At 43.7% G+C, this 72089-nt stretch overlaps 1 long non-coding RNA gene across 1 annotated transcript; it reads right to left on the minus strand.

Moving 5' to 3' along the window:
- Positions 1–33075: 33075 nt before the first annotated feature.
- On the minus strand, positions 33076–36603 carry LOC138498567 (uncharacterized). Its single transcript, XR_011278752.1, has 3 exons — positions 36522–36603; positions 36320–36416; positions 33076–35775 (listed from the first exon to the last, which is right to left on the minus strand). It is a non-coding gene; the product is annotated as an uncharacterized lncRNA (long non-coding RNA).
- Between the last annotated feature and the right edge of the window lie 35486 nt (positions 36604–72089).

The following is a 72089-nucleotide window of genomic DNA, read 5'->3' on the forward strand; positions in this document are numbered from 1 at the left end:
TTCTTTGCTGTCCTCTTGCACTGTGTGATTATTATTCTGATCACACAGAATCAAACATGATAATCACCAATATTGCCCTGAGAAACTTAAAAATATTCACCATTCATTGTGGAACCCATGAGAAGATTGATGCAAACCAGCTCTCATCTGCAATATCTACTGTTTCATCTTCAATCTTGATGTGCAAATTCGTTAGCATCGCTATGGCCTCTGTCAAGGTTGCATTCTCGTCATAAGAAGGTATGAATGTGCAACATGACTCTCTGATTTTGGCACAAACACCTCCATCTAAAGCTGTAATCATGTCCAGGACATATCTGTTCTGAAGAGTCATCAGTCTTATGGCTCTCAGTTCTTCCTTGATCGCTTTGAATCCCTTTATGGTACTGTTGATCGTCTGCGGAAGTTCCCATCTGGTAATCTGTAACCATTTGGCATTTGCCATCATCTGGATTCCTGGCATGAAGATTGTTGGGAATACTGCCGAAGTCTGACTGAACCCTTGTGTTCATACAGAATAGCATCAAAAGCTTCTATGGATTCAGCTGAAAAGCAGTTTTCCCTCTTTGTTCGATTGAGAAATTCAATTCCTCATGTGAGTATCTGCTTTTGAGAAATCCCCAATGTTCAGGTCACTATTTGGATTCAGTAATGCTGGAACATGGACAATCACTTTAGAACACAGCCCTCCCCAGTCCTTGGGTAACTTCATATATGCTCTGGATCTACAGGCCCAGTAGTGGTCCATTATCACTTCTGTTCCATCCTCCATTCCTGATACATCAAAGATTTGACAACACTGCTGGTTCACTAAAACATTTCTTGTGCCATTGTTCCTAAAGTATAGCTCTGCGCTAGCCAGAGGCACTATCTGCAACTGACCTCCTTTGTCATCAACCAATGTCAGCAGCTTTGCAATCTTCGCCAAAGATGTTTGCAACCCTTTTTCATATTATTTATAACTGATTCATAATATCCTGTTAGTGCCACCGCTCTGCACACAATCAGGCCTTCCTCCCAACCGTCTGGAGAGAGTACTGTTCCCTTAATTTGCAGCTGGCCTCTCTCCTTGCATCTTTGTATTTCTTCATAATTCTTTCATTGACTATTGAGCTTTTTGTTCACTTCCCATCGGATTCCTGCTCCATTCATTCAAGGCTATTCGTATCTTATTACATGAGCTCTGGTGTGTTGTCTCTCTCTTGTCTTTAAATCTTGCACATAATCATCTTCTTTTGGAGCTGTCTTCTCATTCACCCATAGCAAGGATGCTGTTCGACCATGGAACTGACCTCTTGTATGGCAGAGGGCAAGGTGTGTCAGGCAATGAGCTTTCTGTACAGCTAATTCTATAGCTATGAATATCTTAGAATCTCCCATGGCGTAAGGTATGAGAGCACAAACATAGCAAATTTCCTTAAAGGTCCTCTCTCCCAGCTTTTCATGTGCTGATACCACATGTTATTACCCAAGTGCGCTGTGCTTTCTAGATAGTTGTTTAATTCATAATCGTCTTCCCTTGTGCTTCTCTTATGTCTACCTCTTGCAAAGAGAGCTTGTGCATAATGCTCATGAAGTATATAAAAAATGGACCTCCCTACAGGGGCAATCATAGGAACACTTGTCATAGAAATGGGTGACCTCAGACGCATCGCTGGTGTGGGGACAATCACAAACGGTCTTGAACTTTCAGTAATACAAAAATCTTTAAGAGTCACTGGAGTGGGAAGAATCACAGTGACCTCTATTTTGCCGGGATCAATGAAATAAACAGTATGGATTAACAGAATTAGGAAACCAATAATAAATGTTGAGCATGCATACATTATGCACCAATACATTAGTCCCCACCATTTGTGATTCGCCACACGTCGTTGAGTTTGCTCACTTCCAAAGCTGTATCATTCTCGACAGCCCTCATTGTGCCTGTATGCTACTTTAAGGAAGGAAACAACATTTTTAATCAGGCAACTTTGTTAAATGATCGGGTAACTGTAGGATCTGTTCAACAATCATGACAAGCATCCTCTTGAGTGCAGGGTCATTTTTAGGATCCTGTAGAAACACGCGTATATTAGTGCTATGTCCAACAAGAGCAGGATAAACTTGTAGTATGTAAACAAAAACAGCGGGAAGCAGCCTATGGGCATCAGCATCTGACAGTACCATATGAATTAAGCAAAAAGAAACTCAAAAAAGATAGCAGGTGCCCCTCTCTAGAAAGAACATGGCATGATAACCTGTTCTGTGGTTTTTTTTCCCACTTTGAGAGTCCGCAGCCATCGCTTTTAGTAAGGAATGAATCTGGAAACTGCTCACGTTTCCAGTCATCAAACTCAAACTCCAGATTTGGCACATTTAGAACATCATCACTTTCTAAAGTCCAATTCAAAGATGTGTGTGACTCAAGAACTTGATTAGCACCATTGCTAAACTATTTATTAAGAGTGTCCAGGGTGAGCCACAGTTCAAATGCACACTTGCATTTATTTTAATCAGCAACTTTGGCGTCCTTTTTTCCTCATCATCGATCGAGTATGCACATGCTGAACTTCTTGTCTTGCTTGTGAATCAATGGTTGGGGGTGCGTTGGTCTCACCAGCATAAGTCTTTATGTCGCTTAGGCACATCTTTCGTGAATTTTTACTGCTGAGGGGGTAATGTTATCAATAACGTAGGGACCACATAACGGGGCATGTGCCACTTCCTTGTGTAGTTATGCACTAGTACTGAATCTCCAACAAATGATTTAGGTACAGGAAGTGGTTCTTGAAGTCTGGTTGCTGAATGGTCTTCATCTTTGTCCTGACACCGACACCCCTTGTGCTAGGGTTGATCTGAAATGACAGAGATGCCAATGGTCCTACATGTTAAATAAGCATGTAACTCATTTCCTAACATTTCTGCAGTGTTCTGGGTGTCACTTCTGCTCCTCGATGGAGAAGATAAAGGCATTTTCATTCACCTCTCTGTTACTAATTCGTGGGGTGTGAGGTGGTGGTCCCACCAAAGCTGGCTCCTTAATGCATATAATGCAAGAGGCAGGCAGTACAGCCATCCCTTCTTCAGTGTCAGTTTCAATTTTGCAATTTTTTCTTTAAGGAGACCGTCAAGTCTCTCACATATGCCATTTGCTTGCGGGTGATAAGCAGAAGAAAACTTGTGTTTTATACTAAGCAACAGATTAATTTGTTCAAATAATTCTTTAACAAAATGGGGCCCATTGTTGAATCTCAGCACCTCACATACTCCCAATTTGGGAAACAATTCTCTGACTAAAAACGTCACTGCACGAGTGGCATCTGCGTGTGCGCCTGGACCTGATTTGATACACCTGGAAAAGGGACACACCACCACTATCATATAACTGTATCCACTACATACTTGCAGCATATTACCATAATCGATATGTAAATGCTGAAAAGGACCATTCGGTCGAGGAATCACTCCCCTGATCATTCACAGTGTATGCCCAGCGGTAAACTTCTGAAATATGATGCAATTTACTACATAAATAGCAACGTGTTCTAACAGGTTTGGTATGAACCAGCCCTCCACAATAGCTGCTGCAAGGCTTTCTCGAGTTACATGCGCGGGGTAGTGCAGCTGTTCAAGTAATACCCTTAACAAGGCTACAGGCATCGCCAGCTTTCCAGGGCTTTGATGTTGCCATAATGCATCGGAGGGGGATAAAGAACAGCCCCTTTGTTTCCACAATTCCTGCTCTTCTTGTTGTGCACTGCCTTGAACTTCCATCAACTGTGTCCTTGATAAATGATTAAACCCTTCATTTACTGTCATGATCGTGACTACTTTTTCCTTCACATCTGGAGTATCAAAACTCGAAATATCTGGTGAATATGCAACCCTTTTGGCCTCTTCGTCTGCGGCTTCGTTACCATGAGAGATAAAGTCAGTTTGCTTAGTATGTGCTGTGCAGTTAACTATTGCAATGGCTCCTGGGAGTTGTAGTGCTTTAATGTAGCCCCTCCTTTTCAAACATGCTAATCCTGCGTGTATGGTTGAGATCACAAAGGTGGAGTCACTGTACACCATTACTTCCTGTCCTGCATGGTTCTTGAGCATGACAATACGCACAACCAAATCTGCTGCTTAGGCTGAAAAGTGAGATGTAGTCTTGCACTTGCTACCACTTCAAATTCACCATTGACTATGTGTCTTACCACAGCTGAACTGGAATGCCTTTCCCCACTAGTTTGATACATTTTCGAAGACCCATCAATGAAAAGAATCTCCCCACCTGCTAACACATTTTCCTTTACACGCAACATGCGTCGTAGAACTCCTCATAGTTAGAGCAATCATGCACATGCTCACCCTCTGCCACAGGCTCAGCTAGAAACATGGCAGGGTTCACTATTTTACACCTAACTATTTTGTTTACTGGATTCGATATAACTACCTCATATGCATGAGCTCTCTCAGATGTCAATGTACCCGTAGGTTTTTCAAAAATGGCAAACAAAGCATGTTCAACAAACAATGTCATAGAACACCCCATCACAATACTAGTAGACTTCTCTATTGCGAACGCGGCTGCTGCCAGTGATTGTTTGCAAGGAAAGTGCCCTCTCATAACTGGATCTAAATTCCCACTGTTATACACCAGGGGTTTGTACCCCAATGTAGTCCTCTGTGTAAGCACTGCTGTCATGACTGTCCCATTCGTATGTGACACCAAAGAGAATTCCTCATCATAGTTTGGAATTCCTAAAACTGGAGCTGTACAAACTGCTTTTTTCAGTTCCTCAAAGCCTTTCTCCATTTCCTCAGTCCATTCTATTTTGTCCTTGTTCACTTGTGCTTTCTTGAGAGCCTACAAAAGGGGTATTGTATATGAACTATAATCAAGCACCCACGCTCTAGCATAGTTGCATAATCCCAAAAGCTGTTGCATTTGCTTTATCGTGTGCGGTTTTACTGTTTTCATGATCATCTCAGCTCTTTCAGGTGTGACCCTTTTTCCTTCATGTGAGATCAACTGACCTATATACAACACTTCTTCTTGACAATATTGCAGCTTCTCTTTGTCTACCTTATATCCTTTGTCTGCCAGGATACTGATTAACTGAATCAAGTCTTGTCTGCACTCATCTTCTGTTGTGCTACAAACAAAAATCTACATACTGCAGCACAACACTTTTCAAATAAATATTGCTTAAGTCCATCTGAAGAAATCTATAAAAGATCGATGGAGACTCTTGATACTCTTGGGGCAACAAGTGCTTTTCAGTTTAGTCTGGTGAAACTTAAAAGACGTGAGATCGTGAGATCTCAGAAGTCCTTATGCAACGGGATTGAGAAAAACACATTTCTTAAGTCAATCACTGTGAAATATCATGTTTCTGCTGGGATACTACACAATATCATTGCCAGATTCGGAACTAAAGGAAACTCTGCCTCCACAATCTGGTTAATCGGTCTCATGTCTTATATGAATTTCCACGACCTGCCCTTTGATTTTTTTCACAGGGTACACCTCAGTTTTACATGGTGATTCTGATGTCACTAAAATACCTTGTTTCATCAGGGCTGATATAGTCTTAAAATACACTCATCTGCCTCTCAAGACATTGGGTACTGTGCCTCATTACGACCCTGGCAGGAGCCGTGCCGGTAAAAACGGCACGGCTGCCGCTGGAGTTTTTATTTTTTCCGGCGCCTGGCGATGGGGAATTACTGGGGCATTACAGCCCTAGTTGTCCCGGTAATTCCCCAAAGCCAGGCACCGGAAAAAATGGCTCCCCATTCCCATTCGAGTCCCATAGAACTCAATGGGAATGGGGAGGATAGAAGCACCGGCATCGGCTTCCGTAAAAGTCTGCGAGCGGGTGTCGTTCCGCCCGCCAGGTCAGACCTGGTGGGAGGGACGGCACCCACCCGCAGGACTCAGAGTGTGGTGGTCCGGTAACAACGGTGCCGGTAGCTTACCGGCACATTGTTACCAGACTGGCATACTCATAATGAGGCCCACTGTCTTGCTTGAGGTAAAATTGCTCCTGGCTTCGACTTAATTTTAACCTCCCCTATCCCCTTCAATAGGCCTACATCATAGGGGCCTGTAGTCCATAAAGAGTTTTGTACTTTTTCCAAATCTTCATTAAAGAAAACTGGGCTCTGTCGTACTATCACGATTCGCTGTGGGATCACCCTTTTTTCTATTCTGAGCCAATATGTAGTACTCATCTTGAACATCACTTCATCATCTAATGGATCATCTCTGAACATATCTTCGTCTGTAACGTCAGTCAATCTATACCCTTCCCCAATGGCAATCACTGTTCTCCATGGCCTGCCCTCGTCATCTGTTCCTTCGAGCATGGCCATTTCCCCTCGTACTATGGCTGCATTGAACTCTAGGGGAATAATCTGTCCCCCCTCTTCGTCCATAGGTATCTGCAGTCTGAACAAAAACTCATCAGGTATTCGCATAGTTTTTCCCACTAAACCGGGTAGCCATATCAACAAAATGCTCACCCCATAAAGAAAGACTTCTGGCTCTAATGGCTTTCCTTGCAGAGACATTTGCCCTGTAAACGCCAATATAAACTCTCCCACCTTCATATAATGTACCCCTGCAGTAGAACACACTATACCTTCATCAGTGAAAGAAATGGTCATATTTAATTTCGTCATTAAATCTCTTCTTAGAATGTTGACTGGTGTCTGCCGTGAATACAAAAATGGAACAGACATGTCACACTCTCCTATGGAAACTGGTAATTCATCAGTAAAAGGAACTCGACTTTAGCTCCAGAGAATCCTTGCGCATTCATGGCATTTCCCGACATTAGAGATACTTGCCATCTTGTATACATGAAAGAGTAGCCCCAGTGTCTACTAAAAAAGAAAAAGATTTGCCTCCTATCGTCATATCAACTCTTGGTTCCTCTTGAGGGTTTGGTGTCACAGATAGTACTGAACACATCAAGTCGACCTGTGAGCTGTCCTATTGTGGATACCTTCTTATCCCCGTACCGCTAAAATGACTTCCACCTACCACAGTAACACCCCCACTAGGTGTCAGTAGCTGTTCCATGTTTACATTCTGCTGTATTTGCATGGGTGTGTGCAGTGACTGCCCCTGTGGCGGATTCAATGGTGCTTGCTGTGGCTGCAATTTCTGTTGCATCTGCAGTGCTTGCGCCAGATAAATTATTTGATTCTGGGCGAACTCATCCATAACTTGTGAGCTATATGCTGGAGGATAAGCTGTCCCCCTCTTGAGAATTGCCCATTCTGTACATACCCTTGGTTTCCACATTTTCGCTGAATATGCCCTGTCATTCCACATGTCCAACATACAGGAGGGAATTTCTGATTTGTCCTCCTTGCATATTTTGATTATCATTCTGCATATTCTGAATCCCACCTTGGTTATTCTGAAAACAACCCCTTCCTCTATAGCCCATTCATCTGCCTCGTGGGATAAACCCATACCCTCCTTGATCCATTTGGTGTTGATTATTTGCCTGCGATGTACCCATTGCTTGCTGCGTTCCCAATCCTTCTCTGCTTGTCAGCACCGCTTCTTCTATGGCATACTTTGACAACTTTTTCTGGACTAACTTGGCTTCCTCAAGTTTTCTAGCAGGTTCCTTCCTCTTATTTTTCTCTTGAAACAATCAACAGTGATGCACTATAGTCCACTGTATCTCTGCCCATGGCTTCACGTCCAATCCCACTAATTCTTTGAGCTGTCTCTGAACTTGTTCCGGCAATCCCTGGTATAGAATGTAGTAAAATACTGCCACTGATTTCCCCAATGCTCCCTCGTTTCAAGAGTCCACCGTTCCTGAATACTTTGGATGTAAACAATCGGATCTTCATCATCTTTCATCTTACATGCCATAATTGGACCCATATCTGACGTGTCAGGATACTGTACCCTGAGCGCACTCCAGAAATCTGCTCTACAATTATTAAAGGGTGCTCCGTTGTACGCTGTGTTCTGTGCCATGACTCTTGAGTATCCTGTTCCTGTCCAAATGTCATCAGCCCTTTCCCCAAGAATAGCTGCTAGGAGACCCTTAATGTCCCCTATTGCTAACGTATTTCCCCCTGTCATTTTCTCTAATCCATTTTCCTGCACCCGCCATTAAACTGGGAAGTTTACATATTAAATTGTCCTTATCCATTTGTGGCCATGGAATATACTGTGGTCTGGCCCCTTCTTTCTACAATAAAGGGAACTGCTTAAACCCAAATCCACAGTCGGCTCCCATTGTCTGCCTATCCATAATGGGGACAATGGTTCTTGATTTCCTTCTTCCTGGCAATAACCTCAGCCTGTTGATATATGGCCAATACCCCCGCTTCTCGCTATGCGATCATCCTTTAGGTCGCTCTGGATATGCTATATGATTTGGCGTCCTATCCTTAGGCTGCTCTAGATCTGACCATCTTACTTCTTTGTCTGTCTGCAGACATCCCTCTGGACTGCATGCACCTCCTCCCTCTTCCCCACAGAAGGTTTCCCTCTCTTCATCTGACATACAACTAGTATGGCTCTCTTCTCTCTCACCCTAGCTAAAGTCAACCTCTCCAAGGACAAGGTTCTATGCTCAAGATTAAACAGGTCTCTTTCCTTGCTTCATGATTGGAGGACCAGGGATTGTTCTCCTTTCCCTCAGCTTCCCGATTTGCTTCTTTCCCTTGAATCTTGATAGGCCTTATCGATCCTCTCCCTGATGCTTCCTATGTCGAAATTCTCCTCTAGTGTTACCCTAAATGGCCCTGATGTTGCTCCCTGTGACGGGAGGAGCTCCTCTATATTGCCCCATGATATAACTGGACTTGGTTCCATTAACTCATTTTCAATGCAATCAATATCGCATTCCCTTTGTCTCTGTTTTCGCTCAGTTTCTTTGTCTAATTCTCTTCACTTTTTCACTTCCCATCTAACTCTTTCCTCTTCCCTTCTTTTTTCTTCCATTCTTTCAATTGCCCTATGTTCCTCTTCTTCCCTTCATCTTTGTATCCTCCTATCCCTTAATTTCTGTGCTTCCTCTTCTCCTCTCTTCTTTTCTTGCCTATCTTGTTGTCCAAGTGCTCTGCCTGTTGTTATATTTCCTTTGCTCCTCTGCCCTTTCTTCCTTCTTTTGCTGTTCTTTCTGATACATGTGTTCTCGTCTCTGCCTGCTCTTTCTTGTATGTTCATCCTCTTTCAATCGCTTTTCTTGTTCCTTGTCTTTTCTATCCTGATCGTCTTGATCTTCCCATTGCCTAGCTTCCTTGATACTTTTCCCATCAAGTTTGAGCAATATCTGCCCTCCCATCCATTCGTTCTGTACGAATGGATGGGAGCTTTATCTTTTTCTCCTTTCCATCTTTTAATCTCTCGTTCTATCTCTGTTGATATATTTGGTCGTTTAATTTTCTCTTCTCTGTTTTGTACGACCTTAAAGGTCTCTTCTCTCTTCCTAGTCTCCTCTGGACTATCATCACTGCCATAAGCAGGCGGTTTTGTATCGGATTAGTATGCCCCATTGCTGCTTTCAATTCCTTAAATGGATACACTCCTTCGCTTTCCGTACTAATACCTTTTATTTCAGGTGAGGCAAGGGGAGCAGAAAGCTGAACACCTTCCTCCTTACCCTGATTAAGCATCCAATCCTCAAGTGGCGGATCCTCTCTCTCTTCCTGATACATCTTCCAGATCTATAAAATAGATAGCCTTTCCTCCAATTTCTTCCCTGTGTACGCAGCGTGCATGTATGTGGTCATGTGTTGCAATACAACTTTTGACAGCGATCCCCCTTGTGGCATTGGTATGAACATTTTGTCTGCTGTACCTTTTACCCATCCAGCACTATACAGTTTGAGCTTAGGTGCATGTTTTGTCAGTGTCTTGCACAGGTGCATCAGTGGAGTAATATCTCCCATTGTGACGAGTCTCAATTGAATGTCAATACTTACCAGTGTTTACACAAATACGTTTCAGAAAAACAACAAATATGGGTGAGCTCCAACCTACGCTGCCCAAAGCCTCTATTTCTCAATTATCTCCATCTATCTTTCCGGTCGGTGCCGACAATGACTTTATAGTAGACTGTAACTTTGTATCTCTTCTTTAATCCCAGAGTTTATTCTCGTCGCTTTTTGACACCTTTTTTCATTTAAAAAATACACAGACAGACAGGTCGACTTTTCATATCTAGACCATGGTACTCCGTTTCTCCTAGACCCTAATAAACTTCGATTGGGGTTTTTGTCATTCCCTATTATGCAATTGTTTATGTGCCATCTATCTAACCCCTTGGGATTTTGAAATGACTCCTTCTAGACCTGCCTTGAGGTAGGAAACTGGGCTTTTTGCTAAATGCTCCTCATTTTCTCTGTAACGCTCCTTGTTAATTTATACAACCCCCATTACTTTTCCACTTTATCACAGTCCCACTGTAGATGGGTCTTTAGAACCATCTTATCTCTGCTACCACGTGAACCTGTAGGCCCTTTAAGTGAGGTCATGATTTCTTAGATGGATGGGGATCCAGAATTTACTGACACCAATAATAAGACTGACTCAGGAAGTTGGCAAAAACACATCTGTTTTAATTGCAATTGTCTAAAACAGGGAGTACAGTGGACATCATCGGAACGTCGCAGAAGCAATCTAAATGTTTCACAACAAAAAACACATAATTATAACAAAAATTCATCATCAATGACATCATACTTCGTGGCTAAATAAGAAAACCTACTCAGAGTTATGGTAGGCTTAAGGGGAATATCTAGGTATACTTTCTATGGGGATAGGATTATGATTGGATCCCTGACATCAGGTGGATAATTTATACCCACCCCTAGCACAGGTCATCTTCGCCATCATAGAATACACAAGGTTTCATTGGCTTTCAATCTATCGGGCTCTTTGCTACGTGGCCCTTTACAATTGGTTGGCACGCTTGTAACCTTCTGGAATATTACACTTGCTAGCAGCACACAAGCTGGTACCCCAGGTGCTTGTGGGTCGACTTGACCATGCCTTCCAACCTAATTAGCCCATCATCCATCATCACTTCTGCTGTCTGCCATTCGAATTGTCTTTGAACTTGGCTTTGCAAGTTTCCCTGTGCCTGAGAATAAAAGGGAGTGTGAGCACAGCTTTATCTCCAGTCTCGATGTGGTTTGCCCAAAGTCTATTTTCATCTGGACAATATGACAAGAGACCATGTTTGAGCTCCTTTCTTTGTATTTAATACTATTAAATGAATAAGACTTGGCACCCATTGGCCTTTTCCATTGCACCTCAAACAAAAGGTTGCCTCGCTTCTCACGTTCATTGTATCTTCTCGAATAGATAACCAGTTTCTTGGCTGCCCTTGACACTGGGCCAGACAAGCCTTCTCGAATCTTCCTTCATCGTCAGCTGTTTTCTTCTAGTGTGCCCCACTTTCAGCCCTCTCGCTCATGTGGTCCTAGTTTGCTTAAATACAATGTGGAACACCCAGATTCTATACAAACATATATATATTGGCGGCAATGCCAGCAGTCTATTCACTACATATAGCCAGCCTTACGATTACTTATTCTACTTGCGTTACAGCATCTGTACAGTAATAAATCAATTTGCATTTTCTCCAGTACTTTTTTCATGTGCAATCTTCAATCCCACACATGATATGTCCCTCGACTCTTCACTTTGTCATCAGAATCTATAAGGGCTATATACTTTCTTCTTTGGCATCTCTTCTTGTTGTGTCATCTCTGCTTCATGTGACGTCACCAGTCTCTTGTCTTTGTCACTTCACACTTCTTCAAGAACCTCTTTTAAGAGGCTGTCATTTCTCCGCGGGTACGTTACGTAGGGCTTCCTTGATGGATAGGGTAGGTTCTACAGTCTATCCCTATCTCTAGGACATGTGCCTGTGATGCAAGATCCTCTCACTTTCCTCCTCACTGAATCAATGCTCACTCATCCCGGGGGGCCTCTCTCTTGGTCTCTGCTCAGACCCTTGGGCTATTTGATGGCTGACCTCTTCTCCAATCTGCCATGAGCTCATATAATTCTCCCACTTCTCCCCAACAATGGCAGGACTTGCACTGTCTGAGTCTCATCATGGTGCTGTCTGTATGTCTCCAGGAATCTACTCTTTGTTTACTTGCCTTGGTTCCAACTTAGTATCCCCTTCATTAGGCAAAACCTTTCCTTCTCCCCAGCTCTTCACCTCCTCTGACGTCTTCTCTACTCTACCTTCTTCCTTGTTATACCCTCCTCAATCCCCTTCTTTACTCTCCCATCTTCCTTGATGTTCTCCCTATTCAATCTGTTATACCCCCTTCCTCCTTGATATTAACATCCTGCAACAATTTATTTACTCTCCCCTTCTTTGATGTTGCCCTCCTACAGCTTGTGCTGCGCTCTCGCTTCTGCCTTGATATTCTTGTCACCCAAACTATTCCCCACTCTCCCTTTTTCCTCGAAGTTTTCTTCCTCTAACCTCTTCTTTAGTCTCAGCTGGTCCAATGCCACCTGCTCCTTCCAACCCCTCTACACGTGCCCATCCTTCAATGCCCCCAGCCATCTCTGCACCTTGACCTCCTCCTTCACCTCCAGCTCCTGCAGCATCTGCACCTGCCTAGAGTTCTCTCAGCACTGACACCTCTCCAAGCCTTGCGACTCCACTACTCCGAATACCCACACTCTCTTTCCTGCTCTGCCCATGCTTTCATCGAGACTTATTTGCTCATGTCTAAGGCTTCTGTCTTAGTCTTGGACTTGTGATTGCCAATCATTGCTATTTGTGGATTGGATGCACATTGGGTATTTAACTGCGCTTCAAAGGGTTCCTGCTGTGTGGTACACTTTGTGGACAGAGCCTTTAAAAGGGTGGTCCCTTATCTCAGATCTCTCTGCCACAAGCATGCGCCATGCAGTACACACATGGATTTTGCAGCGATGAAGTGGCAGAGTCAGCAAGTCGTGCTCATGGGCTAAGGTACCCGCCAAAAGGAATTTCTCAGAAGCCCTAGAGGTACTTAAGTTGGTTCCTGTTCATTCATATGATGCATAGCCAATTCCTATGGATCAGTAGTGACACGAGCTGCAGTGGGTGCCTCTCCTACTTCTACTGAACTGTAAAAAGGGATAGGAGGAAGAGTAGGGACAATTTGACAGCCCCCTGCCACAGGTTCCAAGTGTTGTGGGGTGGGTCCAGGGACCATCCCCATACCATGCCCATACCACACATCTCATAGCAAGTGGGGGACCAGCTCTTTAAGTCACCCCTACACGCTACTGTATGGCCTAGCAGGGGTCAGGAGGTTGCCCTTCCCATGTTTTCAGAGTTTACTGATTATATATCAGAGGTCAGCGGCCATTTTTTAGATAAGTCTATGGCTCTGAAAATATATCTACAACACACTGAGGAGTTTCATCAAGTGGATTGTCTTGTTATCTTTGTTTCCATAAAGGGGAGGTTTGAAACTAGAATCTTTGATGAGTTAAGAGTGCCGTTTCTAGGGCACGCTTGACTTCTGGTACTCCTCTACTTCTCCAAATTCAAGACAGATTTACTCTGAACACTTCCTTCTACGACATGCTAAGCTTCTAGCTGGCTCCCACTGAGCTCTGTTGGTTTCCACTGTAACATCCTTCCTGCTCTTCTTGCAAACTGCTAGGTCTAGGCCATGCCAACTGTAATGCGTGTTCACCTATACTCCTTGTCTGTATACTCTTTGCCTTATGTAACCACTGTATGTAACTTGTACAACTGCACCCGGATACCTTTGGGTTTGGAGCGCCATACAAATAAAACAAACAAACAAACTCTAGGGGTCTCAGTCTCCTGGGCAGAATGCAAAGGGCCAACCCTTCAAGATATGTCTAATGTCACAATATGGGCTAGTCACTAAAAGTTCATTCAACACTATCAACTGAGGGGTCAGTGGCCATTGATTTTGGTTCAGCTATTTTGTCTACTGTAACCCATTTATTTAATTTTGATAACACATCAACATGGTGCGCAGTAACCTTGGTGTCGCGGGATACTGCTTTGCAGATCCTCATGTAAGTGAGAACCGTGATGAGAAAGAGAAATGGGAGGTATTGCAACAATATGTGCCAGTAATCCTTATTATTCCAAGTCTAGCTCTTCCCTGCCATAGCTCTAGCTTCCCTCCCTACCCGTCTCATATGTGTCTTTTACTTGCTATTATATTGGCAAATGGGATGGAGACAAGTTATAGTTATTAGGCATTGGGCATGGCCAGAGGAAGGTAACAGGCACAGAAGACGACCGATGACATCATTTTACACGTTATTCTAGTGGTTTGGAAAAGGAATTAAGTAAAGTCAGTCTCAGGGTGCTTTGGCAACATGTAAGTAAGGATTGTGACGAGGAAGGCCTGTGCTTGGGTTAATGAAGATCACAGATAAGTAATCAGGTCAACTATGATTTCAGTACAATGTCCAAGTATCGATGGGCATCGAGGAAGCTGGAGAGTTGCATATGTTTGTCAGATGCACTAATGTATTGCCACACTGGCATTTGTTAAGGATGCAATTTGCCTGGCCGCACGGCATTTTTGGCAAACTTTTCTTTTGTATGAGCATGTCTCAACGAAAGACATCAGACACATTAATTTTATTTGATCTTGCCAAATTCCAATTTGGTTCCATACAACAATATCAGAGGAATAGTAATCCAGAACTAACATGAAGCGGGCAACGTGCAGAGGTGATAACAACGACATGAAGACATTTTGAATGAAGAAGGAAAAAAAGTAGTTATTATTGCTCCTGTACTTGCCCAGGTCATATCAACACCCCTCAATTTGCACTTACGATTTCCGTCAGTGAAGGTATACTTTAAAAAGGGGGAACCCCTTGTACCTCTGGGCACGCTTTATGTCTCCCTGCGACATTATCGCTTGCTCTGACCCATGCTCCTCCCTTCTGCTGTGATCTATCTTTGTATTGTGGATTATATATTAAAGATTTGTTTTGTTTTCTTCATTCATAGCTTTGTTAATTTCAGTACACGTTATTTGTCTCTATTTGTTTATAGTGTTCTTTATTTTAGTTTTGTAGCTCCACATTTTGCTCAGTTGGCATACTAGGACTCTACTGACTGTAACTGGCCTGTGCAGGTCAAACAATTGGTGGGTGTATACTATATAGTTATCTATTGCAGATGCTAGCAGAAAAATCAGTGCAATATGGGACCACTTCTGTGTTTATGGAAGGGATGAAGTTAACTGGGACTGATAAATGATAATTCTAGTGTGCTTGTATACAGATTATAGCTCTATGATCACTATGAAAATGCAAGTCGGAAGGGTTTCTCCATTCTATACGGTCTCAGCATTGACAGAAGTGAATTTTAAAAACACATTTAACAAATCTACATTGCTAACTTTAACGTCACAGGTTTGAATAACTGTTGAGAAAACGCAGCCTTTCAACATGTGACCTCCAGGTTGATAATAGGGGATATTATTACCCAATTCAATGATACTCATTTCATCAATTGAGGTTGACAGATAGAAGGGTCCCTGCTCCAATTTAAGCTTGTGATTTCCATGTTTATGATAATGGTTATTCCTGATGTGTGCCATAAGACTGTAGATTTATTTGAGGGCAGGGTATAACAACATATATACCGTGATTGATTCTTAGTGAGTACATTCGCCTGACTTTCTGTGAGCCATCCTCATTGATTGATATTTTTATTGAGTCCAGGAAATACAATGTGGTTAAGTCAATCGGGTTTCCTTCAAAATGACCAGTGATGAGGTCATGCAAGTTGGCATTGTTTATGGACAGCGTTTGTGTGCCATTGGAGTGGTCACATATGCTCATGAACCACCTACTTGGGATTTCCTGTGGCAGTGCAGGTCAAGACCTGGTCCATCATTATGATTGGAATTTCTTGAGTGAAGCCACATCCTGGCATTTTCTCTGGAAGATGTTAATGGAGCTTGAATGTGGAGACCACAATTGACTGAGTGTTAGCCAAAATATTTTCAAGGAACTGTGACATAGTTGAGTGTCTGACCCTGTACCAAAACCTGTAGGGCACACTGCAGCTCAGGAAAGCCAGCCTACCAGTGTCTTGCTCCCAGAGAATGAGCTACCTGGTGGCTGTTCAGGGTGGCAGCTGCAGAATCTCCCTGAATATTCCATCACCTTGGATACCGGTTTCAGAAGGAGAAGCAATACATTTGCCTTGATTGTGGAAAAGGACAGAGTAAGGGCTCTCAAGGCAAGTGAGACGGTCGTCAATGAAATAAAAGAAAATTAAAAAAAAGAAAAAGAGAAAAGACCGAATATTTTGGTGAAAAAAACAAAATTACCCCCTTACCTTAACCCCACCTATTATTAACATAAAATATACTAAAATCCCTACCAAATTCGATTAAAGAAAACGAGGTCATTTCTAACTCTTTTGTTTGCATTCTGTCATTTCTACGGATACCCAGTGAGATCACTGCCATTAGGTGATAAAGCAGTTGCAGGGCCAAACTAGAATTTCCAGAAGGTTAGAGAGCTTCCCCGCCAGGGCCCAGTTGTAAGTGGGGCCCCTGCAGAGATCAATTCTGCCAGAATAAGAGATATGCTGTAGAATGCTAAAATGCTGGGGTTCCTGTGCCTCCCTTGCGGGTAATGGAAAGAAGTCCACCAAAAGAAGAGAAGTATCTGTGTGCTGTGTGTGTGTGTGTGAGAGAGAGAGAGGGGGGTGTAGGGGAGAGAGAGAAAAAAAACAGAGAGAGCGAGAGAGAGAGAGATAGAAAGAGATAGAAATGCAGGATGTCCTTCAGCATGAGCGATCCCAGCAAACACTCACACAATGTGGTGGAGAAGCAGAACATGAGAAATGAGGAGAAGCTTAATCTCAGAGCATCAAAGGACTGCAAAGGACTGCGATCCACTTGAGGAGATCCTCAGAGAGAGTTAAACTTCCGCCCAAAAACAAAATGGCCACTGAATCTCTTAAAGCCTTGGGAATCTGAAAAATCACAAAAGCTTGGGCACATTAAAGCACTTTAAAGCACAGGCTCCCCAGATTATGAACTGGGACAAAACCAATCATAGGCTTTAATAGGTATGGGTCAGAATAGGGAGCCTGAAAGGATAAAAGAAGAGCAGTTGGCTGGGATCAAGAAAGCACACGACACAGTGGATATTACCAGAATCTAGGACCCTGAGGAAAATAAGGGAGCTGCACGACCATTCCAAGTTGAATGCTCTGAGAACACTACGTGATAAGAGAGATCTTGGAGAGCAGGTTCAGCTGCAGGCCTTAAACCTTGGCAAGAGACTGAGGAACGGGCAAAGCCTGACCTTCCTGATGCAAACCTGGGACTTTTGAAAAGCTGGACAAATCCAAGCTAACAGTGAAATGCAATCAAAATAATTTACCCTGGCTGACTTTATCGTTCAAACTAAAATAGAATATCAAAGAATAATTAAAATGGCATCACTTATCCAAAATAAACACCCACCTTTCAATGAATGGGTGAATATTTGTTCACAATAATACATTATTAAAGATTCACTCACGGGAGACTGCGAGTGGGTGCAGACGACATGCTTCCTTAATGTGCTGTCTCCCTTGCTCGGCATTTTATTATTTTTTTAACTTGATTTGTATTGGTATTTCTTATATAACAACAACGAAACAGTCAACAGGACAAAACTCCCCCTACCCCCACCACCCCTCTCCCCTTTGCTTGATCCAGGAAGTGCCCCCCCATGATGTCACCGATAAGGTCCAGGCATCCGAGCAAGGATTGAGATCCATACACCCAAGCGAAAAGGAAAAAAAAAGAAAAAACGTGAGGCCAGATCACTCGATACATCTTATATGTCCGATTCCTCTTGCAGGGCTATAATTCCCAACAAAATCATAGATTTCTGGCACCATGCCCTGCGCGCTCCCTCCTTCAAATAAGCAATTAGTTTAGATCAGTCTGTCCTAAATCTCATACTTTCTCCTTGAATTGAGTAACTAAGCCACTCCATTGCCAACATCGACCACATTTTGGTTACCCATTCATGTTCTTGTGGCGGATCCTTAGACTTCCATCGGCGTGCCAACACCAAAGCCGCCGACATCATCATGATGACATAGACCTTTTGACGGGACCTGATGGGAATCTCCCCCAGAACTCCCCCCCAAGCAAACCATATCCAGCCCTCTATTCCTGCATCCAACCTTCCCCAGGGTACGCACCACTGCCTGCCTTACTTGACCCCAAAATAGCTTTAATTTTGGGCAATCCCACCATATGTGAGCCCATGTTCCAATCACCTTGCACGCCCTCCAGCATTCCCGAGACAAAGAAGGGAAGATCTTATGCAGTCTGACCAGGGTGAGATGCCACTGGACCAAGAGCTTTGACCAGATCTTGCGAATCTGGATCGATCAGGTTAATTTCGGGATTTGGGACCAGAGTTGTTGCCAGTCCTGATCTTCAATTATAACCCCCGTGTCTTCTTGCCATTTCTTCATATATAACCTAGGAGGGATAGTTTCACCTTGTGTAATATGCCTATAGATGGACCACATGAATCCCCTGTCCCCGGAATGCGAGTCTAAATATTTCTCGAACGGCGTCAGGGATCGGGAGCCAGCCTGACACATCTCAGGGTGAGAGAGCCAATGCCGCAGCTGGATACTATTTATTAATATTGACTCATTTGAATTGCACTCAACCCCAGAGCAATCGAAGAAGGCCTAGAAACGTCAGCCTCAGTTTGATAACGATCCGTAGCCCGATGGAAGAGAAATCGGATCAGAAAGTAGCCTGATCATTGTGGAAACTAATGTACATGCTACGCTGTTTGAAGCACTGCTGTAAAGGAGTCTTGCAGGGCTTCAAAAACAGCAGGATCGGCAAGTACTTTCAGTGAAATCAGGTGTGCTGGAGTGCAAAAAAAGATTGGCAGATCTGTCTGGTGAAGTGCTTGGGTGGGCAGCAGCCAGGAGAAATGAGACATTGGCACAGACAGGCACCGAGCAGTACTGTGTTAGACCGCACTGCAGAGGAAATGAAGGAAAACCAGCGAGAATGTAGAGCGACGGGGGTGCTGATGATCTGCAATGCCCCGCTCATTTAAGGTGGGTCAAAGCATCAGTGAGACGAAGTGGCCAGGCGGTGGAACCCTGTGCTGAAGAGGAAGGCTCCACCAGGGGAGTAAAATGCCGGGCAGCGTGCGGGTACAATGGTCCCACAAGTGAACACAGGCCCTCATTCCGAGTTTGGTGGTAGTCATGGCGCTATTTGCACCATGACTGCCACCAATAACGGTACCGTGTCTGGATTGGTGCAATGGGGACTTACCGGTCTAGTCCGACCTTAGCAGGACCGGTAAATCCCCATTCACCAAACTATTCCCCATTCCCATTTGAGTCCCCATAGGGCTGATTGTGAATGGGGAGGGTGCAAATAACGGGCTTGCGAATGTCAAGCTTGTTATTTGCGCCCTGGTCCCTTAACGGGTCCCTGTCCATAACCCCAGGTCAGACCAGGCGTTAAGGGAGGGACCCGCTAAGGGACCTTGTAGTAGGGCGGTAAGAGATTACCGGCACCGGTCTCCTTACCGGTGCCCGGCATCCCTTACGGCCAACCTCGGAATGAGGGCCACAGTGTTTGACCCAGGGTCACTGCAAATGACCTTGGAAGGAATAATCCTCCTGAGACTCTGAGAATAGGCATCCCTGGGTAAAGTATTTTGATTCGCAACACTCTCGGGTTTGAGGTCTCACTGATTAGAAGAGAGATGGATGGCTATTTGTTGATGATGAATGGACTGATCTGTCAAAGGGCCGTCACATTATGTTAACTCCACGCCCCCAATCAGTGACAATTGGCTTTTTGTGTGGTAGCTCTAGCCTTTTTTAACTCCTACGGGACTGGCCTACCGATAGGTGGGGGACTTAAACTTTATCAGGGATCCCTCCAAGGACTGGTCTTCGGTGAGAGGTGGTGCCTTACCTCCCCCTTCACAAGAGGGTGAAGCTTTGTCAACGCTTTTACAAGGGCATTTTCTCATAGACTCGTGGAGGACGACAAACCACCACTTTGGGGCCTACACGTTTTGCTCTATGCCGCATAAAACATTCACTAGAATAGATTACATACTTCTGGAGGTAGCACAGGAACACTTCATGTCAGAGGCAGATATTCAAATAGTGTGATGGCCTGATCATGATATGAGCATAGTGATTTTGGACGTGGGGTCTAGACCTCCAATTGATAGGTGCTGGGTCTGCAATAATTACCTGTTTAGAGATACTGTTTTTAGAGAAACCTTTCAGATGGAGGTGAATTATTTTTTTCCAGTGCAATGATACGGGAGAGATGCCGCTTCATGTCGTATGGGATGCAGTGAAAGTTACCTTTCATGGCCTCCTTATCTCTGAGGGAATGGCTAAGAAGAGAGAGGGGATAGCAGCCAGATTTGGGGAGTTTTACTTCCAGCCCTACACTGCTGAGGATCAAGGGGAGGAGGGAGCAATGCATGATTATTTGAATGCCCTCCCGCTTAAGGTGTTAAGACCGAAAGAGTGGGATGTGTTAGATGCATCCATTTCAGGTGAGGAAATACGAGTTGAAAGTATCAAAGATGAGGGCAGGGTCGGCCCCAAGGGAGGATGGTTATACACAGTGTTTTACAAGAGACATGGCCCCATGGTATTCCAGTTTTTGACTGACACCTCCCGCCTGCAGGACTCTTAATCAGCCGGTCCGGAAAGAACGGTGGTGGCAGATTTACCACCACTGTTCTTTCCAGACCGGCAGGGTCATAATGAGGCCCATAGAGAGAGCATAGAACTATCCTCATTACACAGATGATTAATGTAAAAAAGGACTCTGGGGACTATGAGTTGATGGCTCCCTTGTAGTGCACTAATCTATAGTCTAGATATAACGTCCCTGGCCCTTCAAACTGGAGTTTTTACTCCCTTCCTTTGGAAATCCTCCATCTGTTTAAGATTAATTTCCCATCTTTCATCATCCTAATACGGGGGAGGGGTTGGGGCTTTAAAGAAAGAGGACAGTAAATAGGTGTATATGTGGAAAGCGACTACAATAATTTATTGTTGGCAGTGCACCTTTCCTTTCCTTTCCACTTTGATTAATATGTATAAGAGTCTTTAATCCTTGGATGTGTACTCTATGGTTAACAGTGTCATCTTACTTTTTAGGGTTATTTTTTCTTATGGTATTTTTTTCGAAAACTTCAATAAAAACACATTTAAAAAAAAAATCCCATCACTTTAAATGACTGAATCCATAATCACAATAGCAGTTAGATATGTTATAATTTCAAAGTTTTGGAAGAGAACATGTTTTCATTTTAGGATGTCACAAAATCATGGTTTTAGGAAAAAATAAAATAGTCACAGAATGTGCAAATGATTCTTTGGTGGGCTCTGAGTTAACTTGGTCAACACTTCATTTGAAACAGTTGAAAATGGATGTGTTAAAATGATCCTTAAATTCCCTGGGAAAATGGAAAGGAAGATTCACAGGCAGATCTCTGTGGATCATATTCTCTCTATCACCATTTGCATTTCAGCTCTTCGATGGACTTTGCAGAAATATGCACATTAATGACTTTACAGAGCAACCTACCCTAAAAATTCAACTGTCAAACAGCAACATCAAAAGATTACAGAGATTGCAGATCTAAACATGTAAAGCCAGCTACAATCACAAGGGAAACCAAATGCTAATTGACATAAGCTCATACCCTCTGTGGGATATTTTATGGGCTACAGGCATGTCTTTTTTAGATATCCTTTAAGGGAATTCATTTACTTACTTTGGAATTTCTTATGGTTGGACACAGAACAGCAGGCCTCTGAGCTTGTTCATATTGGGTAACATGGTGATTACAGTAGCCAGAGCTCTCCCCTCTATCGGAAACATCGGCCGGGCATTTCAGAAAGGTCCCGGGAACCAATTCCACTTCTAGGGGCTATGGCTCTACTTCTAGACTCTAGAGACTCCCATTCCTATTCCAATCCAGAGTGGTGCCTTGGTAAATGACTTCTGTCTCCCTCGCCAGAGAGTTTCTCTTCTTCTTGTTGTGAAATAACGTCTCTTAGCTGTGGTCCTGGTTCTCTTTCTGCTTTTTAAACTCCCTTAAGGTCTTAGTTCATATATAGGCTCTTCGCCACTCCCCTTCTGAGGTACTGTGATGTGGGATAATTTATATTGGCTGACTTTCACCTCCCAAATCTCTAATTGGTTGATTTCACAGGAACCTATACAATGGGTTTGCTATTATGTTCAGATATATAAACTTCCCTTTCCTTTGGAGAGCATCACATGTTTTTCCCACCCTCCCCCTTGCATAATGAGATCACGAAGAGGACAATTTTGTTGACATAAATATGATGCTTAAAAATTATGGTTTGTAAACATTTCAAAACCTTCTTCACGCTGTAGAAAACAAATGCTTTCTGTCAGTGGTCTCCTGTTACTAAATATGCATTAAGTATCTTCATAGTATTTACTACAGAAGTTATGAGCTTAACTAAATGCTAACAGCACTGTTCTTTCAGCAGGCCTATTTTAAAAATGTAATTTAATTTCTAACACAAAACATCTTTGTAGCTGGAAACCATTCACAAGAGGTTAGACATATGTTTCTTTATAGATAACAAATATTGTTTCAGCTTAGAGTATCTAGGCACATCAGTCATCCTGTTAGCGGCACATATACAAGAGTTGTCAGCGTCTTAGTGTCAGAGGTGACTTTGTATTTACCATGGAAAGGTAATCATTATGGTTCAATTGCTCTCAGTTAACAATTAGTAATTTAGATTTCAGTTGGCATCTGACATTTGAAGATCAGTAAAAGCCCTGGGGGAGAGGTGTTCGAAAAAGTTGAGATCAACAGAGGTGTGAGGAAAGTCTGTGTCCTTGCTCACACATTATTTAACCTCTTCACCAACAAGGTTGACTGCTCCAATGTATGGTGGGGACCCCATAAGGGTGTCCATTCATTTGGTCGACTGAAAACTGGTCGACTGCAATTTGGTTGAAAACCAAATGGTCGAATTTTTTTTTTATTTATATATTTATTTTTCGGGTTTTCTTTTTGTAAAAAAAGGGGTTTTTAGAGAAAAAAAGGGGGTTGGGGGGGGACCCCCCCAAAAAAATTTAAAAAAAAGGGTTAAAAAAAAAAAAAAAAATTCGACCATTTGGTTTTCGACCAAATTGGTTCGACCATTTGTCTGGTCGACCAATTTTTTTCGACCAAATGTCTGGTAACCCCCATAAGGGTAGGTAATGTGTGTTTCAAGCCTCCTTTTTGAAGATGAGCAATTATTTCTCAAATTCAGAATGGCCCCAGAGAACTCCTTCAGGGATTTCCTGACTATTTTCAATTCAAAATTGTTACTATTAATGGGAGAAAGACCAAAGTAATGATTTGGAGACAGCAGAAGCAGTTCCACCGTGCTGGCCTCCTGCACTCCATTGCCAGGCCGGTGTGCAGGTAAGCTCTTGACCTCTTCTCCCCTTGTCCCCCAAACTCTCTTCTGTCCTCTTTCCTTACTTTTGTTTGCTTTATTTGTGCACGTCCCTCGCACATTCTCCCCCTCCTCAACCCGCTTCCCTCTGCGCTTTTGTCCTCCCCATAACCCTCCCCCGTTGACTGCAAACCTCCTCATTACTACAGCCCCCTGGCAGCCCCTCTGCCTGTGCAACCCCCTCTGGCGAAGGGCCCTGAGGCTATGTCCTCCAGGCTGTGGTTGCCTGTGTTTGCTGGTGGAGCATGCAGCACAGCCAGCAACCAGCAGCGAAATACAAGGTAAGAAAGGCGTGGGCAGGGGAACAGACATTACTGCTCCCAATTAAACTGTTCAATCTCTCTTATTACTCGATTCTATCAATGCTTTAGTCTGCTGCTCATCACCACTTTTTTATGTGGTCCATCTTGAGTTAGTTAGGCCCTTCCCTGTAACTCCCATCTAGGTGTTATTACTATCTCTGCTATATGTTGTAACTTAGGCTTTTTTCTCCCTTTCCAGGATTGGCATCTAGATGTTTTTACTATATGCTGAGTCTTAGACTTTCCCTTATCCTGAAAAGTTTATTCTAGACAGTTGAATTCTGTTGTGTTGGAGTTGGTTTGTGCTTCTCCCTCGCCAGCTCTCATGCCTTCCTTGGCCACCATCTACCTTTACCTCCTATTCTCCTCTTTCTCTCCCACTTGACCTGATGCAGTCTCTGGACGGCCCCGCTCTTTGAGAGTCTCATCCACAGGTGTTCCCCTGCTCCTCCTGAACTTCAAGGTGTACACATCCTCCTTGCTCCAGCCTTGGTGGACTCTGCGATCACTTCTTGCCACTGGCCTCCTTCCCACCTCCCCTCTAGAACTCCCTTGTGCACTCTCTCCTCAATAACGCACATGAACCTTCTCACTTGCACTTTATGCTCCCTTGTCCTCCCTCCCTCCCTCCATCCTGAGCATTACCCTTCCTCCTCCTCTCCCATAATTATTGTTACTGCACTTGCACACTCCGAATTGTCTCATGACCTAGTAGGAATTTTACTGTTTGTCTTCTTCCCTGTTCATCCCATCCTACTCCTCCCCTCCTCCCTCCCTCTCCCCTCTTTTCTGTTACTGAACTTGCACACTACGAATTGTCTCACAACCTAGTAGGAACATTACTGTTTGTCTTCTTCCCTGTTCATCCCATTCTACTCCTCCCGCCACTTCCCACTTTTCTGTTACTGCACTTGCATGCTCTGAATTGTCTCATGAACTGGTAGGAACGTTATTGTTTGCCTTCTTCCCTGTTCATCCCATCCTACTTCTCCCCTCTGTTACTGCACTTGCATGCTCCAAATGGTCTCATGACCTAGTAGGAACGTTACTGTTTGTCTTCTTCCCTGTTCCCCCTCCTTTCTTCACCTCCCCTCCCACCCTCCCTTTCCATGCATAATGTTTTGGCACATGCAGTTTTGAATGTTTCAAGATTAAGTAGGAAAGTTATGGTTCTCCCTGTACCTCCCCCTCCCTTGTCTTGATGCGCCTAAAAACACCATTTGGCTGTATGGGTGCATTGTAAATAGCCAATAAATAAATACATAAGATGGTGTTTAGTTGGGGTTATCCTAGAGAAAGTACAGATATTTGACTATTCGGGCATTTGCTTTTTTGTTTGTTCTGGCTCTTGGAACACTCGGGTGGAGAAACCTACTACTGCACTGCTGCAATTTCGGAAGTGCACCACCTGAAGCAGGACTGGGTCAGACACTTTAATACTCTATCCAGCTTTAGCAGCATCTCGAAGGGGCCAAGGGAGGAGTATCCTGTTGGGTTCTTAGAGATTATGTCCACCCTATCTGTCTGGGAACTAATAACTATGAGGAGGAAACACAAAGCACTTAAAACCTTGGGTCTTGATGGTTTGCTGAACAATGTTTTAAGTGCCAACCTTGATTTATGGGCTCTGTTCCTAAACCAAGTATTTAACACGTTGCCGGTTACTAAGCAGATTTCTGACAGTTGGAAAACTGGTATCAACATCCCGATCTACAAAAAGTGCGATAAGGCCAACCACAACTCTTACCAACCAGTCACATTGCTGGACAGCACGTCTAAACTATTCTCATGGATTTTGTTCAAGAGATTAGAGGAGTAGGTTGAAGATCATAATCTACTAACGAACACTCAACTTGCCTATGTGGAATTGTGAACCAATGTGTTAATTTATATTTGATCTTGTCCAAATATATGTCTCTGTTGGGGTCTCCTGTCTATGTGGCCTAATGGCCCTCAGTTTGGCCTTTTACCACGTGGAAAGGAGACTACTCTGGAAAACTCTTGTGGAATTGGGTTTACCTAAATCCCTGATCCAGATAACAAAAGGGCCTCCATGCTAATTCACAGGTTCAGGCTCACTGTGGGAAGGAAGGTGAATTAAGTGAGCCAATGGTGGTGGCCAAGCGATTCAGGCAGAGGTGCTCACTTGGATCCCTCCTGTTTAATTTATATATTAATTCCATATCATTGACATTGGCTGCTCCAAAAAGTGACGTTCCCCAATGCAGAGGCAGAAGATTGCCGGTCTTAAGCTATGCGGATGATGTAGTTTTACTTGCCAGAAATCTCAAATCACTGCAGACACTAGTGGATACATACAGCTGTTATATGCGGGCAAGCAGCTAAACTGCTAATGCTTGAAAATTCAAGGTTATGCATTTCTCCAAGAGTACAAAACCTCTGCAGGAACAACAAACTCTACTGAATGGCCGAAGCATCCAGGTAGTCCAGGTCTTTGCCTACTTGTTGATGGGAGCATTCAAGTACTGCAACCCTGGAAATGCTGAATCCGAAAATGTTGGAGGGGGCGGGGTTAGGGTAACACATAATGTATGGTGAGTATGGAGGAGATCCAGGGGGTCTGACTCGCATATAATTGGGTGAAACAATTTCTTTGGGATCACTCTTAGCCAACACCTCACCTGCAACACTAATATTGACAACCAGAATGAACCAGGTTATTGGAGATTTGTTTATATTTGCTAATTTTTGAGGCAGTTCTCGGTTAGACATATGTTGGAGATTTATCGGGATGAGGCCACTCGTACCGAGGCCTATGTGTGAGCTTTCGGGCTAGGAGAGTTTCTAAACACTGCAAAGCGGGGAAATCTTTTTACTTGATTGTCTTTTCGGTGTGCCTTCAGCTATAACTATAAACACGACACATTTGGAAACTGACATACCCTTTCTTACATATTTATTGGGGCTAAGGGTGATCCTGATGTGGCGATCTGTGTCTGTGAATAAAGAGGAAACTCTAACCAGATCGCAACTAAAGAACCTCCTCAGCCTGGGGAATTCTCTCAGAGTTGGCTGGTTACTGTACATCAAAAGAACAATGGGCAGCAGGGGATTGGCCTGTTACTTCAATAACATAGAAAGTATTGAGAGCTTGCCGATCCCTTGGCTTAGATCACATTTCTGGTCTGCCCAAAAAAGTCTGTGAGAAACTGCAAACTCTGATAAACCACCTATCAGACTGTACCTCCCGCTGAGCCAGACCGGGGACCCACCTGAGTAGCTCTCCTCTATTCCTTACACTTACCATTGGACATTGGTAACCAGGGCCCATTTTAAAGTCCTGTGCCTCAAATCTATCACATGCAAATGGCCGGGGATTTTAAACACAGGCGATGGCCAAAGTCTTTGTGGGGAGTCTGAATCACTGTCGTATTTTGTGTTAATGGGTCCTCTTTACAGTGCCATAGGCAAAAGATATTTGCAGAATGTGCTTAGAGACTGTCTCTTCTGTTACGATTGTCCCTACCCATGGTTGGATCTGAATATGCTTTTGCCTGTTTCCTAAAAACTTTATGGCATAACATAATCATTCTCTACAGTGAGGCTGTCAAATCATGATGTATGTATGTTTTATATGGTTACCCTCACTTTTAAAAATGTGAGTGCTCATATTTTACCATTATTATGAGAAGAAGAATTATGTGTTAGTTTTCTCATACTAGAGCCTCATTACGAGTATGGCGGTAATTCCGTGGTAAATCTGTGGAAAATGAATTACTGTAACCACCGCTTGGTCAGGCAGAATTTCGACCTGATTACAAGTGGTGGTAGTGGTGTAAATTTATTTTGGGTCCATTGGACGCAATGTTTTTTTTTGTGGAATTCCCATGGCGGAATTACTGCTGCAGTAATTCTGCCAATTCTGCTGATTTATTGCTGTTCAAGTGGGAAGATTTACCTCTAGCGTTATGCAGGAGGTAAATCCTCCACTCAACACCAAAACTTATAATTTGGTATGGTGGTAAAATTGGAGGTCACCCAGTTAACTCCAATTTTACCACTTTCCACCATACTCGTAATGAAGCCCTTGTGTTTTACTGTTGGTTAGTCGCGTGTGACTCAATGTTATGTTTCATGATGTTTGCTGGATCCCTTGAATCTGAATAAACCTATTTGGCTGACTTTGACTATTTTAAAAGAGGCTTCGGGAGGGATCCTTTGTTTTAAGCATCAGTTTGGAGGACATAGTGCTAGTGGTTTACAGAGCTAAGACTATTGCTGGTGCTTGTGCGCTTACATACTCTGGGGTTATGTTCACTGCCACACTCTCCAACAGGCAACAAACATGTATTTAAAAAATCAACATGCTGCCATTGCCTCTCTCACAGAACTTACTGAAAGACATTGGGAAAGTGTTTAGAGAATGTGTATGGAGTTAGGGGGTCAGGGCCTAAAAAATTCCTATGTCAATCTATTGCGCTCAATAGAGGAAGGAGGGTTTGGCTTTACGGATGTAAGGACATATCATGATGCCTTCACTTTGAGGACGCTGCACCACTGGATTAATGACTCCTCAGAGACAGTCCCTGTGTGGGTATGTGTAGAAAGGGACTCAGAATCACCAGTGCAGCAGGATTGCCTCCTTACAATAAATGATCACTTTGATTGTATAAAGTCTCCCCTAGAGTGCGCCATGTTGTATCAGAATGGAGATATGCAAACCGCCTTTCTTAGTCAGAATACCTATTGTGTTTGGACTCATGTATATGGAGGAACCCGGCTATTACAATTAACAATAAGACGTTGCAGTGGCATTTCTGGAATCGTGCAGGTATTTGGAAACTGGAACATGTCCTTGAAGGTAACACGTTGGTGGACTTTGGATTTTTGAAATTTAATTACAAATGTGCGAAACATATAAAGAGCAAAGTTTGTTGTGCTACAAAGCATCTTATCTGTTATCCTCTGTCTCTGGTAATGCCATAATTCAAGACCCTCCTGGCCTTCACAGCATGGTGAAGAATTAGGCTTTCCTTGCATCTGTCATTTACAAATTGCTTTCTGGAGCCTCTGAATTAGCAACTGAGCGACCAGAAAGAAAATCCTGGGAATCAGATATTAGCACAGTGATATCTGATTCTGACTGGTCGAAGTTGGATTTAGACTTGCACTATACACAGCAGAGAATAATTAACTGGGCCTGATCACGAGTCGGGCGGTATCCCAACTTTATTAGCCTTAATGCCATCCCGTCCGGCGGTATTACTGCCAGATCACGGGTGTGGTTCTTGGTGCAATTACCGTGCGGTAATACTGCCCGCAGTAATTGCGCTGAAAATTGGCATTTTCTCAGCGTGTTCACCCCCAGATCTGAGCTGGGGGTAAACACGCCAGACTTGTGATAGGGCCAGCCATTAAATGTGGCAGTAACTGTTACTGCCACATTTAAGGACTAACGCCCAACTCGTGATCAGGCTCACTGTCTTTACTGGTCACCCTTGAGGATGAAAGCTTGTAAACCTCCACAATCAGAAATGTGTTGGGCCTGTAAAAAGGAAACTGGTTCCAGTACACACATGCTTTGGTCTTGTGGAAAAATCTGTCTGTATTGGGAGGAAGATCTCTCCATAATGGAGTTAGAGACTCTGTCATTTTTAGCATGTTCCACACTATTCTGCGTTCTGGGTTTATTTCCGAAAGATTTAAAACTCCCTGCCGGAGCTACAATCTGGACAAACAAAGCATTAATAATGGCTAAGAAGCAGATTCTTCTGAAATGGAAATCTAATGGGAAGCCTCAACTCGAGGATTGGCTCCAAAGTATGCTACTGTTGTCAGCTAGGGAAAGAATGTCATATGCTTTAAAAAGATTTGATTGAAGCTATGGATTGATTTGGCACACTTTCAATACTTTATTTATATATGTTCACCAACAGTGAGTCTTTTGGTATATCTGTGATGTAGAAATTGAAATTGTGGCTCATTTTAAGTCTTATTCTATAACCACCCTTGTTTTATAATTCGTTATGTCTGTCCTGTTTTTTCCCTGTATGTTGTGTAATTAGGTGGTTGTTTATAATGATGGTTGTATACCTTAAGAAGGGGAGGGCTTCTGTGATTCTTTATGACAATGTTGGAGAACTTTGTTGTGTTTACTATATTGTTGTTTTAATAGATTTCCCCTTACTGAATTGTTTATATCCTTAGGTTTATAGTTTGCTGACTTGTACGTTGATGCTAATATTGCATAATATGCGCACTTGTTTATTTTAAAATAATGAAATACAGTAATACTACAAAAACATCTAGTAAAGTTCCCTGTAGGTACTTCTTCTGCCATAACCCAGAAAGAGTTCGCTATTAGCTCTCTTTGTGAGTGTTCCTGATTAGGATTTGGGCTCATCCTGGTCCATTTATACAGAAAGGCCACCTGATGGAGTTACATGGTCTGCCAGGCCACAACGCTCTGGACTGGCTGAGAGCAAATCAGTTGAGCTAGATCGGGTCCATTGTTGGACTGCCTTAGCCATGCTACAAAAACAAATATGGAAGATGAGTTATAAACATTTACCTGAAACACCTTTCTGCAATTCCAGACTCAAACATTATTTGGAATTAAACTATCCAATGGGAGAGGAATCATACTTGATAGGCTCTAAAGCTCTGAAATGAGGACCCTTTACATTAAATTCCTTTTAGGTTTCCTTCCTTTTTCTGTGGTAGGGCATACAAGTGATTTGAACGATTGTCTCTGTGCTTGTGTTTTCTCAATTAAAACAATTATTTACTTTCTGAATTGTGTGCCCATTGTATTCTACATTACGTATTACATGGTTGAAACCTAATGATGATAGCATAAGGCATCAGCAGGTGCCCTTGGAGTGGGTCTGCAGCACTGCCATTGAGGTGGTAGTGGTTCCAGTATCCCAATACAAATGGAGAGTGTTGGCATATATGACCCATAAGGCGGCAGGGAAGTGAGGACTTCTGATGACTGTTGGAAGATTTTTGTATTTTCATAATTTAATTATTTGCAAGGTTTTTAAAGTTTTGATTTACTTGTTTGTAAAAGCATGATTGCTGATCATATACATTTTAAATTTTAAATGAAAAGGTGAGCTTACACTTTAGAATGTTATTCCCTAAGTCTGATATGTCATACAAATGGAAAGCCATGCTCATTGTTTACTTCAAATGTTTGCACATAGATGTAATCATGGTGGACCCGACAATACCCACTTCTATTCAGGTATTTTATTCTAATTTTGAGTATTTAATTCCATTTTCTAACATCATGTGTAAGACGTGTGGGAAGATGACTATCTCTTCTAAAATGTTTTGTTTGTGCACTCTCAGAAGGTATTTTTTTTATAGCACTTTCATTTCACCAGACCAGCGGGGCAAATGGAAATTCTCAAATATACAGATGGAGACTGTGGTTTTCTGCATTGGGGTCTTGAAACCTAAACGTAATTCTGGAATTGCTATCAAGTTGAAGTAAAACACACGTGCCTTCCTAGTTGTAGTTTTCTGAGCTGGTCTGCTCATTCGGGTAAGCACACATTTATCATTCTAAGAACAAAAAAGGTGTGAAGCCAAATGAATGTAACATACTATACATCTACATTGATCAACAGTGCATACCTATATGCTTAGTAAACATTAATTGCATGTTAGTTTGATTGCAGGTATAGAGAAGATTTTCAATGTTGTCTGTAATTTCAAAAGATCCTTTTCAAGAACTTAAAACGTCTTCTCAGAATGGATATTTTGCAAGTTGTAGAGGCAGAATTACTTTGGACATTTGCAAGAGCATGCTCTGAAAGCTTTCAAAGATTTTCCACATACCTATGGGTACTTTACGCCTTTGTCAGTTTGCTTTAATGTACAGTACAGCAGTTGTTGCTCAAACACCAACTTTCTCTGAGTTATAATTTCAAATAAGTACATCTAGGAAACATGAGAAGGAGTAGATTTCAGAACCCTGAGAGCTAGTGTTAATCTCATGTACCAACTATGCCAAGAGTCACCCACACATGTTGTAAGGCCTCCCCAATTGTTTGTTGGATCTCGTCACTCCACCAATACATGCAGGGTGATAGGCAAACTGGAGTTTCCTTTTTACACCTAAGAATTCACACATCTTCTTCTTCACCTCATCAGTGAAATGACTACACAAGCCAGACTCAATCCTTTCTGTATGACTGAAGTGAGAAATATGTGGTTGATCATCAAAGTGGCTCCTCTCTCTGCCTTACAATGTGTGGTTTGAAAAAAAATGCAATCCTCATTGTAAATCGGCATTCACTGCCAGTCGATATGTATTTATTTTCTCTCAAAGAATGAATTACAGGCCTGAGAAAAGCAATCTTTAGAGCAGACTAAGGTAAGGCAATCCTTCTTTTCTGTAGAGGAGCCTGGTGTGTAGTTGAACTTGGCTTGCATTTCACCCACTGCAAACTAAATATTCACATCTTGATCATGTGTGGCCAAAAAGTGACCTTCTGTAGGGTCTCATAGTATTTTGCAATCCCCTATACCTGGCTGCTACTGGACCATGGGCATGATTTAACATGGTGCTTTTAAACGAGGTGTGTATCACCCACTGGTTATAATCAGATTGTATATTTCTCACCAGGAGTCTTTCTTGAATTTGAAACTCTGTGAAATCCGCTCCCAGGAACGACGTGGTTTTCATTGTCATTGAATATGTAGGCAAAGGAGCTGGACAGCGTATCTTTGCACCAATGTCCAGCCCCTCCTGAAATGCACAGGTCACCTTTGTGAATAAGATGACCTGCACATTTCTTCACACTCTTCTTCTCTGCACTCCTTTCGTTTGCACTATTTTTGGTAAATTTGGTCCCAGGTGTTTAGAAGTTTGAGTACTAAGACCATAGGTTGATTTTCAATGATTGCGATGAAGACCCTACCCTTTCGTTCCTTTCATTCACATGGGTGATTGTGATGCCAGGGACCTGACTATTTCTAAAATAGTCATTTGGATGTCTTTCAATCAAGCGACAAGTGCCATTTAAGCTTATGTAATTGGAACCCTTCATTATCTTGATTGGGCTGTGGGCGTGGGTCCAGAGAAGCTGGTTCACACAATCAATGAAATGTGAGATCCTGCACAGTAAAATATTCCCCAGTGCCAATGGTGTGTCCATGAAATCCATGACGATCAGTTCCAATTCTGTGATTCCACCTACTAAAATGTATTTGCGGCCAAAATTGTGTAATTTATTTTATTGTGTTATCAGTTTTAATAATTTAAACCTTTCACATTTCGTCATATTACAATACAGTAAAATCATCAAAAAGATACAAAGAGAAAAAAGAAAGACAAGACAATATAAAGTAATATTGTGTAATTCCCCAAAAAGAGGTATAATATGTATACTCTGACTTTCACCCCTCCCTTAAATTAAGGTATTGAATAAGTCTCATGAGATTAAGATCACTTAACACCTTGTCTGTAAATAGCCAAAAAGTGAAATTGCCCTTGAAGAAGAATGGGAGTATAAAACTGGTAAAGTTTCACTTCCAGTTTTCGGACAAATTGTGCATTATTGAACAATTCAAAATATTTTGTTTTTATATTGGCAGGCACTTGATCTTGAGTTGACAACTTGTAGGCATTTTTCCTGAGATCAAGTTCAGGTGGATTAGTCAGGGAATCACTTTGAAATCAGGAAGGCTCAAGAATAGCCCCCCTCTTATCAGGTTCCATTTCACTGCCTACTATTGGAGTTCAGTCTCTAGAACCACATATATGGGAAGGCCCATCTCAATTTTCCAGTCATGTTTTGGTTTTGAAGCACCATTTATTGCTAGTAACATGCTAAGAAATCTGGGTGAAAGAACTCAGAAAAGTATTTAGGTGACTGGTCCTGAGTGCACATTAAATCATATGCTGCCTTTTCGACTAATTTTCTGGGATTCCAATTGTTGGAAACATGTTTTAGAATCGCTGCTTTGTAAGAGGACCATTTATGGTGGTATTAGTCTTCCAGTACAGAAAGGAAACTGGACAATATGGGGAGAAATGTAATGTATGTATTCAAAGTTATTTTGGTTTCCTCATTGCCCAAATGATGCCATCATATGCTCATACAAAAAAGTATTGCTAAAGAAAATATGTTGCATTTTTGTGCTAATGTGTGTCATGAACACCTGGGATAAAGAATAGGTTCAACACTTTATTCAGGCGGACTCAAAATGTAAGCTGGGGATCTTCTTAAAAGAGAAAACCAAAAATCAGAATAGTCTTATTCCAATGTCTCTGTCTGTATCTCTCTTTTTCTGTCTGTCTGTTTCTCTTTCTCTCTGTCTCTCCCTCTCTTCATCTCTATCTCTATGTTTTTATACTCTCACGTGAGTGTTTAGGCCGTTGGGCCTCTCTGTAGTATCATTTGTTGTCCGGGCGGTTCCAGAGAGGGCCCAATTCAAATGTTCCTGAAGGGTTAACAAGTGTTACAGGCTTAAGGGTGACCCAAACCCATTTCTTATGCCCAACGGAGCATGCATGTAGGTTTTCTGGCACTTTAAAACATCCACTAACTTTAACACAAAAAATATGGTTTACACTATCATTGCCCATGTGACAAGATCTACCTCAGCATGACCACGAGGGCCATTTCTATCAGAATGAGTGAACAAATTTTCAAAATCCATAACAGAAATATTCAAGCCCTACTCATAAAACATTACCTGGAAAACGTTCACACTGAAAATTACATAATGTGGCTGGAGATAGACGCTCTGAAACCAGGCCAGCATAATTACTCTGTGAGTAATAGACTATATGAACTAGAGCAGAGATGGATACAACCCCTATCAGCACACATTACAGGCCTCAACGACTGAGGATATTCATTGGTTGACACTTCTATGCTGAACTCCAGTTCGTCTTTGCAATTTATGGAGGTGACACTGCATATTAAGCCGTTCATTCACTATGGCTTCTCACCATATACAGTGCTCTACTTAAAAATTCCAAAATGGCCATATCATTAAACAGCGCGCCGTTCGGGACCCTGCTAAAGGGCAACACCAAGGTGGTGCACTGACTGGACTGCTCCGTGCTCGGTGTTCAAAACAGAACATCCTCACAACACTAATAAGGTAGGTCATATGAAGCAAATCTATTTATAATGTTGAGCCCCCTTCTAGATTAGGTAAGGTATTGCCTTTGACAGGCGTTCACCTTCTCTCCTCGTCGATGGAATGATTACAGACCGTACCCATTTATACCGGCGGCAGAGATCAATTAAAACTCAGCACGCAGGCATACGCTACCTTTAGATTGGATAGTCCCTTTTCTAGGGAGAGTGTACCACTTGATTATTGAAAGTATGGGTCCTCCACTTTCAATTTGATTTAATTATTGTTTCAGATGGCTTCATTCATTCACCAGAAGTGTGGCAGGACTGTTGTGTCAGGACAGAACCTTGAATCAAAGAATTAGCTGCTTCCAAAACTAGTAAGCAACAGATAAGAACTACTCTATATTTAAGAGCTTAAGAGGGCTAACCTCACAGGCTGCGCTTCTAACAACTTGAATCCAGCATTTGTGACGAGTTTATCAAAACGGAATTCAAATTAGAACCATCGGTAAATCAGACCTTTAATGTCAAGGTCACAGTGTTGTTTTAACACAATTAGTCACAACTATATTAATCAAACTTGTTTTTATCACAATCTTGTTGAGTTTAAACACATATTAGTCACACAGGATAGGTCACATAAGGATAAGTCACATGAAATGATTTTTGAACACAGTGTTGTTGAGTTTGAACACATTTAATCACCATGTGTTAGAGAGTAAGCTAGTTTCTACTCTGCATGATACTAGGTTGCAATTAATAACGACATTGCACTAAATAACACCAACACGTGTTTCAACCTAACAAGGTCGTCCTCAGGGCGTGAGCATCTGTATAGTTCTAACAAATAAACTAAAATATTTGTGTGTGTAGCTTATTTGTCAGCTACTGTTAGTACCCAAAATAAAACCGAGGAGGGAGAGAGAACAAAGACAAAAACAGACACAGAAAAGAGAAAAAAAGTAAAAAAGGCTGTCAGATATATGTGGACATCGATAACAAAGAACTTAGATCACTATAAACACATCATAAACCGGATCACCAGCTTGTCGAGAAAGAAAATATACAAATGCATATTGTGAATACTGTTCTGATTGGTTAATCTGCTGAGACAGAAGTAAGCTTTGGATCGTTTGACTACTGTAATAGAATAGTATAAACATGCATAGTTTTTAACATAGCTCTGATTCAATGCCTTGTCCAATTTCTAATCGGTGGTTTAATAAACCAAAGTGGTACGTGGTCGATGGTTATTTCATCATATCTGGGTATGGGACCTTTTTTATCTTCACTGAGGCAGTGTCTTTCAAATTGGTGAGCTGTAATACCATAAGCACATAATTCAGTGTTTACTAAAAATGATCCTATCATTATGTAAATTTGGGTGAAAGTGGTGCCTAGTTTCTTGGTAAGTATCTGCTGTGCGTTTTACCTGAGTCACGTTTAGCTGTACTTGGTGATAACGTGGCATGCTGCTGTTACAGCGTTGCAGATATATTCAAATCTCTTCTTTGGATGGCAGCCGTAATCTAAGGAGATTGAATAATGGTATTAGGACGGGACGTGTCATTCCTTTAGTTCTATTTCCTGCGTACTCAGTTAGCTTATTGTGGTTTGGTATCAAATGGGCTTACCGGCAGAATCCTGATTATGTGAGCGCACAATGGCGAATGTCTTCAGGGAAGCCGAATGCATCGGCAGTGGATATTTGTCCCTATGGTAACCAGCCCGGGTTCCTGGTCAGGTGACATGTTCATGTGACCCCCGTTGCTAGGTTACCAGCCTGATTCCGGAAGTGTAGGTGGGCGAGTACTTGCAATTTGTTAAAACGGTATATTCTTACAAACACGTCCATAGTCTAATTGATTCAAGTAGAAATGGGTTATCCCAGCTCTACGTAGCAAATTGCACTAACACAGATTTCTTCATGATTCGAGTGGTAAATAAATATGTTATATTGTAGCGATACAATTCTATTGCGATTCTCGAGTCTAGTTGATTAGTAAGCTCCACATAGTAAGTTGTACCAAAGCGGATTGCTCTGTGAAACCAGTATAGGATGGTATTTTTATTTTTATTTGATTATAGTGCGCAGATGGCTGTATTGAGACGGGATACCGTTGCATCCTCATTACCTGAGTCAATCAATCAAAAAGGGAAGCCTTTTACACATTCTATGCATCTAATTTGATCATCAGTGTATATCTATGTGCTTAGTAAATAATAAGAAGGAGGGGGGCGTTTCCTGGCTATCTTGCTTTTGTACTTCAAAGTAAGTGTTCTTCCACGCGGTTTGCTGCGATATTATGTCGCTTTTATTTGTGAAAATGGTTAGTTCTTCTTGAATTTGTAGTACACATTTACAGTACATCCGGGGCTCTTATATCCCCATGTTGTCAGCTGACACGTGTTTTGACCAGTAGGTCTTTATCAAGGCTATTGGTTCAGATGTGGTGCCCCCTGTCGGGTCCTGGTAGAGTGGTATGGATTGCTTGTCCTGTATATACAGTGGCTCCACCAATTACAATGGAGTACCAATTCGGTTGGGTGATATTGTATGTAAATATGTGCTCTGTACAGCGCTTTGGATTAAGGCGCTATATAAATAACACATTATCATTATTAGCCCTACCCCAATGTACCATGAACAACAGAGCTCAGCAAGGTCATTTCCAACTCTAGAGCCAACCACGTTTCTACCTTAGTAAATAATAATATCACTATAAGGTGATTACATGTTCTGACAAGTGAACATATTTAGCATTAATTTGTGAGCATTCCAAATCTCATGCGCTCACTCAATTTAAATGCAAAATCTCATCCAAAATATGAGAAAGTCTCTACAGAGTCAATTGTCGTATTTCATGCAACATTCATTTCGAAATCAAAAATCAATGTAATCCCATTGATTTTTGATTTGGAAATGAGCGTTGCATGAAATACTTACGACTGCCTCTGTAGAGACTTTCTCATATTTTGGATGAGATTTTGCGTTTAAATTGGGTGGGCGCGTGAGATTCTGAATACTTACAAGCTTCCCTTCAATTTAAAACACTGTTTGGTTTGAATGGTGTATCCAAAACTATTATATACCAGTCTCAAGAAACCCACATGCTTAAAGCATTGTTAGATGGCGCAGAATGACACGCTGTACCAATGTTTAGCATTAGTGTCTATAATATTTTGTCATGTGTAAACAGAATTATCTTGGGATGTAAGTGATATATATATATATATATATATATATATATATATATATATATATATTCAGTAAAAAAAAGTTTGTTAAAGGGACGTTATGGTTAAGTTGTGCTACTAAAAACCTATGAAATTCAGTGAAAAAAACTTTGTTAAAGGGACGTTATGGTTCAAAGTAAAACCGAAAAAACCCTGAAATTCGGCAGTTATGGTAACATAAGCAACCATAACTCGCGCCACCGTGCACTACTAACACTAACACCCAGGACATCAAAGATGACGTCACAAATGTCATTGATGACATCACTGATGACATCACATGTGCATTTACTTTTCATAAAAACTCTGTACAAGGGATTCTTATAATGCTGACCAAAAACTGTCAAGGATCATTGGGATAAATTTCATGAGCTAATTAGCGCATTAAGCAATGCATTGATATAAATAGCATTCTATTATGAAGTTCTATCCAGTATACTAAGCTACTCATGCAGAAACATAGGCAGTGTGTGCAGAATACATGATGAAGGTGCCATATTCATAATCTTGCCATGTTGAACACTGAAATGATAACTGCTTTCTTAATAGAGTTTTGCGTACTGTGAAACATGTAATAAATAGATAATAAAACCCACTTAATACACAATTATTACAGACAAAACACAAAGAGACAACAACACATACAAATATGAGTATATACAGGGACAGTGAAGTAAACAAAAAAGCAGAAATAGTAGCAGAAAGAGTTCATAACCTAACTGATTGTCTTTATGCAGACAAACTATTGCTCTGTTTCAAAGCTGCTACTTACCGTATGTATGTGTATCACATGATGTGACTGCACCCAAAGGAAAGGAGAGTGAGTATAATGTATACAAATATGAGCATATACAGGGAAGGTAGAGTAATAAAAATAAAACTATAAGAAAGTGCTGATAACCCTAATGATTATCTTCATGCACAGAAAGGATTGCTCTCTTTCAAGCCTGTGTCTTCCGCTATGTATATGTTTCATATGATGTGACTTGACCCTAAGTCTATAAATATAGTACCTTTTCAATTTTTACTTCCTGATTGTTACTGAAGAAAACTATGTGGCTTCGATTTGTCAGTAAAGGATAAAAAGGGAGAGCCAGCCATGTAATGTCATCAGTGATGTCATCAATGACATTTGTGATGTCATCTTTGATGTCCTGGGTGTTAGTGTTAGCAGTGCACGGTGGCGCGAGTTATGGTTGCTTATGTTACCATAACTGCCGAATTTCAGGGGGTTTTCGGTTTTACTTTGAACCATAACGTCCCTTTAACAAAGTTTTTTCACTGAATTTCATAGGTTTTTAGTAGCGCAACTTAACCATAACGTCCCTTTAACAAAGTTTTTTCACTGAATTTCATAGGTTTTTAGTAGCACAACTTAACCATAATATCCCTGACTTCATATACATGTAACATAGAACATACTAAAACCCTCGTAGTGATTTTCATGTCCGCGGACTACAGCCATATCCGCGGACATATCGAAAATCTGAGCGTGGTGAATGTAAATTTAAATAGTGTGCCCCATTTCCCCTTTGAAGTTGGCTCTGAAAAGAGCCGTTTTTTTTTTACAGATGCTTGACAGACACCTGTTATTTTGTATTTTTTTCTTGTTTTTTTTTCTTACTTTACTCCTAAAATCTTCACATAACCTTCTCCAAAACAACCCTTACATTCCAAAATAGAAAGGCATTTCCCGCAAAAGATAAAGAAATGTCATCTTCTTTAAAATTAACAGCATTACTGGTATCAATATTCTCATTATTACAGAAGAACATACCAGCTCTAAGCATGAAGGCACACATGCCTCGGTTGATGACACACCTAGCAATGTTTTGCTGAGGACAAAAAACTGAACTATTGTCCCATACTGCCCTGGGTAGTAATCCAGAAAAAATTACTTTCGCATTTGGAAGGATCTTCATTACGGCTTCAATCAAGCGTTCCAAATCAGCCAACAAAGTAGGGGCACTGACGTTGCCCAAATGGAAAGCACCATAGTGCAAAACTACCACATGCGGACTGTTCATCGTGGCCATATCCTCGCAAACTTGTACAATTCCCTGTACATTGCAATCAGGCAGAGTGCTCCACATCACCTCCACTCCTTTTACATCAAAGTTCTTTGCAACATGCCTGCATTGAGCGTACTCTTGTAAACCATGCACAAACTTATCTCCGAGAACCAACACCCTGACTTTCTCCACTTCTGCCATCTTCACTACACACAGTCTCTTTCAACAAAAATCCACAACCTCGACATCTGATTGGCTGATCCGTACAGTCTTCTTTCCATGTTGGATTTCCTGGAAAAACCCGGATGTAGCACGCCCTGTCCACGAACAGCCGCAGTGTCCGCGGACGGCGTCCACTTTACTCTCTGTGCCATTCTCTCATTGCATACAGCTAAGCAATCACACAATACGAATAACGTCCTCAGAACACCCCCATTTTGTGAATTTTCGAACATTTCAGGACAATTATCATTTCATTATTCAACATATTAACATTACAAATATTATACTTTCATCTTGTACTCCGCACACAATGCTATGTTTCTCCATTAGTAGCTCAGTATACTAGATAGAATCCCATAATACAATGCTATTTATATCAATGCATCGTTCAAAGCACTAATAACGGTATGATATTTATTGCAATATCCTTGACACTTTTTTCGCAACATTATAATAAAAATCCCTAGTACACAAATTCCATGAAAAGTACATACACATGTGGTGTCATCAGTGATTTCATCAATGACGTTTGCGATGTCATCTTTGATGTCCTGGGTGTTAGTCTTAGCAGTGCACGGTGGTGGCGCGAGTTATTTTTCATAGCTTACCATAACTTGCGATTGTCAGGGGTCTTTCGGCTGTATTTAGAACCATAACGTCCCTTAAACAAACTTTTTTTAATATCACGCAAACAATATACAAACATGGCGTGCAAAAACCAACTTCTCACAGATGGCTTTACACAGAATGTTGCAAAGTAAGAATTTATGCTCATTCACAGTGAAGGTCAGCTGCTTTCATTTTTTTCTCGGGCCCCGGAGAGGCTCACGAAGCGGATTATAAGGTTGTATTGTTTTTTGACCTTGACAGAAAGAGATTGTGATGAAAGACTTCTCTTGAAGGAGTGTTGCTAAAACGTAAGAGAAGATAAGGATGACATTTCTGAAACGAAACCACTTTTATATATTATATCACTATGCGAAAGATCGTTCGCACATGCGGAGTCGTATTTTGGGACTGCACTACTCGTAGACAATGGAAATTGCAATTGTACTGTAAGTAACCCTTTAGATTATTTTATACCAAATATAATTACAATAGCGTAGCATTAAAGTCCGCTCAAGTTGAACTTGTTAGTTGAAAGTGGCATAATGTTTTCTACCGCGCACTATCACCGCCGAATTGATCCCCTGTCATTTAGTGATCTCTGAAAAAGGCAGACGACACAGGGTGGGTTAAAAGAGATAATTTAACTGGTCTATAGGCGGTCAAGCGCTCTACTCGCTGTGCCACTTCACTGTAGCCTGACAAGTGGCACAGCGAGTACAACGCTCGCTTTGACATCTGTGCACACCTTGCTAACGCAAGTTCGAATCCCGGCAAGGCCAAACTCAGCCTTTCATCCTTCCGTGGTCGATAAATGAGCACCACACACCGTGGTTAATAATAAGCACTGCTTAGATACCTCATGGTTCTTAGCGCTATATGAATGGGAAAATATTATTATTTTATTATTAACATACTCCGTTTCACTATTTTCGATAGCAAATATTTTCACGCCCTAATAAATAAAATGATGATTTTTAATGAGGATCGGCTGGTGAGAATAATTTATGTTTTTTAAAACAGGTATGAGGCCCCATTTTGCCTATGTCACGATTTACAGACTCCAGAGGATGGGGTCTTCAACTGCCAGGTGCAGGTCCAAATATGCAACTTCATGACCCTCACCATTTTATGGGACAATCGCCAAGGACCAATATGCCCTTACGCAGTACTAGCGGCTACAAACAACATACCAACCAATAGGGTGGTCTAATGGCTTGTTGTTGGAGCAACCTTCCGATTATCAGAGCGACGATTTACTGCTTTTATCATAAACCAACAGCCTATCTACCGCAAAGGAACAACGTGTGGCTCAAAATAATCTTTTGCTGATCGACAGCAGAGACAATAGCAAATCGCTGAATATTCACTAAACATTTCATGTGAAATAAATGTACTTTACCAAATGTACAATCCTGCTGTTTACTTTTAAACCACTGTTTCATATTCCGAATTGTGGCGCACTGAGTTGTAAGCTGATCTAACACCCTCTGTACCCCAAAGGAACATCGCGTGCCTCAACATGAACTTTTGCGGATCGACAACAAAGACAAATGCAAATTGCTGAATATTCTCTAAACATTTGATGTCAAATAAATGTACTTTACAAAATATACAATCATATTCCGAATTGTGGCGCGCTGTGTTGTGACATAATATGTGTTGTCTTCCGGGTTCTGTGTAAAGTCACTTAGAACTGCAGAGGACTGGGCGCATTTGATGACGCACCCTGTAACGTCACGGAGAGAGGCGGGGAATATGAATGCTTTGATAATATCAGGCTTAGGGGCGGGAGATATGATTTAGTGTCGCAAAAGCAAGTCAGCCAGGTCAATAGCGCCAGTCATAGGATTATCACATAATGTCGGCGCACACCAGCTGGATTTATCGTTTCTTTAGTGGACAAAAAGTCGGTTAGGAAATTGTACTATTAGCGGACAAAAGGAGTGGTCTTAAAACACTTTCACCCTGACAACGAACAATACAAACAACGTTCTCAGAACACCCACATTTTGTGTAATTGCAACCATTTCAGGACACCGCGAGTGGTCTTAGAACACATTCAACTAGACAGATTACAATACGGACAGCGTCCTGATGACACCCCCAGTTTGTGTATTTAGGAACAATTAAGTACACAGCGAGTGTTCATAGCTAATTTTTACCTTCCTTGCGAACAAAAATGACACATACTCCGTCCTCTAAACACCGCACCATTTAGTTTATTTACAAAATGTCAGAACACCCGTGTTCTCCGCGGACAAATCGAATGCAACAAAAACGTCTAGCACATAAAAAAAAAACATTGAACCTATCTCATACTCCCTCACCCTCCCCAAACACTCTTACACACCAACACACGGCACTAAATACAATTTTTTATCCACGTTTCACCGCGCTGTACACGGTCAACGGCGAATACAAGATGGCGGGTGCCACAGAAAATCTGACGCGCTCCACGCCCCTCGCCGTCCAATCAGCGAACACGTCACATGTCCGCGGACATGACGCAAGGCCATGGGCCAATCGGGGTGCTGTCCGCGGAGCGAACAGGGAAGTCCGTCCGCGAAGCGAACACAGATATCACTAATTTTTTTGCCTTACGTTTTGATCATTTTATAAAAAACTACTGGACGGATTTACACCAAATTTGCAAAGGCACGCTTTTGGGACCAAGCCCCCACTCCTGCCGCAAATTTGGTGTAAATCCGTCCAGCGGTTTGGCCTGAGGCCGTGCGCAAAGTTTTGGGACCCCCCCTATAACTTTGCCCCCCCTGGACGAATCCTCACCAAACTTTGCAAAAAAATTCAGAGTGACCCACTTTTTTTGCAAAGTTTGGTGATCCGTCCAGGGAGAGCGAAGTTATAAGCTGCCCAAAAAGTCCTATGGAAACAGCCACTTAAGCATAACTACATGGCCACTACTAGGCGCCCGCAAGGGTAACACACTGCCTATGTGTACATATTAGACCACCTATATGTTTTATTATGAATATTCATAATATATATCATGGATCGTATGTCTCTTCCAAGTATAGTTATGCATAGTGGAATCGACCAATATGTGAGGCACCCGCAAGGGTCATATACAGCCTCATGTCACAGCATCTGGGCGCCCGCGAGGGTAACACACTGCCCATTAATATCAACATTTTTGATACTTATGATATACAGAGATCTGAGTGGGATAGAATACATATTAGAGGCACCCGCAGGGGTTAAGTACCGCCTCTAGATTTAATTCCCAATCACTTGCGATTTTGCAATATGCACTTTATACTATGCACTTTATTGATAGCACTCAGCACTTTATCAAACAACCGTTTTTCAATGTTTACAAAGCATGCAGCACTTTATTACCTATAAAACACCTGCATATCTCAATTTTGATGTCTGCAACATATATGTTGTAAAACAATTTTTTGAGAGCACACTTCAGTCCATGTTGAGACAATGTGTCGGCCCACTTGGGCTGAACTAAACAAACCCAGCACAATAGAAAACGGTGTACGATTGTCTTACCTAATTTTATTGACATTGGCAAATACCAAGATGAAACCACATGACTTAATATCAGTGATTCAATATCAGTAATCTCAGGCTTTCTGTCCACCCCTTACCCACTTGGGACATTTGGTTTGATAACACAAACATGTTTCGAACCGCTACACTGTTTATGAAAATGCCGTGTCTCTTATAAATGCACTGAGATGTGTTGTTATGCAGGTTCCAACATGGCTGCTTTTTTGTCTACCACTTGTTACTTTATTTTAGTGCAAAACATTGAAAAAGGACTCATACACTTGTCTATATAATACCACAGTCCTCTCTCTATGTCACTTACCTGACGAAGCCCGAGTAGGGTGAAACGCGTTGTTCCTTTCTTGCACCTAAGACCGTTGCTGCCTCCTTTGTCCATGTATCTTAAACAATAAAGGACACTTTGACTGCACGGAACACAAGTCTGTGTGTGGATTTATTGAAGACATCCAGCCTTTCGCTTTGATCACAGCCGGAGTGCCGATGTAACCCGGATTGGTTTCCAGTCCTTTTTTCTACGTATTTTCAATGCGGTCTGGCCGCATCTATCATTGAGCACCCGTGTGGACTTTATCAACTGAATCTACAAGCTGCAACAGGAGCGCGACACGATCCAGCCAGACACCCTTTTGGAAGTTGTAAACTTCAAGTGAACGCAGCCCTGCTCGCAAATGCAGCTTTGACTCTGAAAGCTTCTGTGTGAAGGATTACCACTGTGGTCAGAGGTCAACAGCCTTCTGTGCTGCTCGAGTCGGAGGACCCGCACAACACAGGTAAGGCAGCTTTTTTCCTGACATTGTCATCAATGTTTAAAACATTGATTATTTGCACTTTCTCCATTTAAAAACACAGATTCGTATTAACACGCCATATATTCAGAGATTAAAACACACGTGGCAACACTCCTTTTACACCATGGGATACTAAATAAATAAAAAGACTATCTACGTTTCAGTCCTATCTCAATGTAATAAGGAAGAAAGGCGTTAACTCCATCCACAGCAGCAATGTGCATGTGTTTGTTTGTTTATTAAATCAAACGCACTACCACACTACAATGGCAGACAAGGAAGGCAGCAGAGATGCAGAGGCTTCCATTTTATTTAATGAAACCTTGCAATTACTACCCAAACAGACTGAGAAAGCAATGCCTCCACAAATGAAAACGATACAACAGAAGATGTTTAAATTGGAAAAACTGCATAAAAAGGAAACAAATAAATGGTGGGAAATCAAGTCCTTACAAAATTACTCGGATAATCGGAGAATACCTAGAGGCCTTAGAATTTTCACTATACCAACATATGAAGACCCAGACCCGGCAATGCTAAATGAATGGGGTGAAGCCACCAGTGAATGCTCTTTTAAAATGTTGACCATATTAGTTAAATATGCTAAAAGTGTTAGAACCAAAGCGCTCAAGGAGATTGAAATACTGGAGCAGGACATATACAATGGTCCAGATGCTGAAGTAGCACTCAAAATAAAGACCCAAATGCAAATCAATGTAAGCAAATATGAAGAAGAAATAAAGGAGCGCAAACAAAGGAAGTTTTTAAGAGACAAAGAAGACTATGCCACAGGTCGTATCTATACATTTGCAAGAAAATATGATAACGTTCGCAAAATTATTCAAAAAAAAGCAGAGGTCAGTGATGAAAACACGAGTCTGATAGAATCAGAAATTGAAGAAGATGCCAGCACTTCCACAGATGTCTCAAACTCAAGCAGTGAGGACACTCCCATTAGGTTAAATTTTTTAGAGGAAATGAGACTTTTACATCAAGTGGGAAAAACAACACAAGTGCGAAATACAAACAAAAACAAGCAATTTCAAAAATCAACATCAGCAAAAGGAGGCCAACAAGGGGGCGCCGGGGAAAGAGGAAGAAAAGGGGAGCAACCGACAGGCCGTCTGACACGCTCTGGCAAAACCAAGAAGAATATTTAGTAAAGGATACAATGCAAGTAATTAATTTATCGAACAGACCCTTAACTCAACACGAACAGGAAGTACTAGGAAAGGGTCTGACTTTTTGCCCTACAGCCAACTTTAATTACTCCCAAGCAAGAATTGATTTATATTGCTTTATCCGCAAACTAAGACTGACTAAATTTCATGCCAATCTGAACAACATATCAAAGCCTGGACCCAATATAACTCCCTCACATTTAAACATTAGTGATATACCAGCCTTAAGAGACCTTGCAAACCTGGGGGAGAACATGACTACTAAGACTTCTCAACATGCAGTACAAGATGAGTGGCAAATCGAATTACCAACAGAAATAGATACCGGTATGGCAGCTCCCAGTGGCATGAAAAATAAGTCCAAATTTAATCCTTCCAATCTATTTTGTCCTACGATAGATCTATTTGAAGATCTTGTTATAGATGACCTCAAAAAAATGACGATCAGACCAAGCACAGTTCAGAATTTGACGAGATTGCAGCATACAGCTATGGAAAATTTACAAGCGGATACATCGATCATTATTAGATCCTCGGACAAAGGTGGAAATGTGGTAGTCCTTAACACCAAAGACTACCAAGCAGAAGCAGCTCAGCAGTTAAATGACACCAGTAATTATGTCAAACTGCCATGTAACCCCTATCCAGAGTACAAAGTACAATATGATATTATGTTGGACCAATGGCATGGTTTGGAACTCATCACTACTAAAGAGAAACAATACCTAACCAAAGACCATCCCAAAACACCAATCATACATTTTATACCGAAAATTCACAAATCCCTGATTAGACCACCTGGAAGACCCATTGTGGCATCAATAGACTCCTTATTTGAAAATACCTCCAAATTTGTTGACAACTTTTTGTTCCCCTTTGTGGAAACGTTACCTTCATATACAAAAGATACCACAGCATTTTTTAACCAAATCGCACATATTCCTTGGCAATCCAACTTTCTTTTGGTCACATGAGATGTTGTTTCCCTTTACACATGCATTACTCATTCAAAAGGTTTGCAAGCAGTTAAAAGATTCCTGTCAACCAGATCGTTGAGTTTTCGAGAACACTCGATTATGCTCTTGGATATGCTTTCTTTCATCTTAACACACAACACCTTTATGTTTGATTCTAAATATTACAATCAAATCTGTGGCACGGCAATGGGTACAGCAGTGGCTCCTACCTTTGCTAATCTATACATGGGTGCATGGGAAGAAGACCTTTTTCACAATGACAACTATAAAGAACATACAGATAAAGTAATCATGTGGCAAAGATACATTGATGATCTCTTTATTATTTGGAGCGGGACGAACACTGAATGGATAACTTTCTTTCATACTCTGAATCAAAATCAGCAGAATCTCAATTTACAGAACATCATAGTAAAACAGAAATAGTTTATTTAGATATTAAGGTGAAAATTGTTGGAAACAGCATAAGTACAGAACTGCACAGAAAAGAAACAAGTACTAATACACTATTACATGCAACCAGTGCGCATCCACAAAGTCTCAAAAACAGTATTACATACAGAGAGTTCTTACGGGTAAAAAGAAACTGTAGTGAGAATGAAACATGGGAAAAAAATGCCAAAAAGACTGTGGCTAGATTCTTAATCCGAGGCTATAAGAAAACAGTTATTAACAAAGCCTACGATCAAACCTGTAAGAAAACCCGAGAGATGATTCTAGCCAAAAGAAATACAATCAAAAATTCAACAAAGGATCTACCGCATGAAGATTGCGCACTCAGATTCATTACCACTTTCAATTCTGGAGCAAAAGAAATCAAACAAATCTTAAAGAAACACTGGCATCTCTTGAAAAGAGACCAGGACATTACGCCATACTTGCCAACACATGCCACTATGACCTACAGAAAACCACCTTCGATACAAAGTAAACTATCACCGAGTATGTTCCAATCGCCCAAACAAAGGACTAACACCTGGCTACCCACCGAAATATCGGGTTTTTTTACTTGTGCTAAATGTAAAGCATGTCGTCATGGAATAAACATGAAAATATTCCTACATCCTCGAACCAAGAAAGAAGTTAAAATCAAACAAGATCTGAGATGTTTTACACAATTTGCCATCTATGTGATTATTTGTTCCTGCAATTTATGGTATGTAGGTAGCACTAAACTAGAAGCTAGGCTAAGAATATTGCAACATCTACGTGCAATCAAAAATCATGATATGTCTTACCCACTTGCTAAACATTTTAAAGAAGTACATCAAAATGACATCAGTTCTTTCAAGTATTTAATTATTGACTCAGTTATAATTCACCCAAGAGGAGGGGACAGATTACGAATACTCAGACAAATGGAATCCAGATATATAGTAGATTTTAACACCAAGTATCCAGGAGGTCACAATCGTGACGAAGAACTATATGCATTTTTGGGATCCTAAACATCTAAAGACTTCAAATCTCAATCATTCATAGACCTGAGCCCTTCCGAATTTTTCCAATTTTTCTGCATTTTTCTGCATTTCTGAAAATTCTATATATATTATTTGCATTTTTTGTATATCTTGTCTATTTGGTGGATATGTACAATGAAATAAGGTTTTTAGAAAATTGAGTCTAATTTGGACGCCTATGCATCCCTACACGGTTTTTCCTGTAAGCAGTTTTTCACTTTGATTGTGTGTTGTTTTATATCACCAATCATTTTAAATTAGCAACTTAGTTCAGGGAGAGGATGTTTTATCTTTAGCTCTATCAAGTGCTGTTTTTATCAATATGTAAAGTGCATTTATCATTTAGTTGTCAAATGTATTGCAAGTTCCCTCAAAACAATGTGCATTAACCGCAGAATTGTTTTAAATGTAACCGATGGATTTGAAGTATGGGAGAAGGCAATAATTTGAATGTTAAAAATATCATGCCCCATATCCACTATAAAAACTTTCAAGCATAAAACACCAGCACATGAATGTGACATCCAGCACTATGCACCTTAAATCGTTTGTACTTGAATTATAAGGAGTGATTTTAACATATAACATCAAGCAACTTAACTCTTTTTTAAAACTTTTTTCAAAATTTTTTTCATAATATATCCGTACAACAATTTTAGAAGGCAATATTTATTCTTGCATTTGCATTAATTACTTTTTACTACCTTGCTAAATATACAGGTTGGTACAGTCACAATATATAGGCGCCCGCAAGGGCAACACACTGCCTATGTGTACATATTAGACCACCTATATGTTTTATTATGAATATTCATAATATATATCATGGATCGTATGTCTCTTCCAAGTATAGTTATGCATAGTGGAATCGACCAATATGTGAGGCACCCGCAAGGGTCATATACAGCCTCATGTCACAGCATCTGGGCGCCCGCGAGGGTAACACACTGCCCATTAATATCAACATTTTTTATACTTATGATATACAGAGATCTGAGTGGGATAGAATACATATTAGAGGCACCCGCAGGGGTTAAGTACCGCCTCTAGATTTAATTCCCAATCACTTGCGATTTTGCAATATGCACTTTATACTATGCACTTTATTGATAGCACTCAGCACTTTATCAAACAACCGTTTTTCAATGTTTACAAAGCATGCAGCACTTTATTACCTATAAAACACCTGCATATCTCAATTTTGATGTCTGCAACATATATGTTGTAAAACAATTTTTTGAGAGCACACTTCAGTCCATGTTGAGACAATGTGTCGGCCCACTTGGGCTGAACTAAACAAACCCAGCACAATAGAAAACGGTGTACGATCGTCTTACCTAATTTTATTGACATTGGCAAATACCAAGATGAAACCACATGACTTAATATCAGTGATTCAATATCAGTAATCTCAGGCTTTCTGTCCACCCCTTACCCACTTGGGACATTTGGTTTGATAACACAAACATGTTTCGAACCGCTACACTGTTTATGAAAATGCTGTGTCTCTTATAAATGCACTGAGATGTGTTGTTATGCAGGTTCCAACATGGCTGCTTTTTTGTCTACCACTTGTTACTTTATTTTAGTGCAAAACATTGAAAAAGGACTCATACACTTGTCTATATAATACCACAGTCCTCTCTCTATGTCACTTACCTGACGAAGCCCGAGTAGGGTGAAACGCGTCGTTCCTTTCTTGCACCTAAGACCGTTGCTGCCTCCTTTGTCCATGTATCTTAAACAATAAAGGACACTTTGACTGCACGGAACACAAGTCTGTGTGTGGATTTATTGAAGACATCCAGCCTTTCGCTTTGATCACAGCCGGAGTGCCGATGTAACCCGGATTGGTTTCCAGTCCTTTTTTCTACATATATATATATATATATTCAGTATGTATATTGAGTTACAATGTTTAGGCACATTCTATCTTTATGTAAAACATGATGTTGCCCTCCTGCTATGTATAGATGCCATTATTTACATGTACATAACACCAAACAGAAGAGATAGACAACTACACATCACAGATCTCCGGCTTCCATAGACCAACAAACCTGTTATCTTATCCTTTAGTCAATCTTGATACCTTTTGCTTAAGCGGTTCTAAAATAGGGAGACCCTGTCTGGCTTTGTTTATCCCCTGTTGCCCATTGATGTATTCTCAACTTGAACCTGACCAGAAATAAACTATCTTTTGAGTCATTTGTGTTGTTGGTCTGTCACAGAACGGAACTCTGATTGGTGCTTTGGCATTTATCGTCATGCAAAGGTCTCATAAAATATGACTGATTCTGCCAGTTACCTGAGGTTGCATGGGAGAAGACACCTGTTCCAAATACATAGTAAGGAATCCATCAATGGACTTGTAAGTCCCTTCTGTTGGCAAAACTCTGCCCATTTATTTGAGAAACCTAAATTCCTTCTAGCAAAGGGAGAGCTATGACAAATGTTCACTTCCCTACTCTCAGCAAGACCCTCAAGGAGTTGGAGGTGGAGGAGCGAAGAGCTTGAGTAGGAAGATATTTCCAGAGAGAGAGTAGGAGGTATTGCAGTCCCAGGCCCCAGAAGGCCCTGTGGGCAATGCAGAGGGTCTTGAACTTGATCCTTACTGCTGCTGGGAGCCAATGGAGAGATTTCAGTGCTGGAGAGTTATGATCCCTGGGCTAGAGGCCAAGGACAAGTCTCGCTGTCCTGTTCTGTATGAGTTGTAGAGGACGGAGAGTAGAGGCAGGTAGTTTTAGAAAGAGGCTGTTGCAGTAGTCCAGCCTAGAGAGAACACGATCTCTGGAGGCAGTGAGGTTCTGGGGGATGGTGAGGAAAGGAAGAATGCCTAAGAGGAGGTGCAGCTGTTTTTTTGACTTCTTAGAGACGTCACAGATGTGTGGAGAGAAGGAGAGTGTGGATTCAAAGATGACCCAGAGGTTCTTAGCCTCACGGATAGGAGCAGGCAGAAGTCCCAGAGTGAGCAGGCATAGAGAGTGAACGGAAAGGAAGGTGCAGGTGTGCCAATGAGGAGTGTCTCCATCTTAGTGGCATTAAGGCAGAGATTGGTGGCACACCAGCCCTGGATTGCAGACAAACAATCGGGGATGAGAGAGGGAGAAGAGGTGGCTGATAGGAGCCTGAAAAGGGGCTGAGTGTCATCAGCATAGCTGTAACGCTCACCTGATTCTCGCAGAGGCGCCGGTCTTGACTGGGCGACTACCGTATCTTCAAAGGTGATGTGCAGCACCCGGTTGGCTCTTTGGGCTGGACCTCTGTGCCCTGTATGCCTGACGTGCAGAGAAGATGTCTGCAGATAGAAAATACGGGATTAATGAACTGGGGTTATTGGGGTGTCCCTATCTCCTCTTCTCCTCTCCTGTAGACCCCCACAGGTTAACGCTCTCACCTTAGGTAAGTGAATGCCGAGCTCTCCATCTGCCTCGGGGCAGGGTGCTGTAACCAGTTTCTTCACTGGATAGGTAGCGCAGGCCTCTTGACTTCAGAGGACTGCTGTCCGTCGTTTACTGCACGAACGGTAAGTTTCGAGTAACTCAAATGTCTTTAAAGTCTTTAATAATGATGTCTCTTGTTTTGCAGGGTTCCGGCGATGGCGGATGATGGGCTGAAGTGAGTTGAAGATGGAGCCCGTGTGATGAATAGAAGCGCCTGGAAGCACGTAAGTAAGCGCTTGTTGCCAGCTTCACGATGCGCTCTAACTGTCTTTTATTTTGCAGGTACAAGTTCGGAGCGGCTGCAGGGTGCCGGGATACCCACTGGGTTAGATGTGGAAAGGAGTAATGGCACGTGAGTATTAAAGTTCCCCAATGTCTTTAAACGCACCTTGTTTTGTCTTTCAGATGCGGGATGCAGCGCCGACGGCCTCCGGAGCGTGCAAAGAGTTGGTAAGCTTTTGTCTTTCAGATGCCGGAATGCAGTGTGAAGACCTCCGGAGCGCACGAAGAGTAGGTAAGCCTTTGCCTTTCAGATGCCGGAATGCTAACCTGTTCTTTCTTGTCTTTATAGGAGTTGCTGAAGACTGGATTCAGGATGGTAAGCCTTTTTCCTTAGGCCCAGGACCGGATGCAGAAGACACGATGAGCGTTCTGCTGCAGAGGGTGCAGAATAACGCAAAGCAAGGTTCATCCACCGGGTGTGGTTTAAATAGCCTCCTGTAGTGCTTAGGTGTCTCCTTCCACAGCCACGCCTAAGTAAGAAAAGAGTTCCTGCCTTCCAGAAGAGTACAGTGTTCTGAATCTAGGGAGTGGCTCCAGCCCCACCCAACAGGAAAAGTAGTTCCAAACAGAAGAGGATCAGAGACTCAACTGGCAGGCAAGTAAGCAGCATGGTCTGCTGCAGGTAAGTCCACCCAAGCATTATGAGCCCGGCGCTTCCAGCGCTGGGACTGGGCATATTTATGAGCCTGGTGCCACTGGCGCCAGGACTGGGTCCAAAAGGTCCCAATTGGGACTGGTTGGCACTCGGAACCTGGGTTATGGATCTGCTTCCAAGGGAGTTGGGAAAATCCTGACCTTTTGGAAGCAGAGACCATGACAGTACCCCCCTCAAGGCCCCTCCCAAACCAGGCTTCTCCGGGGGTTTTGGCTTGTCAGGAAATGTTCGGTGAAATCTTTTGATTAGGCGAGGAGCGTGGACATATTCAGCAGGTTCCCAGGATCTCTCTTGGGGGCCGTAGCCTTTCCAGTCAATTAGGTAGAATAGTTTAGATTTGGAGATCTTGGAGTCCAGAATACTTTTGACTTCAAACTCGAGTTCTCCATCAACTAGGATAGGTTTTGGAGATTTGGTTAGTCGGGTTTGAGGTTGCACGGGTTTTAATAGAGAGACGTGGAAGACCAGATGTATCTTCATGTGCGGGGGCAAGTCCAACTTGACCGCTACTGGGTTTACTATGGTAGTGATGGAATAGGGACCAAGGTATCTTGGGTTGAATGTGCGTGGCCCTTTTAGAGATAGATATTTGGTGGATAACCAGACTTGATCCCCTACTTGGTAGTGAGGGGCTTCCTTCCGATGTTGATCTGCTCCTTTCTTGTATTGTTCTTTAGCCCTTTGAAGGTGAGAAACAGCTTCCTTAAGGCTTGGGTGATTGTAGAATGCAGGTAGTCTACTGCTGGTGTTTCAAGATCTTGGAGGGGATCCAACTCCGAGGTTCGAGGGTGACTGCCGTACAAAAGAAAAAACGGGTTTTTCCCAGTTCCCGAATGGACAGAGTTATTGTAGGCATACTCGGCTAGCCAAAGGATATCTTTCCAAGTTTTTTCAGTTTGTTGCAGCATGCAGCGTAAATACTGTTCCAGAGTTTGATTGGTCCTCTCGGTTTGTCCGTCAGTCTGAGGGTGGTGACTGGTCGATAGTCTCACATCAATTTGAGCCGACCGACAGCAACTTCGCCAAAAATGAGAAATAAATTGACTACCTCGATCCAAAATTAGAACCGAAGGAAAACCGTGCAGTCGGACGATGTTTTCGAGAAATTCTCGGGCCAGAGTTGCTGCTGTTGGCAAGCCTTTGAGCGGAATGAAATGCGCCATCTTGGAGAATAAGTCCACGATTACTAGAATCGTATTGTATCCGGAGCATGGAGGTAGATCGGTGATGAAGTCCATAGAAAGCGTATGCCAAGGGCGAGGTGGGATGTCAATAGGGCGTAAGAGGCCTGCTGGTCTTTCCTTTTGACTCTTGTTTTGGGCGCATACTGCACAGGACATTATAAAGTCTCTGATATCTTTTTTCCAAGACGGCCATCAGAAGTAGCGCTTGATCTTTTCTGAGGTCTTGGCTATACCGGGATGACCTTCCATTAAAGAGTCGTGATAACAAGAGATTACTTTTTTCTGTAAATCTGTGCTGGGTAGGTATAATCGTTCTTGGAAATACAATAAGTTGTCCTTTACTGCAAAGTCCTTTCCCTGCAGATGCCAATTCTGTATGTCTGCTGGAGTTACAAGTTGCCTGGCTTTATCCTTAACTTCCTCTATGGATTCTGTGGCGATTACACCCAGAATTCTTTGTTCGGGAATGATTGGTACAGGTTTAGAGTTGATCAAGTGTTCTTCCACTCCCATCCGAGAAAGGGCATCGGCTTTACCGTTCTTTGTACCAGGTCGATAGGTAATTATGAAGTCAAACTCGGCAAAGAATAATGCCCAACGGAGTTGTCTAGAGGATTGGGCTTTTGCGGTTTTCAAATATTGCAGGTTTCGGTGATCCGTAATCACAGTAACGGTGTGTCGGGCCCCCAGCAGATAATGCCGCCAAGCCTTAAAGGCAGACTTGATATCCAGAAGTTCCTTGTCAGTAATCGTGTAATTGACTTCAGGAGGCGAGAATTTGCGGGACCAAAATGCCACGGGATGCAACTGATTGGTTACCGGGTCCTTTTGTGATAGAACTGCCCCCATGGCAAGGCTTGAAGCATCAGTTTCCACGATGTAGGGGAGTTCGGGGCAAGGGTGTTTTAAGATTGGTGCAGAAATAAATTTAGTCTTCAAATCCTGGAAAGCTTGTTCCGCCTCGGTAGACCATTCAAAACGTTTGTTTTTCTTTAACAAGGCAGTGATGGGCTGGACTATTCGAGAGAACTCGGGGATAAACCTGCGGTAAAAGTTAGCGAAGCCTAACATGCTTTGCACACCTTTTACGGAGGATGGTGATGGCCATTTGAGAACTGCATCGACCTTCTTTGAATCCATACGCACTCCGCCAGGTGATAATATGAATCCCAAGAATTCAACTTCAGTCACGTTGAAAACACATTTTTCCAACTTACCGAAAAGTTTGTGTTGACGCAATCTTTCGAGGACCATTTTCATGTGTTTCCGATGTTCAGATTCCGATGAAGAATAAACGAGAATGTCGTTGATGTAAACAACAACACACACATCTATGAGCTCTCTGAGGACATCGTTCATAAAATATTGAAAGGCGGCTGGGGCATTGCAAAGTCCGAAGGGCATGACCTGATATTCAAATAGCCCATACTTGGTGCGGAAGGCCGTCTTCCATTCATCGCCCTCTTTTACTCGTACCAAGTGGTAAGCTCCTCTAAGATCCAGCTTTGTATATATGCATGCTTTTCTGACTTGGTCCAGGAGTTCAGGGATCAAAGGTAACGGATATCTATTCTTAACGGTGATCTGGTTCAGGGAGCGATAATCGATACAAGTTCTAAGGTCTCCTTCCTTTTTTGGAACGAAGAACAAAGCTGAAGAGGCAGGGGACTTGGAAGGACGAATAAACCCATTTGCCAGGTATTGATCCAGGTATTGTCGAAGGTGAAGGTTCTCAGGCTCGGTGAGGGCATACATTCTACTACAAGGAGGAGTAGATCCAGGTATCAGGTCTATCTGCCAGTCATAAGACCTATGAGGAGTTAGAGAGTTAGCCTGCTCCTTCCGGAAAACATCTTGGTATTCTAGGTATTCGGGAGGTAACTGGGGAGTCTCTGAAGAAATTGCTGCCAGTGCAACACCAGGTGGAGGGTGACAAGTAGAGACACATTCTGGAAACTGGGCCGTTCTTGCTCGCCAATCGATCAGAGGATTGTGTTTCTCTAACCAAAGTATTCCTAGAATAATCTGGAACTGAGGGGCCTTGATCACATCGAACACGATCTTCTCATGGTGTCCATCTTGACTTACTAGCGTCACCTCTTGAGTGGTATGCGTTACTGGCCCGGAGGCTATCTCCGTACCATCCACCGTAGTAATGACGTCCTTTACAGCCTTGGGACAAAGAGTTAGATTCATCCTCAAAACCATTTCATGATCCACATAATTGCCGATGGCACCGCTGTCGACGTAAGCTTCAATTGCATGTAATCGATCCGGATTATCAGGGCTAATGAGGACCATAGGTATCACGAAATGCGAGGTCACGGAACTGGTTTTCACGCTCGGCAAGAGGACCTCTATTCTTGTCGGGCGAGGTCGTTTCCCTGCTCAGAGTTTGTAACTGTGGTAACTGCAGCTCCTACTGCCTTCTTGGCAGGTTTCACCGGACAGTCTCGAAGAAAGTGCCCTGAGTTTCCGCAATATAGGCATAATTGCAACTGTTTTCTCCTTTCCCGCTCCCTTTGTGTTAGAGGACCTTTCAGACCCCCTATTTGCATGGGTTCCCCGGAGTCTACTCCTTTGGATGGAGTTGGCGGTTTGGAAAATACTCGAGCATCAAACTTGGAACGATCGGCCTTCCTGTTCTGCAGTCTGTGATCTATTTGAACGACCAAGTCTATATAATCCGAACAGTCTTGTGGGGGATTCACTACTTGGGCTAAAACGTCTTTGAGCTCTCCACGTAGACCTCTATAAAACAGCGTAATCCTTTTGTCCTCAGGCCATTGAGTTTCCACTATTAGTCTATTGAAAGATGCAATATAAGCCAAAAGGTCTTGATTACCCTGTCGCAACGAAAGAAGCTCATTGTCCAAGGCCTGCCCCTGTGCATGTCTTGTGAACAGTTTTTCCATACTAAGCTGAAAGGCTTGAAAATCATGGAGAACCGGATCATCTTGATTAACTAGAGGGATCGACCAGTCTGCCGCATTGCCACTAAGGTACGAAAGTACAAAAGCTACTTTAGCTTGATCAGTTGGAAAGGCTGCTGGCCGGCATAAGAAGTGCAACCGGCACTGATTGATAAATACCGCAAACCTCTTTGGGTCACCAGAAAATCGTTCGGGCGGAGCCAGAGGTACATTCCCAGGTAGGTTGATCTGCACTGGATTCATAGAGGATGTTGAAGGAAGATTTGCCCCTGATGCGGGTAGCGGGGTCTGTCCGGCTTGTGACTGTAGCAATTGTCTAGCAAGATCATCTGTTCTCTCCTTGGAAATAATTAGTTCCCTTCTTAGAGCGTTCGTTTCCTGACGAGCTGCATGCACTTCTGCCCTTAGTTCCCCAAGTAACCGGGCTAGGTGGTCAGTATCCGAGGTTTCCATAGCGCCTGGGCGAGAGTTTTGCGGTAGGCTTTGCGTTCTGTAACGCTCACCTGATTCTCGCAGAGGCGCCGGTCTTGACTGGGCGACTACCGTATCTTCAAAGGTGATGTGCAGCACCCGGTTGGCTCTTTGGGCTGGACCTCTGTGCCCTGTATGCCTGACGTGCAGAGAAGATGTCTGCAGATAGAAAATACGGGGTTAATGAACTGGGGTTATTGGGGTGTCCCTATCTCCTCTTCTCCTCTCCTGTAGACCCCCACAGGTTAACGCTCTCACCTTAGGTAAGTGAATGCCGAGCTCTCCATCTGCCTCGGGGCAGGGTGCTGTAACCAGTTTCTTCACTGGATAGGTAGCGCAGGCCTCTTGACTTCAGAGGACTGCTGTCCGTCGTTTACTGCACGAACGGTAAGTTTCGAGTAACTCAAATGTCTTTAAAGTCTTTAATAATGATGTCTCTTGTTTTGCAGGGTTCCGGCGATGGCGGATGATGGGCTGAAGTAAGTTGAAGATGGAGGCGTGTGATGAATAGAAGCGCCTGGAAGCACGTAAGTAAGCGCTTGTTGCCAGCTTCACGATGCGCTCTAACTGTCTTTTATTTTGCAGGTACAAGTTCGGAGCGGCTGCAGGGTGCCGGGATACCCACTGGGTTAGATGTGGAAAGGAGTAATGGCACGTGAGTATTAAAGTTCCCCAATGTCTTTAAACGCACCTTGTTTTGTCTTTCAGATGCGGGATGCAGCGCCGACGGCCTCCGGAGCGTGCGAAGAGTTGGTAAGCTTTTGTCTTTCAGATGCCGGAATGCAGTGTGAAGACCTCCGGAGCGCACGAAGAGTAGGTAAGCCTTTGCCTTTCAGATGCCGGAATGCTAACCTGTTCTTTCTTGTCTTTATAGGAGTTGCTGAAGACTGGATTCAGGATGGTAAGCCTTTTTCCTTAGGCCCAGGACCGGATGCAGAAGACACGATGAGCGTTCTGCTGCAGAGGGTGCAGAATAACGCAAAGCAAGATTCATCCACCGGGTGTGGTTTAAATAGCCTCCTGTAGTGCTTAGGTGTCTCCTTCCACAGCCACGCCTAAGTAAGAAAAGAGTTCCTGCCTTCCAGAAGAGTACAGTGTTCTGAATCTAGGGAGTGGCTCCAGCCCCACCCAACAGGAAAAGTAGTTCCAAACAGAAGAGGATCAGAGACTCAACTGGCAGGCAAGTAAGCAGCATGGTCTGCTGCAGGTAAGTCCACCCAAGCATTATGAGCCCGGCGCTTCCAGCGCTGGGACTGGGCATATTTATGAGCCTGGTGCCACTGGCGCCAGGACTGGGTCCAAAAGGTCCCAATTGGGACTGGTTGGCACTCGGAACCTGGGTTATGGATCTGCTTCCAAGGGAGTTGGGAAAACCCTGACCTTTTGGAAGCAGAGACCATGACAATAGCCCTGAAAGTTGGAGCAGAGAGCAGCAATGCGGTGGGCGAGAGGTGCCAGATATTGGTTGAAAAGCCAGGGAGAAAGATTATACCCATGGGGAACACCACAGGTAGACAGTGAGATAGAGGAGAGGAAGGACACAATCAGTGATACCCACATTATCACAGAGCCGGTTGAGAAGGATGGCATGGTTGACCGTTTCAAAAGCAGAAGAGAAATGGAGTAGGATGAGAACAGAGGGGAGGTTGGCATCAAGGTTATAGAGCACGTCTTCACGGATGTTCAGGAGAGCAATTTCAGTGCTTCTGCTTGCTCTGAAGCCAGACTGATGGTCATGGAGACAACCAAGAGATTCAGTGTGAAGAATAAGCTGGGAGATGGCCAGCTTTTCCAAGAGTTTGTCCAGGAAAGGTGTAATGGGGATTGGGCGATAGCCGGACAGGAGGGATTGGCTGAGGGTTTCTTAAGAAGAAAGTGCACAAGAGAGTGCTTCAGGAGGGAAGGAAAGGTTCCAGTGATGAAAAAGTGGTTGCAAAAGTTGGCCAAGGCTGGAACGAGGGTGTCAATGTGGTCCTTGATGGGGCGTGAAGCACACGCAATCAAGGATTGCGAGGAACTGCGGGGGGTAACGTCTCAAAGGCACGAGCGTAGCCACGGATGGAATGTGTGGAGCACACGCGATCAAGGTTTGCGAGGGACCATGTGGGCTGGGACATGCAGGGCACAGGTGTAACCAAGGGTGGATGGGGCACGGGGCACACATGATCAAGGATTGCAAGGGACCAATCGGGCTGGGATGCGCAGGTTGCAGACGTTGCCAACAGTGTATGGGGTGCAGAGCGCACACGATCAAGGATTGCGAGGGACCACGCGGGCTGGGGACGTGCAGGTGCAAGCATAACCACGGATGGAAGGGGCACGAAAGCACACGCGATCCAAGATTGCGAGGGACCATGCAGGCTGAGGACATGCAGATGTGAGCGTAGCCAAGGACGGAAGGGGAACGGAAGCACACGCGATTAAGGATTGCGAGGGACCACACAGGCTGAGGACGTGCAGGCATGAACGTGGCCGCGAAGGAAGGGGTGCGGAAGCACATGCGATCAAGGAATTGCAAGAGACCACGTGGGCTGAGGATGCACAGGTGCGAGTGTGGCCAGGGATGGAAGGGGTGCGGAAGCACATGCGATCAAGGAATTGCAAGGGACCACATGGGCTGAGGACGTGCAGGCGCAAGCTTGGCCAGAGATGGAAGGGGAGTGGAAGCACACTCAATCAAGGATTGCGATGGACCACGCAGGCAGAGGACACAGAGGGGTGAACTCAAGGAAGGGTGCAAGGAGCCACGCAGGTAGCAAACAACAGGGAAGGAGCATACCCGGCCAAGAGCAAGAGCAGAGGGGCAGATCGCAGGGGTAGGGGGAACACAGTCAGGGGAGAAGGTACAGTCAGAGGGACTATGAAGCGCAGAATAAGCTAACTCGACACAACTTCTCACCTGGCATCAACAGACAGGAGGGTGAGTCGTCCGCACTCATTGTCTGTGCCGCAGACCCCTTCATCATCAAACAGCTGCGTCATTCAACACTGCAGCCTTGTCTTGCGAGTGCTTTGCCGCAGAGGGTCTGATGCTCGGATTTATAGGCTTGGAAGTGTGGATGTAGCAAATGAGCTAAGTGTCATTGGGCAGCATCTCATGCGAATCTGCATCGTTCAACACTGCGGCCTTGTCCTGCGAGGGCTTTGCTGCAGAGGGTTCAAACTTTGGAATTTATAGGCTCGGAAGCGTGGACATAGTAGAGAAGAATGAAGGCTACAGGGTTGAAATGAATTCAATGTTCTGAGAGTACACTCTTGGTGCGGAAAAGTATGTGTGTGACAGGGACATATTTTACTGAAGGTAACTGGTTTTAGGATCCAGTCCTGGTGACAGCGCCCTATGCACAGGAACACTTTTAATATAGTTGCCAGTACCATTAGTTTAAATAGTGTTTTTCTTCTCTGCCAAAAATCTCTCCATGCAAACATCTGTGTCAAAATCAAAGGGGCTGAAAACATGTGAGAGCACCTGTTGCAAAGATGGCTCTCATGGCGAGGCATAGAATAGTACACTGTATGCTGCAGTCATAAATACCCATCACCATCTAAAAGCACGAGGATAAATGAGCAATTGGATCAGAATCAAGTGGCAGCCTCCCTCTTTATGAAGGGGAATGAATGCACACATTGATACAATGAAACACATAATGTAGGTTAGCATTAAGGCAATGAAGTAAAGAATGCAACTGAACCAAAATATTGGAAATAATTTGGAGAGATTGTAAAGGTTTATCAAATGTACTTATGAAAATAAATGTCTGATAAGCCTTAACCGTGCCTTCCATTGTCTGCGAGGCCCACTTTCCTTGGGTACATAAGTGCCCATCCTACCTCCCAACAGCCAAGAGATGGTGCACCCTGATTTGTGGGGAACTCTGAGGAATGCACCCTGCACCTTTTATCTTTCCCGCTCTTCGTTTCATTGACATTCCAGTGAAGGAACCACTGCAGGGTTTCAGCATCATTTTGAAGCCAACATTATCGAGCTGCTTGGACACCAGGTGGATGGGGCTGGGTGTAGGGGTGATGGGGAATTCATGTATGGCCTGTGTCTGTGTGCTCTGTGTGAGAGGGGTTTGAGGCTTGTTCGATTCACTGGGGCAGGCTTGTGCAAGAAACAACCAGGGATTCTGGGCCCTGCCTGATCGTGCGTTGAAACGCCATTTACTTGATGTATAAGCTCCTTACAAATGCACCTAGCTAAATAAATAAACAGCAAACACCATTCCTTGGCCGACAGGCGTTGCCCTGACAGCAAAGGTTTCAGCAGGCCCACTGATCCCAGTACCTGAGCAAGTTAAAATGAGCTTTCAGACAGCTCTCAACCTGCCAAGCAACATACTAAAGAAGATGAATGAGAGCATGGGATTTTCTATCTCTCAGGATGCCCTTTCCCTGAACAAATAAATGTTCACAACTCCCATAACCCCTAACACTTCACTTATGGTAATTGTGGAGTTTCCAGACTGCAGGCACCCATCATCTGACAATTCCTGGATACTTGTTGCATAAGGCATACAGTGTATTTTTGAAGAGCAACAAAGGGAGAGATACAGCGAGAGACAGAGTGAGACAAAGACAGACAGAGAGAGTTTGACAGTAGAAAACATGGACATTGAAAGGGGAGCCCCCTTCAGAGGCCAGTCATAAGAATGAAGGGCAGAGATAAGGTGGTCTTGCCCTGTAAGGTCTGTTTAATGCTTTGCTCTGTCTTTTAATGCTTTGTTGTAGCTTTTGTTATGTCATGTTATGATTTGCTGTATGTGGCATCAAGATCGCCTGAACATCTCCCCAACCTGTCCTTTGGGGAAGCCACTGACAATTTCCCGCTTCAACATGCAAAGATTCTGCAGTCCAATGCACAACCCATTTAACAACTAACGCACCGACAGATGCCAATTCAACAGCCCTCTCAATATTCATCAAACAACAGAACACTGTGGTGGGTGAACAAAGAAAGCAGCCCCTTTAAGAAAGGGGAGTGCCCCAGGGCGGGGGGGGGAGCGGGAGGAGGGAGGAAGGAGAGGGGCACAGGGAGAAGCAGGTTAGTTTGGAGTTTGAGCAATAAAGGGAAGGTTGACCCTATGCCTGGCTCCTGTGATTAATGTATACGTGATATGATTGGAATGGAAGGCCTGTTTTAGAGGCCAACAACTGGCGACGAGGCCACCGCACCCACAGCGTGCTGCTTGATGGGCGAAGTGCCCAGCAGTGGACGGAGGAAGCAGGTCACATTGCCTGCGGCAGACGGAGGTAGCTGGTTACACTGCCTGCGGCAGAGCTGAGTTTATACCCTGCAGCTATAAGGAGGGCCGCCGCAGCGGAAGCGAGCCCAGCAGGTGTTCCGGAACGGACCTGGACAGAGGACAACCACTAGAACTGATTGGACGCTCTACCGCACAGCGAAGAAGCTACCCCCTGCTCAACCATGTGAGGCAGCCGTGTTGCAGCAGAGAAGGTGCCTGGAAAAGAGAAGGAGCCTACACAGAGCCGCGCCACAGCTCAGACAGTCAAGGACGCCGCCAGCTGCAAAGAAGGAAAGAAGGAGATGGGAAGACCCACGGTAGCCCACGAGGGGAGAGAATGTGCCGGTAAGAAGCCCTGCCCTCTCCAACGCTCGCCGAGGACTGCCGCCTAGGGCCAGTGCCACCATACCACCCCAACCGCTCACAGGAGCGCTCACACAGAGGGGGCCACTAAAATGAATGCTGAAAGAAAACGTAGCATTTAAGAGCAAGCACCGCTAGAGCAGCGCAGCGCTTACACAGAGGACGGCCTATTAAATGAATGCTGGAAAGAAACGTATCATTAGGGGGCCAATTAAATAAACGCTGCAAGGAAAAGCATCATTAAAGAGCACCACCGCCAGAGCATCCTGACCCTGGATCAGGCCACCCAGTCAGGCCCCAGCACATGCAGCCAATTACAACGCCCACAGAACCTGCTGAAGCAATCTGCACAGGCCCAGAGAGCCACCCCAAAACCCATTGCGGAAATGAAAGGCAACAAAGGGCTATGCCAGCCCGTGACCCACTTTGAATACCGCCAAAAACCCCAACAGAGTGGTCACCACACCACGCTTACAAACAGACCAGGACCACCACAAGAAAAGTGTAACAGCCCACGTATATCCACCACGCCCGCAGGACACCGTTGAGTGAGGAACCATGACTGACCAAGCACAAGCAGCCGCTGACACAGGGGCACTACCCACAGCCAACGAAAGCCCCACGTCCCACGCCAGCCTCATGAGATGCCCCAACCCATTTACCCTCAACCCACACCACGACCAAGAACAAAGGTGGGAAGAATGGGTTGAAGATTTTGAGGACTTTGTAGGCACCATAGGAACTCAAGACCCTCCCAACAAAATCAACATTTTCACAAATGTAGCTGGAAGAGAAATAAAGAACATAATAAGGACAATTCCAGTACAAGAAAGAATCACCTATCAGCGCCTGCTCACCCCCATCAACAGCAAGCTAGTGGTGACCCCCAACAGAGACTACAAATGCTACACCTTCAACCAGTGCACCCAGCTAGCCCACGACCCCATTGGCGAATTTGTTATCCGCCTGCAAAGGAAAATCCTGAAGTGTGACTCTGCCAATTTCTATGATGATGAAGCGATACGGCTATGAATAATCGAGGTATGCATCTCATCACTGTTTAGAAAGCATCTCCTGAAAAAACTACTCTCTCTCCAAGAGATCCTTGATTTAGCAAGAGTGTACGAATGAATAGACGTCCAAGCTACAGCCATCGAGAATCCAAAAAAAGAAGACACAATAGCAGCTCTCTCTAACACCATACCCAAGATATACAGGCCCTCCAAACAGACAAACCTTCAGAAGCCAACAAACACGGTCTCAGAGCGACAAACAATGCTACCAATGTGGGTTTGAATACCCCCACAGAGGGCCGTGCCCTGCAATTGGCCAAAGATGCATGCGCTGCAGCCAAGAAGACCACTTTCAGGCCATGTGCAAAGAGAAACTCCCAGAAGCAGGATTGTTCCAACAACCACCATCACAAAACCCTGGACGATACCCGGAACAGTTGAGAGAGCAATACGGCCGGCGACCATTTGAAAGAGGAATGACCTACCCGAAAGCGCCCAACCCTCGCCCAGACACCGTCAGAGCTCTTGAGAGCCTCCACATCGAGCCCGACAGGAAACCACATGATCTGTACGAATACCAGCACTACTTCGAACAGCAAACCGCTACCACAGAGGATGCCTATGCCCGAGGGCACATAGCAACCTAAGAACAAGAAGGTAACTCGACCGTCACCACAGCAGACTACGACCCCTATAACAACTCTCCACCACGTACACTAATCGCAATGGACCAATACCCACTACATCTGCAAGACGACTATCACAGAGAATACGTCAGACTCCTCAGTGCAGCCGTTGATGACATGCCTGCCCCCAGGGTGACAGAGCAAATGGGGGAAACACAAAACCAGTGTGTTGTCGACACAGGGGCCACCATCAATGTGATGAACGAGGAACTACACCACACCATAGCGGACTTCTACCCCCTGCGCAAATCACAAACACACATCTTCCTATGGGGTGCAGCACTCCCCCTAACATCGAAAGGTCAGTTCCTCTGTGACCTGTCGCATAGAGGCCTCGCCGTGCCAATGACCATACCCGTCATACAAAGCCCTTCAGGCGGGCTATGCCTCCTCAGCTACCGGACGGCCAGAGCCCTGGCACTTTTCGATCTTCAATACGAGCCAACAGAAGTAATCAAAGGTTACCCACTGGACAGACAAGAAGTACGATCGATAGCCCATCAACCCATCGACAAGGAGACCCTCAAAGCCCGCTTCCCGATGCTATTCGAAGGAGTAGGGATGCTCAAGGACTCAGTCATCAAGTTACACATCGACCCCACAATAACGCCTGTGTCCCAACATCCTCGCAAAGTTGTATTCCATCTCCAAGCACAGGTGGCTAGGGAATTACTGCTCCTCCTACAGAATGACATTATTGAGAAGGTCGGACCCACACCCTGTGTGTCCTCCCTCATCATAGTCCCCAAAGAGAATGGGCGACTGCGCCTATGCATCGACATGTGCATCCCCAACGCAGCCATGCAGAGGGAGAGGCACCCGGGACCTAGCCTAGAAGACATGCTCGTTAGACTAAACCAGACCACCCACTTCTCCAAACTAGACCTGAGCCAAGGATACCATAAGCTTGTCATAGATCCAGCCTCACGACTGATAACCACCTTTGCCACCCACGAAGGGCAATTCCGATATAAACGTCTCAATTTTGGTATATCTTCAGCGGCCGAGATCTTCCAAGAGACCATCAGAAAACTAATATCACCAGAAGTCAATGCCTTAAACTACAGCGACAACATCCTCACCTTTGGGAAATCCCAGCAACAACACGATAAAGTGCTCCTCACAATATGCAAAATACTACACAACGCCGGTCTGACACTCAAAGGACCCAAGTGCGACGTCAATAAAACCATCCTGCGTTTCTTGAGACACATCTTCTCAGACAAGGGCATTACGGCTGACCCGGAAAAGATCAAAGCCATCACCAACCTCCACCCCCTCATGAACGTTGCAGAACGGAGATCATTCCTAGGGATGGCAGGATACTGCGTCCGATACCTTCCGAACTACGCCACCACCACCAACCCACTCAGAGTCCTACTAAAAAAAGACTCACCTTTCACCTGGGATGCAGAATGCCAAGCGGCCTTCCATACCATCAAAGAAAGCCTGGCTAGCCACCGACAACTAGCCTACTTCCACCCAGGATGGGACACCATCATCACTGTCGACGCCAGCCCAGTGGGCCTCGGCGCCATCATGGCCCAAACCAACCCAGAGGACAGTGCCCGACATGCAGTTGTTGCATATGCCAGCAGGGCCCTGTCACCCATTGAAAAAGCCTACTCACAGGCTGAACGAGAGAGCCTGGCAGCCGTATGGGCCTGTGAAAAAATTCCACCACTTCATCATTGGCAGAGAATTCCCACTGGTCACCGGCCACCAGGCACTGTCCCTATTTGGGAACCCCAAGATGAAGATGCCCCCCCGGATTGAAAGGTGGGGCATAAGTCTCCAAGAATACGACTATACCATCATACACAAACCGGGGGTGATGCCAACCCAGCTACTACCTATCGAGGCACCCCACAGCCAACACTGACAACTCACTGGTCTGTGAAGCAGAAGAATACATCGCTTATCTGTCCACCAACGCCATTCCCCCCACAATCTCGACAGAGGAGTTCCCGACCAGAAGCAGGGCTGACCCCACCATCAAGGCAGCAATAGACCGGACCAGCAAAAACAGATGGAAACATCTACACGAGAAAAGCAACAGAGGGTGGGGGCGACAAGAAGGACCTAGCACGCATACCCAAAGTGCAATCAGAATTAGTGGCCACAGACCAAGGAATACTATTAAGAGGCAGGCGACTGCTAGCTCCGAAAGACCTCCGAAAGACACGTGTGGCAGTAGCCCACGAAGGACACAGAGAAATTAAAAACACCAAGAAAATCCTAAGAAATCACGTATGGTTCCCCTACATGGATGTAGTGGTAAAAGATATCCTAGCCCACTGCGAGCCCTGCCAGAAAGCAGCGAAGAAGACAAACCCAAGCCCAATGCAATTGACGCCATTACCTGAACGACCATGGCAACGGGTCGCAATAGACTTTTACGGACCACTCGAAGAAGGAGGATACCTACTCGTGGCGATTGACGAATACTTACACTTTCCAGTCATCAAACAAGCAACATCAACGTCATTCTATGAAGTAGCACCGATCATAGATGAACTGTTCAGTGAATGGGGCATACCCGCCACAGTAAAGACGGATAATCGACCCCCGTTTCAGGGACGCAAATTCAAAAAGCTAGCAGACCACCTCGGTTTTCTCCACCAGAAGATCACACCAGTATGGCCTCAAGCCAATGGGATGGTGGAACGATTTATGGCCACCATCAAACTGACAAGACAAAGGGCTCTTTTAGACCAAATGCCACATCTACAGGCGATCTGTCGCATGCTCAGGAGCTACAGAAACACCCTGCATGACGCGACAGGCCAAACGCCAGCAGAACATATGGTGAAATATAAACCCCAAACTCGCATGCCCCAATGGGAGGACTACACACCAGAACAGGACGAGGCCATAAGAGAATGAGATGCCGAAAAGAAAAGACGAGCGAAAGAGTGAGCTGACAGGAAGAGAAGAGCAAAGGAGCAACAGCTCAAGTAGGACAGACTGTTCTTGCACGGCAAAGGCAACTCAAGAAAACCAACATTTGCTACAGCCCCGAACCACGAGTGATTACCGCCATCAAGGGGCCTATGGTGACCGGCGCAGGAGAGCCGGGTGAGATATCCTGGAATGCGTCATTCTTCAGGCGACTATATTTAGAGGACTCAAAACCACCAGGTACTGCAGCAGAAGAGCCAGAACACAAGGAGAACGTGAGCCCTCCCGACCGAGACAGCCGGCGAGAAATTTGAGTCCCCAGGCAGACCCCAAACAACTCTGCGTAGACAACTGAGGATCATTGAGCAAATGTAGACCCCGAACTTTCATGTTAAGCACAGGGGAGATGTTGTGGGTGAACAAAGAAAGCGGCCCCTTTAAGAAATGAGAGCGCGCCAGGGCGGGCGGGAGCGGGGGGAAGGGGAGGTGAACGGGGAGAAGCAGGTTAGTTGGGAGTTGGAGCAATAAAGGGAAGGTTGACCATATGCCTGGCTCCTGTGATTAATGTATGCGTGATATGATTGGAATGGAAGGCCTGTGTTAGAGGCCAACAAACACTACACTTCTACAACCAGAACCTCAGTCAACACATCCTAGCACCAGTTCACACAAGCGTCCTGTCTGGACACAAATGCCTCTATGCTCTCGGCACAGAACATCTAGAAAAAGAGCAGGATGCAGAACTTGCGCTTTTGGTCAGACTGCCTCAATGCAACAGCAAAGCTAGCTTGCATTCCCCCCCCTCCTCCACAAACCTAGCCCACTCACTTCGCTTTCAGATGCACAGGTCCCCTTGGTGACCATGCAGCAGAGTGCAGAATAAATCCCAGTAGCATAACATAAAATAGCATAACATAAATTAGTGGGATGGGGAGGGTGGGAGCCTTCCACCCAATCAGGAGGATCGGAGCAGGGTCTTTACCTCATGGAAAAGATTTGATCTGGCTTTGAACTGCCCAGGTATTAATTGGCCCGGTAAAGCCCCCGCCCGTCTGAGTTAATTGCTGAAGTAATATACCGTAATAGCCTATGTGATGAAAAATGAATATTTAATATATGTATCAATAAGATGATGGAAAGGTTGGGGATAGAAGATGAACATCATAGTTTCCAAGTTTACTGCTGCAATTCATACATAACAGTAGATAGTGCAAGGGCAATAGCAGACAGTCTCAGAAGCAAAGAGAGATGTGCTGTTTACCGAGTAATAAAGTCGTCCTGGTCAAGAATGGTATCAGTAACATGACTAATTCAGTCGGATGGGGAGTTAGCAGGAAGGATGGTCTAAAGACATGTGCCTGCATCCGCAAAACAGCAACCTTCTTGGCGGACAATATTCCGAACATTGACAGCATCTAAATATCAGATAAAATTACCCAAAAGACAGAATTATACTTCTTCTGATGGTCTTCATCGCTCCACATGGAGAAATCTGAAACTACCATTTCAAAAAATAACAATTTTTAAAGAAAACTGGCAAAGCATCTAAACGGCTTAGTTTGTATCATCTTGAACAGAGCCATGAAGTACATTGATGTGTTTCATTCCTCTTAGCACCAAGAGCTGATGTGTAACCTAATACAACACAGGTCCTTAGTTTATATTATGAATCTGTATGTGGCCGGTCTTGAAATAATGAAGTCCTTTTGTTCTGTTTAATCGCTTAATGGCATCATTGTTGCACTGCAGGTTGAATGATCAGTGTTGCCCATCAGGAATTATTCTCCTCATACAGCAATACCTAATGGATGTATTTACACAAAATTGCATTAGAAGTTGTCTGTTTCAACTCCCATGCTTGGCTTGGGTTGGTGAATATCCTAAAAGTAGACTAGGGATCAATAAATATATGTTCACCAATGGATTCGGGCATAGTCTGCAGGTCCAATTCAAATCTGAACTCAAGAATGTGACTGGATGATGCTGAACGCAAAATCATGTTGCCTTTATAATTGCCTTGTTTAATCACTTCCTGATAGTGTTGCTATACCACAGACGGAAAATGAAAGGATTTAATGCAATCTTTTATGAAAAATGTAAATAGTTGAAGTAAGGGCAACTTTGCGCACAGGGAATTTTTGCACTCACCTGCTGCCAAACCTGCATCAAGGGTTTCAACTAACCTTCCACGAGAAGTTGGACAACTCACACTATTTGCTTGGTTTGCTGAAAATCCGTCCAGCATTTATAAAATCCATGAGAATAAATTGTCCATTGGGTCAGTGGATAGTCTACAGAACCAAGTCAAATCTAAATCCTGCATCCGGATTGGCTGATTTCAGACTGAAAATATTTTGTCTAGCCACCATCTTAAGTCTGTGGACCTGTACCCAGGTCTGCAAACCCTGCGCCGAATAAAATGCAAAAGGGGCATATAGCAGCCCCTTTGGGCATGGTTAGAGCCAGGGGAAGTGGTTGAAGGGCATGCTGCAAAGGACTAGAATAAACCCCTTTCACAGAAGAAAAACAGACACATTTGGCAATGAGGTCTGATGACCCCACAGCTGGATCACCAGATCCAATGCTGAAACTAAAAGTTTAAACTGGTAGCTATACTATCCCACTTGAACATCTCCTAACTTTAAGGAAGACAAGGGCATGCCCCAAAGAGGTGGAATTCGGCTGTTTAAGGAAAGAAAATGGCCACATTTCTCTTTGTCCCCTTTAAATCTGTGGGTGGAGCTGTGTAAGGCAGTTTTGGAAGGCATATAACTTCCCTCCATGGGCTCAGCTTCATGACAATTTCCAAAACATACAGCGCTAACTTTGAATTTTTTGTAAAGGTCCTGCCCACAGTGAGGGAGGGACACAATTATAGGGTGAGAGAGGCCACCAGGACGCTCAGACAAAATGGCTGCAGCCCTGTGAAGCTCCATTCAGCCTTGCCCCTTCACCTTTCTGGGAGATGGTTAGAAGGCCCTAAACACTGTGCTATAGTGGGTGAAGGATAGCTGAACCACCCACCAAGCACTGAAGGAGTTTTCCTTCCCCGTACCATGGAGACTGAGGAGTCCGTGACTTTGGTTGGCTAGGAGGCCTTCCGTCACGGGAGGTGACCGGGTACTCTCGTGGTTGATTACATCACCTGCTACCTACCCAGGATTGTGGCAGCCCTCGGGCAGTGAGAGTGGACAGCAGCCTGATGAAAGGATTTAAAGCCCACTCAGAGGGTGGCAGTTATGATTTCCTTATGACTCCCTTTTGACCCCAGACGCCTCAAGGGCCTCATGTAAAGCCAGTTGACTGTGAAGCTGGATGATGATGACTGAGTCCTGGATACTGCCTGGTGCTGTCCTACATCGGGACAGAGGTGCAAATATGTATTCTCTCCCAGTGGATCCAGTACTGCACAGTGAGCTGGTGTCTCTGTGTTGGGCGTGTGGGTTTTGTTGAGGCTACAGAGCTCCAGCAGTTACCTCCGCCTGGTATTTTTACACATGTTCATTGACTGGCAGAGGGTGAAGCCCAGACAGGACTTGATGAGCTGTAAGGTGGCCCTCCAACTGTTTCATAGGGAACCCGCACATGGGAGCCCTGTTATGATCATGGAGGCATCCAAACCCACACCGGGTGATAGGTCAGACCCATGGGCAAGGAAGAGTGACATTGTGGCAATTCTGGAGGAAGTGAAGGGAATATGTGCTGATCTAGGAGCAGGTTGGATAGTATGGAGATGAAAATGGAGCAAATGGAGGGTAGTTGGGCTGAAGACCGCACCAATGTCAGTGAATGTCTTAGAAACCCAATTGAATGTCCATATTTCAGCTGTGGAGAGGCAGAGAAAAGACATGAGGCTGCAAATATTTGGTTTTCTGGACAGTAAATCCATCTTAGACCTGGTGTCATGAACTGTCGTCTACGTCCTTTCTGGAATTCGTGGTCCCTGACTCATAGGGGACTGAATGCAGTAATCCTTCCAACATGGCCACCTGCTAGGGA

This window comes from Ambystoma mexicanum, chromosome 5q (assembly GCF_040938575.1).
Source record: "Ambystoma mexicanum isolate Mex_15411 chromosome 5q, UKY_AmexF1_1, whole genome shotgun sequence".
Lineage (NCBI taxonomy): Eukaryota > Metazoa > Chordata > Amphibia > Caudata > Ambystomatidae > Ambystoma > Ambystoma mexicanum.